The sequence below is a fragment of the Myodes glareolus genome, chromosome 20, assembly GCF_982192425.1.
Source record: "Myodes glareolus chromosome 20, mMyoGla1.1, whole genome shotgun sequence".
Lineage (NCBI taxonomy): Eukaryota > Metazoa > Chordata > Mammalia > Rodentia > Cricetidae > Myodes > Myodes glareolus.
Genome location: NC_142045.1, coordinates 27331330 through 27403418, shown reverse-complemented (window position 1 = coordinate 27403418; position 72089 = coordinate 27331330). Strand labels below are relative to the sequence as shown.

The 72089-nt window shown below is 42.7% G+C and overlaps 1 long non-coding RNA gene across 1 annotated transcript; it reads left to right on the top strand.

The window, feature by feature from the left end:
* The first annotated feature begins 16374 nt into the window (after positions 1-16374).
* Positions 16375-52666, top strand: LOC146891884 (uncharacterized). Its single transcript, XR_015005306.2, has 3 exons — positions 16375-16457; positions 17063-17163; positions 50230-52666. It is a non-coding gene; the product is annotated as an uncharacterized LOC146891884 (long non-coding RNA).
* The last annotated feature ends 19423 nt before the right edge of the window (positions 52667-72089 follow it).

The window sequence follows — 72089 nt, the reverse complement described above, 5'->3', positions numbered from 1 at the left end:
TATTCAAATGACACTTTAAACATCTTGTCGAATCAGCAAGTGAAAGGAGATATTGGTTATAACTTGGACGGTTGGCTTAAACAGATAATACATAAATGAGCAATAGAAACCAATAAAGGTACTTAGCATGTAGTCACCAGACAAGTGAAAATGAACGCCATGATAGTATAGCAATACATACTCGCCAAATGGCCAAGATAAAATAAACCAGCAAAATTAAAAACCCAAACTCAGTAATGAAAGAAACGAACCAGGGATGTCAAACGAACCAGGGATGTCAGACACTGGCAGGATACGACACAGGACTCTGCGACCTCCCATCCCACCGCCCTTACATGAAGCATCCCTTCCTTCTTCCACTAAAGGATTCTCAGGGTTTAGTTCACACCCTGTTTTACCGTCATGAATAGTCTTTGATGCTTTTCTAGGAAAGAGTGGAGAAAGGCTAACTCTCTGAGGATTTTGAATCGAATGGCATTTCCCCACTGCTTTCTAGTACCTAGTATTGCCTTTGAGCAAGCTGCAGCTCTCTTAACTCTTGTTCTACATACTGCAAACCTGAAAGACTTAGGTGTTGCTCTAGAATTTTAAAATGATTTGCCTAGAGGTATCTTGACTCTCTCCCTGACTCTCTGGGTGTTTGTGTTCATTTAGTTTATGCGCGTTTCTGGCTAGCTTTTTGTTTTGTTTTGTTTTAACTTAAATTAACCTGTTTCTGTTTGTCTATGCTTTTCATTGGGGCGTTTTACCTTTCTTCCTATATATCTTACTTTTCTGCTGGCTCTATATTTAGCTGGCTGTCGGCTGCCTGGCTTCTGGTGCCAGGGGTGTCCCCCTCTTTCTCTTCATTCTCTCCTCTCTTCTTTCTCTCATTCTTCTCTTCTGAGCCTCGAGTTCTCCTCCTATTTATTCTCTCTGCCTTTCAGCCCCACCTATCTTTTCTTTGCCTAACTATTGGTGGTTCTGCTCTTTATTAGACCAATCGGAAGCCTTAGGCAGGCTAAGTGAAACAGTAACCCATCTTTACATTGTTAAACACATGCAGCAATCTTTACATAGTTAAATATTCCACAAAAATTATAAATAATTTTGCTCACAGAAAGGACAAGTGGTAGATGTAGAAGAAAATTGTTAAGTTCTAGTTTAATTGTGTCTACAGAGAAGAAGTTGAAGACAGACCTCAGTCATGAAGCTTCATGGATTACAGTAAAGTAAAAACACAGTTGGTTCTGAGTGGTCAACAGATTTGCTTTCCAAACCATCGTTAGAAAATTATTCTGAGAGAATATTTAAAGCACACTGGTGTCTCCAGGACTACTTTAAGAAACCTGAGTTTGTGGTGTAGTATACAAGCTTCCTAATGGGTTCCATTCCTTCTTTGTTTTAACTATTGTGCAGAAGAACCACACAGCGAAAAGCACGTGGTTGCTCCAGACTTCTGTGGGTTGCTGGGATTTATTTTTTTTCCTTTTCACCTCTTGAGTAATTAAAGCTGCAGTATGTCTGCGCCACAGAAATGAAAATACGATTCCTCAACGTTGGTTTTTCTGTCTTGTCAGCAAAAAGTTTTCCAAATATAATATGTCCAGAAAAGTTTTTCAGGACATATTGAATTAATGGAGGCACTTAAGGGAAATGACAGTGTAGATGCCATCAAAGCCTGCTGACTCTCATGGACAGTATTCGTCATCAAACCCTTTGTCACAACAGCCTCCGTAAGCCATCAGCCTTTCTTTTGTCTTGTTTTCTCCTCCCTTTCTTATTTCCTCACCATTATTTATTAGTGACCCCAACTCTTCAAGGCAGTTTGGTCATTGTTCTTTGCTAGATTATTTGGGAGAGGGGTGGACCTGGACTATCACAACAGTGCTGGCCTGCCATCACGCAGGAGCTTAGAGAACCGATCATTGATTGATGAGCCTTTCGTTTTAAAGGTAACTCTTCAGGTGCCTTACTTCTTTTTACAGCCTGATTTTCTGCCCAGTGAGGTAGTGCCCGAAAGTTGTTACATTCCTAATGATGATTCCTATTATATCAGGAAAGAGACGAGGCTTCCATTTTAATTCACATCATTTGACATGTTAAAATAGAGGTTAGCTGGAACACGCATTGTAAGGGCATGGGGAGCAAGGCACACACGAGGACAGAGGACAAAGCCATCCTGGTTAATACGGTGCAGCCCTTCTTACTCTCAGCTGCATATTAAATCTGCCTGGAGGCTTTGAAGCAAACACCTAGAGGCGGGCTCCATTCCAGATACACTGAAACAGGATCTCCAGGGTGTGATCTGAGGATTGGCATATGTTAAAGTTACCAGGTGTTTCTGCTGCATTGCAAGGGTTAAAAACAACTGATGCTGGAAGGGTGGTTCCATAATGAACAGGAATAATGATGCTTCCCTGTTCCCAGCTCTGGGTCAGGTGCATTATGGGAGGAGATATAGAGAAACAGGAGACACAGGTTTTTCTATTCTGTCCGAGAGGTAGGGGAAACACAAGAGAAAGAACTGAGGGCTCACAAAGACGTGTGTGCCAGGGTTGGTACAAGGACACTGGGAAGGAAGTCCTGTTGTTGAAAGGAAAAAAAAAGAGGCATTAAAGATACTGTCTGGAGCCTCTCCGGGAGTAGGAAGTGAACACTTGGGCGAATGGATGGAAAGCAAAGGGGCGGGGCGGGGGCGGGGCTTAGAGAATACTAAGAATGCCTGGGTTAAGGGTTGGTCTACTTCACTCCCTTTCCCACCACCCTTCACCAAGCGCTTTGCATTCATTTCTGCTGAGATGCTTCTGAAATATTACAGATAAGGAAACTGGCCAGCAGAGAATTGGGGAGCTTGTTCAGTGCCAGAGAATTGGACTCGGTTATCCAGGTGACCTGGTCCTGAGTGACCAAAGAGAAGGAGGGAACACTCACCACAACTGTGATAACGGGAAGGAGAGAGTCTTGGGGGCAAGAGGGAGACACAGAAGCAAGTTGTCCTGTACTGTGAGGGCAGCTGAAGTCTTTTCGAGAGACCAGCTGAGGGTGGCAGGTTCCGAAGCCTTCAGACCTGGGCCAGGAGGTCCAAAGTCACTTACAGTGACATTCTTTCAAGTTCCTGGGGCACGGTTGTGGGTAAGGCAGGGCCTTCTAACATGTCAGCATGGTTTTCTGGAGGATACAAATATTTTAATTTTGAATAGCATTCACGATTTTTCCTATTACTGTGTAAGTCTAATATCAAGTGACATATATCTCGAGACTTCCTTGCCCCATATATGACCCTGAATCTGGAGGGAGGCATTTTGGCCCCTGAAGCAAACAGTGGGAAATAATTCATGATATGGTTCACAGATGGTCATCATTAACAGCAGATACCATCTGGCAGCTTCTCACTTTAAATCATTCCTCTTGCTAAGCAGATATTAAACTTTCACAACCATCGCCTAGAGATTTGGGTCCTCCAAATCTGCATGCTTCAGGCCTCATTCATTTCCCATGTGCGACTCCTGTCCATCCTGGCTCCAGAAAGCTCAGGCATGGAGTAGGTGTGTATGCTGTGCGTGTACATCAGAATGAGAACAGTTAAGAACTAAGTGACTTCCTTCTCAGTGTTGTGGAATAACGTCCAAGTATTATTGATTATTCTGGCACCCAAGAGGCTTATATATTTGAATGCTTAGTCACCAGGGAACAGCTCTATCTGGAAGGATTATCGGGATTAGGAGGTGTGGCCTTGTTGGAGTAGGTGTAGTCTTGTTGGAGGATGTCTGTCACTGGGGGTGGGCTTAGAGGTTTCGAAAGCCCATGCCAGACCCAAGTGCCCCCACCACCTCTGGATCAGGCTGTAATTCTCAGTTTCTGCTCTAGCACTGATCGTCACCAGGCCCCTGCCACCTCTGACATTGTAAGCAAGCCTCCAGTTAAATGCTTGTTTTTGTAAGAGTTTTCATGGACATGGTGTCTTTTCATAGCACGGAACAGTGAGTGTGACACCATTCAAAGTCATCTATGCTGCGGTGAGTCCATTACGGGGCTCAAGAAAGGATAGGAATCTGGTGGTAACATAGCAACAAGGTGGCATGGATGTCATTTGAACTCAGACATGTGACCCTAAGGTTGAAAGTTTCTTCCCACCATGAAGCACGATTAATAAAATCTCAGGGTCAGAAACTGGGGTTCAACCTGAAGATCTGAAAAGTAAAATAGCCAGCCACTGGCTCTTACCTCTACCTCAGTCTGAAATAGTGATCCTGCCTTCTGGAATCTCAGAAGGAGACTGCATCTGAGAGCTGTCTCTCCCCGTATTATATTCCTCTCTAGGGCTGGGATCAAAGGCATGCACCTCCTGATTTCTATGGCAACTAGGGTGACTACTGGGATTCAAGGTGTATGTTACCATAACCTGGTCTGTAAGGCTGACTGGTAGGACAGTTTTACTCTCAGATCTTCAGGCAGTCTTTATTTATTAAAATACATTTGAACTTTCACCACAGCACTATATTTCTCTAACTACCCAGGGACCATGTACGTTACAGAGAGACCCCAGCCTTGGCCCTTGTCTTTCATTTAACTGTCGACGGGGCTGTCATGTAGGTAGCATGGGAACTCATTGATGAAATCAGATTAAGGCCAAACAAGATGAAGAGCAAGCTAGAGGGGACCAGTTTTCTCCAGACAATGTTTGGGACTTACGGCTGAAGATTACTCAAGATGAAATTTCTATGGCTACGATTTTTCTTTTATTATTTTCATGTTGGATAGATATTATAAATACATGTCAAATATTGAAATAATGCAAAAGGGGCCTTGCTTCTCAGGATCTTGGGAGAGAAAAGATTGCCTCTGGAAGGTTCAACTGAAGAGACGTCAATGAAAGGGCTGTTTACAGTGGTGTGCACAAGGTAAGTGGAGAAGCAAGGATATGGAGAGTCCCTAGCCAACAGCCCAAGGAAGGAAGTGTTAGTGTGGTCCAGTTTGAGTTGGGAAGGAGCTGATTTGAGACAACTGTGTCTATTGCTAGAGGCACAGTTCCAAAGAAGGAGGGAGCCTGGAAGGAGATCCTGCCTTTCTTCTCACTGTAAGACAGACCTCTTGCTGGGACTCCCATTGGCCCAAACCAAGAAGTCAACCATCAAGGTAGGAATGGCTGACTGTGTCTCTGTGGAGGATACAAAAGCCTATGAGAGCAGGAGGGGTGTACTGGGGTTGGGTGGGACCCTCCGAACAGCCGCCCATAGAAGTGTCGAGCTCTCCACCCAGATCCCTGAGGGAACTAGTAGCCTTTTCTTTAGAATCTTCCAGAAACTGTATCTGCACACACAACCTGCACATGTATCAACCCATTTCTCCATAAATAGTAATGAACATCTTCACTTTTCACTAGCCCCACCCCTTGTTTGTCACCAACCACTGTATCTTAGATTTGGGTCCCCTGTAGCATCCACGGAGCTCCTTGAAGTTGGAAATAAAAGTTTCTAGATGTATAATCCTCAGGTAGACAGCATCAGTATCTCTTGGGAGTATGCTCATAGTATAAAAAATTAGGAAGTGTGGGTGAGGCCCAGACACTAAGGATCCCACTTAAAGGAGTCCCACTTGATCAGGGGTATTAGCTGCTCATATGTCAGTGTACCCCAGATCTATGGCCAGAGACCCAATATTAGAGCATTAATTCTAATTGGTCTTAATAATAAAAACCTGGAGTTTCATATTGGAGTAAAGGCTGAAAGATCAGCTACCTCTTGCCTTACAAACTTCTCAGCTGAAAAGGGGCCACACTCCTCTCTCTACCCAGCCATATCATTTCCTGTTTCCTCCTCCCAGGTACTGGGATTAAAAGTGTGGGCCACCACTGCCTGGCCTCTATGGACAACTGGTGGCTAGCTCCACACTCTAATCTCTGGACAAGCTTTATTTGCTAGATCACAAATAATATGCCACCACACGTGGCATCGACCTATGTGACCATGTGCTTACAGGGCAAGGAACACAAAGGGCAGCAAGCAGCCTTTTGGGCTTTGGTAGCTGCTGTCAGTGCCAATGAGAATCGGCAATCAGCATGGTTTCTGACACATCCTTTTCATGTCTTCTCTTCTATTGGGTTTGTTGGACTGAGATACTGTGTTTTAATGTCTGGTTGAGTCTGTGATGTAATACAAGCTAAGTATAATTATGAAGAATCATGGTTACCACACACAGGCAGCAGCTTGGCATCTACACCTAGCTTGGCTATCTGCCCTGGCTCTGTAAGTCACTGGCTCCTGCAGGAAGGCCCTGCTGGGCACTCCTCAACTGGTTTTTTTTTTGGGGGGGGGGATCTCAAACACCTTTAGCATATGACAGTGATCTCCACAGAAAATGAGTCCCTTATCTTTTGGAAGCTGGCTAAACAGTCCCAGGCTTAGGAGGCACCGATTTAGTGTCTCTAGAGTCTGCTTTGTGTTTTGTTTTCCTTACCCGTGGAAGGGCAGATCTACTGGCTTGTATGGCCTCACACTACAGCAGAAAACAATATATGAGTCGGGGCCCCTGAAGGGTGAGGTCACAGTTCCGGAACTCTGGTACTTTTAACAAGTGCCCTAAGAGACTCTATTATGCAGATAGGCTGGAAACCCCTGGTTTATGGACACCTACTACCTGCCAAGTGTGTGTAGATACTAGACAAGTATTTTTTTTTTTTTTGCCCTTGATACCACTGTGTTGGTTTGAATGAAAATGGCTCCCATAGGCCCATAGAGAGTGACACTAATTGGAAGGATTAGGACCTGTGGCCTTGTGGAGTAGGTGTGGCCTTATTGGAGGAGGTGTATCACTGCAGGTGGGCTTTGAAGTTTCAAATGTTCAAGCCAGGACCTGTGTCTCTCTCTTTCTGCTCATAACAGATCTGGATGTAGAACCCTCAAACTCCTTCTCCAGCACCATGTCTGCCTGCATGGAGCCATGTTTCTGGCCATGATAATGGACTGAACCTCTGAAAGAGTAAGCCAGCCCCAAATAAACATTGAAGAGTTGCTGTGGTCATGACATCTCTTCCCAGCAATAAAACATTAAGACACCACTTCACAGAAGTAGAAATCAAAGCCCCAAGAGCAAATTAACATTCCAAGTCGTAAGCCAGTATGGTGGGCATTAATTAACATGGAATTCTAACCTCATACTACATCATTGGTACCACACCCTTGAGCCTCAGACTCCTCTTCAACACAAAAGGAACAGATGGTGGTTCCATCATTAGATTGCTCTGAGAATTAAATAATACAATATACCAACAGTGTGGTTATGCGTAGTAGGTGTCAGTATTGTTAACATTAATGACCTGTGGATAACATGGATTTTGAAGACTATTGTGTTGAGAAAGCCAGGCTAGAATTAAGATGTCACAGAAGTTTCTCATAATACAGCATGGGGAAATTGATATCTGGGTAAATGTTAAAGACAATTGTTTATGGAAAATTAAAGTAGAATAACCTATATCTATGCTGAAATTATGCTACTTGTGGAGGTTTAGGGAGCTAATAAACAGTGTTCCCTCATGCACTTCTGAATTTAGAAACAGTTAAACAGCCATTGCAATACTACAAAGATCTCCCATCAAAGGGAACATTTTGCTACTGATAAAAGCTGACTTGGCTTAAGCCACCTGGGTTGCATCTCTCCGGTTTCCATGGAAGAGCTGGCTCACTGTAGACATTCAAAGCAGAGACCTGATTTCATGAATTCATGTGTCGCTGCAGACTCAGCACCCCTGAGACTGGGAGGCCTGCAGAAAGCAGAGCTGAGCAGGTGCAGGGCGTTCTACCAGGTGCTTAGGTACCTTTGCCCTCCCAGGAATGGAGGTGGTTAAGCTGGTCCTTCTCTGATGCCTTAGTGCTGTGGAGTGAGATTGTAGAGGGCATGTGTAATGGATTAAGTAAAATGCTGCGAATCCCCCGAGGCTGCAGTGGCACAAATGCTAAAGGTCCCCAAGCCACAGGGGGTCCTGGGCAGGGATGGTGCAATTCCCCAAATGACTGCAGTAGGCACACCACAAGACCACATCGCAGGTCTCTGAACGTGGCTGGTCCCAGAAAGGGAGCTACGAGGCAGGCAAGAGACAGAGACATGGCATGCCATGCAGAGCCAGGTTGGATATTTATTTAGTGGATTATGGAAGGGAAGGGGAGAGGAGGTATGGGGAGAAGAGGGAAGAACAGAGAGAAACAGAGAGAGGGGGAAAGGGAGAAGTGGGGAGTTTTATGATTGATTTTAGATCCGCGGAGTGGCTTGTTGGGGGGGGGGGGGAGGAAGAGGGCAGACTGGTCTTCGCTCCCGCTCTGTGGTGAGCGGTGCAGGCAGGCAAGTGGGCCCCGCTGGGCCATGTGACGGCAGGCAGCGGGCTCTGGGAGCAGCCAGTCCCAGACAGAGACTGGCTGTGGGTCCCTGCAAGATACCGGCAAGCGGATGGAAGGAAGGCACATCGCAGCGGGTCCCTACAAGATGTCCGGAGCGGTTGCTGGTCCCGGGCAGGGAGACGCATGGCAGGCAGACAGGAGACAGAGACATGGATAGACCCAACATGTAGAGTGAGGTTAAAAATTTATACAGGGGGTTATGGAGGGGAAGGGAAAAGGGGGGGGCAGAGAGAGAGAGAGAGAGAGAGAGAGAGAGAGAGAGAGAGAGAGAGAGAGAGAGAGAGAGAGATTGGAGAAAGAGACAGAGAAGAAGGGGAAAGGGGGGGGAGGAGGGACACATGTCCCAAGAGGAGACAGTAGTAGATCTAAGATGGTGGCGTGAGGGAGGGGCCGCCGGGAGTGGGCGTGGCTTGCCTCTTAAAGAGACAAAAACCATGACAGGGAGAATGGAGAGAGGCAGAAGCTGCCTCTTTTGGGGGGAGAGATGGAAAAGGAAGAGACTCAGGCTGCAAGCAGGAGGGAAGAGCTGCCTGCCTCAGCAGATAGGGGGAGTGGACGGGGCTTGTCTCTTAAAGGGACAGGACAGATCATTACAGCATGGCTGTTTCTGTGCGGGCTCAGGGCAGCTGGACACACGCTAGAAGTATCTGGGAGGAGGGAACCTTAATCGAGAAAATGCTGCCATACGATCCAGCTCTGAGGCATTTTCTTAACTTGTGATTGACAGGGGAAGGCCCAGCTATTGAGAGTGGTGCCATCCCTGGGCTGATGGTTCTAGCCTCCATAAAACGGCAGGCCATGTGGAGCAAGCCAGAAAACAGCACCCCTCCATGGCCTCTGCATCAGCTGCTACCTGCAGGTTCCTGCCCTGCTTGAGTTCCTGTCCTGACTTCCTTTAATGTTGAACAGCAGTATGGAAGGTAAGTCAAATAAACACTTTCTCCTCAACTGTGGCAGGGGAGTATGGAGCATGTACATAGCGAGAGTGCTGTGACCATGGTGGCAGTGGAAATGAGTCATATTGGCCATTAGTGATGACACGGCCATTGGAGATGAGTCACTAAGATGGGGTGGGGGTTGGGGGAACACCTGACTCTGGAATATGGGTCATTCTTAGTTGACTAACACTTGACATTATGACTCACCTGTGGGGAGGCTCGTGAAGGGGAGTATATTTGAGACCACAAACTATAATAGAAACTATATTTTTTTTCTTTCAATCTGTAATGATTTCAGCCACATAAGGCTGATACTTTCAGGTTCTAGGGGTCATGCAGGTGCAGACAAGCCCTCAGGCAGAAGTGCCTAATGGTTTCCGCAGATGTTAAAGGGCCCTGAATGACCCACGTGCAGCGTGGATCGCATTATCCACATAGGACTCAGCTAAGCCCTTGTGCACATGTGTGGTTACATCATCCGCGTATGACTCAGCTAAGCCCTTGCATGCCTATGTGAACCCATTATGTGCATATGACGTAGCCACATAAACTCCCCGTGCACATGTGCTAGGCAGCTTTTAAAAGCAGAAACGCCATCTTCCTCTTTCTCTCTCTGCACACTGACTTCCCCAGGCCTGTACACGCCCCCTCTAATAAACTCCTAAGTGGGTTTGTTGCATGTTCCGTGTTTCCTTCTCACACGCGCCAGGTAATTTCACTTTCAATTTTTAAAATTATTAGGAAGTTACAGTTTTCTAATTTTCCACACAGCTTTCTCAGTAGATATTTACAGATTGAGAGTGAAAAGGAAAAAAAAGAAAAGATACCACCCTGAATGTTGGAATGAAAGGCATTAGAATCAAGCCTGTAAAATAAGGGGGAGGAGGCCTTTTGTCCTGTGACAGGATGTGAGTCAGGGTATTTACAGCGGGCCATGGGGTCTCCAGCTAGGAAAGCAGATAAGAAAAACAGGAAGCTCCTGGACAACCCCCTCCTTGGTATTTAGGTGAAAGGTCAAGAATTTGCCACTGAGCGCGCACTCTAAGCCTTATTTGAATTGACCAATGGAATGAATCCCCATAACCACCCTTTTCGCTTCTGTTCCCGCGCTTTTGCTCTCCTATAAAAGCCTCTCACCCCAGCCTGACGGGCGCGCAAGTCTTCCGAGAGACCTTGTCGCCCCAGGTACCTGTGTATTTGAATAAACCTCTTGCTGTTTGCATTCGTAAGTGTGGTTTCGTCTGATTCGTGGGTCCGGGGGCCTCTCTCGAAAGGAAGATATCCCTCAGGGGTCTTTCAAGAGAAGGAGCAGGCCAGAAAGAGTCTCCATGAATAAATAAAGGAGGAGGGTGAAGAACATCCCTAACTGAGCCCGGAGCTCTGATATCTCCTCTTTCTCTGTCTCTTACAACTACAGCAAGAATATAAAGTCTCTCAGTGTGCACACATGGCTTTTGAGTGTCTCTGAGAGAGACAAGATAATGAGTATTTGTCTTAGCTCATTCATGAAGTTAATATACGAGCCATTCTTAATTACATTTAGGAACATTTATTCAACTAGTGTAAATAGTAATTTCTGAGAATTCCTGCCAACCCTGACGCTATACCGGCTCTATGGAACAAGCCCCGAGAATTCATCTGGGTTTTCGAGACCAGTGTAGGTGTTTAGCTGTGCAAGTGAATCTCCATGTTTCCTCTTGACTCTGTCAAGCCTTTACTGTCTTTCGGTTTTCCAGGACAAGAGCTTTTGTATATTTTCAGATCACTTTATCCTACCACTAATGTGATTTCCGTCTGTGAACAGTGTTGCAGAAACCACCCTCTGGCATGCCCCCCCCTCTTCCCCACAAACCCAAGAACAGCTCAGAAAGAAAAGAGAAAGTGGATCTGCCTTCCTCATACCTTCCTAGCTAGGGCCCAAGAAGAAAACAAAACTGCCTCTAAGCTTCTCCTAATCTCTTCAGAAATGGAAATGCTACACCTCCTCACACTGTGAGGGACTCATGAGGCTCTTGGTCCACACGGAAACATTACCAAAAGGCTAATTGTTTGGAGAAAACAAGTTCAGTGTGGTTAGAAAAATGCAGAGGAAATTGCAAAGGCTGGAGCACCCTGGGATTGCTATATGGACGCTTGTCTGTGGGCCTGTGTGCTGTAGTTTGAAGGCTTGTGTATCCTCCAAAAGCCGTGTTGAAAAATTAGTCTCAGCACAGCAGCATCTTTAGAGAGTGAGGAGGCCACCAGCCTCACCTAAGAGACTGAAGTCAGTATTCTGTAAAGTGGTTAGTAAGCATGAGGCCATATTGGTTTTCTGTAATTCTGTCATGTGACAAGAGTCATGCCAGAGAAGGTAAAATGCCAGGAACTCTATTCTTAAATTTCTTATGTTTTTTGAGAATTTTATACATGATATAATGAAATATAATAATGTTATGCCCAGATCACAGTGTTCCCCCCCAAACCAACTAGGAGACCAAGTCCTGTATGTAAAAGCAAAGAGCCTTTATTCTTATATAAGTTTGCAAACTCAGTCTTTCCGTGTATCCAACATATTGGAATGGTCCAAGAGCCCCAAGATCAGTTGGGGTTGGGTTTTTGTTGTAGCAAAGGTGGCGGTGAGGGTGAGGGATCTCTACGTAAGGGGTTATGGAGGGGAAGGGAGAAGAGGAGAGAGAAGGGATTCAGAGAAAGAGGAAAGCGAGACTGGAGAGAGAGGAAAGAAAGGGGAAGGGGAAAAGGCAGAGAGGCATTACTTACCTCTTTTCAGAAGATGGACGGAGGGGGGGACTGGCATGTACTTTGAAATGGTGATAAATATCTGCTTAGATCTGCCACAACATACTCTCTATGTGATTCAACCCTGCTTTAAAATATATTCTATATACTGATAAAAATTTAAGGTTATAAAGATCTACTTCAGATTAACAAAAGCTAAATACTTACATCTTTGCCAAGAGTTTGACACCAAGCTTCTAGAAAATTTAAATAAGTACACATATGTTTAAAACTCACGAAATGGCTATCTTGATTTCTTTCCTGAGCTCATTAAAAGGTTTCATTTTGACACTAAAGGAGCTTCAATTTAGAATCATTATTTTTAAGGCTAAACCTGCTGCCCACCTATTGCAGACTGTTGAGGAATGATACAGGTTAAGAGTCATATTATAAATGATCAAACCCTGTAACTGTGGTCATGCTGGGGACTGATGCAATTAACCCCAGGGATAAAGCCTTAACTAGCCACCTGTGTGCTTAAGACAAGGAACTAAAGACAAAGCTTGTCTACTTATATATACTTAATAGACAGTCCTCAAATGCTCAGAGATCTGGAGAATATGGCATTTAAAACCTTTCATTGTTAAAGGCTTTTCATAACAGAGAGACAGGATAGCTCCTGGAACCACTCCCATTTCTTCCAAAGATGATGGATGGGAAAGAACCTCTACCTGAGCCTGCTTTGTACGTGAAAGCACTAGCCATTGAGCAAAACTGCCTGTCACCCCAACTGCTGCAAAGACCCTCTTCAGACTATGGACAATAGGACACTGGGGAATTGACTGCCTCAGTTGCCTAAGACAAAGGTAAAGTCCTCCCACAAGTCCCTACTCCACAGAAGTCAGGGGATCTTCTGGGACCTTGTAGATTTACCTCTGTCAGCTCAAAGATGGATGTTGTCCTAAGACCTACACTCAAGGACCATACAGAACCCTGTAGTAGCTGTCTAGATAGATAATCAAGTACATCCCTGTCAGTTTTTAATCAATAACTCAGGTAAAATTTATCTTTCTCAAGAACTCTGGTGCAGTTTGATACCTAGGTTTGACAGTTTAAAAGGGACAAACTCACAAAACGGATTTCCGCATAACTTCCTACCAGTCCTTTGTTTAAATAAAAAGTGTTCTAAGATACAAATCTGAAGATGCGAGGAACTAGGAATGTTTCAGGATAGAAGAAACTGACTTAAGTAAGGTGTGTAAATGCAAGCTATGAAGGTCTGAGGAAAAAAAGCTTAAGTGTTGACAAAGACAAGAGATTGGAGACGTTTGAAAGAATAAAACCTGCGGATTTCTTTCTTTCTCTAATTTGTTACTGTTCTTTTAGGACTCCAAGGGTCCAGAGTCTTCCATTGATCAATAAAGTTCTAATAAACTATTAATCCAACTCTGACAGAGTACTAAACACCATGCTATACCACTATCCTCATCGTCACAAGCTAACCATAGACCTCAAAGATACTTTTCATTGTGCAATAAGCTTCCGTCACAGTAATTTCTGGCATGGATATACTGCAGTTTCTACAACGCCAATTTCAGTACAGATCATAAACTGTGGAAATGCCAATGTATCCAAAACTTACATTTTCATAACCTCAAAGAATTCTTGTAAGTTTCAGGAGGTTGATTTGGAAGATTCGCCTCAAACAAGTCAGATGTATCCCTCTCTCAATTACCAGGTCCTAAGAGCCTCAGCCTTCCCACCTTTCCCTGGTCCTGACACCCTCCCCCTCAATCACCAGGACCTAAAGAAAAAAAAAATTCCCCTAAACTTAACCTTGTCCTCTGCTCAGCCAACATCTTGCCAGGTCAAAGAGACATTGGACAGTTCCACAAAGCCTGGACATCAGTGGAACAACCAATTAACCCAGGACGTGGCCAGAATCCCAGATTTCTTAGGTCCCCCAAAGATGCTCAATGCCCCAGATCAGCAGGAAGCTGTCTTGAGAACCCAGCACCCCCATCCCTGTCTCAGCGGCTAGCCCCTTTAATTTCCCCTTCTTTTTTATAATAAACAAAAGGTGGGGATGTTAGGAATCAGGCGTTATGCTGGCCCCTGTCACACCCGGCAGGATGAACCCAGGCAGTGCCCTGGGCAGCCCAGGGTCCTACGGCTACTATGTCACCACGTACCTATGCAGGTGCTAAAGATCCCTTTAAGAGATGAGCCCTTCCCACTCCTTCTCTCTCTTTCCCACTGCTCTTCTGAAGATGCAGGCTGGTCCTTGACTCTTCTTCCTCTTCCTTTTCTCTCTGTATTTCTCTTTCTCTCTTCAGTCTTCTTCTCCCTTTATCCCAGTAAAACTCCCACATAAGCTCTGCCTGCATGGCATTTCTGTCCCTCACCTGCCGTGCGCTCTCACCTGCCTTGGGGCCCCTTGGCCTGCCAAGGTCCCTCTTGTAACGTTTTACAACACCCCTCTCCACAGTGTGGCCATGCTCAGAAAAAGGAGGTGGAAAGATTATTTTTATGGAGGCCTCCTTTTTTGGTAAATCATAGCAGGTTTTTTAACTAGTTTCTTGTGACCGTCTTTGGGCAACCTTGTGGCCGGAAGTCATCTTGGTTAGGGTTGGTGAGGGTATATGTCCTGTGACTTTATCGTCATTATCTTTGGGCAGCCACGTTGCTGGCCGCCATCTTTGCTAGGGTTGGAGAAGACAATTGTCATAACTTCACTATTATCTTAATTAAGAGCAACCGCTTTAGGCCAATCAAGGAGACAACAGGTCTCCAAAGATACTTTTAAATTGGTATAGGATTTTTTTGTATGATAATTCCTGTCATGTCTTAAAAACCAAGGTTTATAAAAGATAATATTTAAACACAATGCTTGTTTAATGAGATATTAAAGCTGCACTTCCATGCCTTCTTCTACAAGAACGCACATTGGCAGCGGCCAAACTTTGTAACGTTTGCAGACATTACACTGCTTACACTGTTAAAGCTTGATTTTGCTTTCTGCAAATTATGGTTGTGCTCTCTGGCTTCCCTCTTGGAATAAAAAGGTTTCTTTATTGCAGGAGCCCACAGCTGAGGGATCTTAGACTTCTTTAAAAGGAAATTTTAAAGGTTTATAGAAAATTTAAATTAAAAAACTGGATATCTTTTAAGCAACAGCTTTTAAAAATATTTAAGCTTATAAGGCTATGGGACATTTTAAAATTTATATTTTATTATAATGTCTTTATTAATATATAATATTGAAAGGATAAGGAAAATGGTACATTTACACAATGGAGTACACACAGCAGAAAAAAATAATGACATCTTGAAATTTGCAGGCAAATGGATAGATCTATAAAACATCATATTGAGTGAGGTAACCCAGACCCAGAAAGACAAATATAATATGTACTTACTCATAAGTGACTCTTAGACGTAAAGCAAAGAAAAACTAGCCTACAATTCACAATCCCAAAGAACTTAGACAACAATGAGGACCCTAAGAGAGACATACATGGATCTAATCTATATGGGAAGTAGAAAAATATAAGATCTTCTGAGTCAATTGGGAGCATGGGGACCATGGGAGATGGTCGGGGAGGGAAGGAAGGGAGGGAAACAGAGAAAAATATATAGCTTAATAAGAAAAATTTTAAAATATTGAATCGTTATAAAGGATATATGTCTATCTCTATATAATGTGTATGTAATATATTTTAATGAGGTATTATGGAACTTGCAATGTCTTGAAATATGCCTGTTGTAATTTAAAATGTCTACAATATTTCTAAAATATCTGTTATGTGGAAGTTTTAAAACCATATTCTTGGAACAATGAAGCAAGGATTAAAGTCAAAACTAACCATTACCAATATATCCATGTGTCCATGTGAATTCGTCGAAATGTAAATAAGCCAAACACAATGTCTTACATGAATTTTATTTTATAAAATGCCATGGAAAAAAAATAAAAAGATCCAAAAGACTTCATCAGGAAAAAAAAAGACTAAAAATTAGGGCCACAGCTATAAATATCAAATACTAGAGATTGAGGTGTTCCTGTCTCATGATGGAGCAGGACAGTCACCTAAACAGTCTGGCAAAGGGTCTCTCCTTACTTAAGGTCTGTTCAGGCTAACAGGGACTGATTTAACAATGGATGTCTAACATCTAACATCTTTTTTTTTTGCTATCATTGTTCATATTAAAGGATAAACACATTTCAGATGTAACTTTTCTCTAAAAGAACATGTTTTGCAATGACACTTTCTTAGTACAACTATTCCTGTCTCTGGTAAATGATTAAATGGTAAGAAAAAGGTTCAAATTCCATGCTGAGGGTTTAAGAATGTGTCCTAGGATAGCTAAAGGTCTGAGGATGTAAAAGCTTAAATAAGTTCTGAGGATCTCAGAAAATGATCTAAAATAGGTAAGTACCAGTTGTGAAGATCAATTAAAAGAATTAAAGTATATAAGTAATGGGAGATACTTTAGATTTCTCTTTCCACGTCTGTGATATTATTACAGTAAGATTTCAAAAGTTCAGTGTTCTAACATTGATCAATAGAGTTCCAAAAGGCTGATAAAGCACTGGCTACTTACTATTCATTCACAAGCTCAAGATTTTAAATTTCTTATGGTTGTCTTCTAAGTATAGACTTAAAAGTACTATTCAGCAGGCTAAACTATCTCTGTCCAATCTATATATCTAACTTGTTGGACAGAGGAAAAATTGTTCATGCTTTTTACAATTAGAAATGTCATCTCTTTTTGTAAACTAAAAATTCAAGTAGGCTTCAGAGAGTGACGGAAATCGTAAGACTTATATCCGGCTGTCACAGGTCAAAGAGACTCCAGATGAGTACAGCCCTAAGTTTCCCCACTTGTCTCTTCCAGAGGTGGAATCCTGATTTGGGGATTCCTCCTGTCCCCCAATTAATTCCTAGGACTATGGGACTAAAAGCCCAAACATAAGGTTTTCTTTTAAGGTCCTGAATTTTAGCTTCTACCCCTAGTCTATATTTGTCTCAGCAGATTTCCGTTTAGCTGACAGACATCATCTAAGGGTTACCTGCGGACTGGAAACTGCTGAGCTCTGGACATGTGGACAGCTGATGAGAACCACGGCAGCCAAGGTAATTGTTCCCTGTTTCTTCAGCTGGGTCAGCTAATCAGATGCTTCTGATAAATGCCCCATTACCCAGTCTTTTGACTAGCCCTCCAGCTTTCCTCGGCCCTGGCAACAGTGACCTAGTTTCAGCTGGAACTAGTAACAAGAGAGAGCATATCATTCCTTGCCCCCATAAGAAGCTGAAATGCTAAGTCAAAATGAACCCCCCTGGCATAGCGGACAACATGGCTACTGATAATGCCTACTGACAGCCAACAAAAGTGGGCACAGGTTTGTCGACCGGTAGATTCGTTAACTGAAATAGTTCTTAATATGATAGGACTGCTTTACAATGTAGATTTCAGCACAATGGTAATGCTAATATATTTAGAAATTTCATTGCTTTTTATAAACTAAAAATTCATGTAGGCTTCAGGGAGTTAAGGAAATCATCAGATTTAGATTCATCAGTCACAGGTCAAATAGACTTGGCCTGCTTTATGCAGAACAAAGAAGGATCATATGGATTTCAAAGAAAATTGTTTTTTTTTCTGTACAAACCATTTAGGATTATAACCTGGCTGTACACAAGAAACTATTACAAAAAGAGGATCTGAGACTAAAATAAATGCCTGGTGCCCTGTCCGTTTCCAGGCTCTTCCCAGATAGTAACTTTAGCCCTTCTGCTTCTGCTAACTACTGTTGGCTTTTCCATCACCGATACAATAACTAAATGATCATTCCTATCTGGGTACCATTAACCTGATGGTTATAGATCCCAATATAAGCAAGCACCCATCACAGAGTCAAGGATTTGACCCAGGATATAACTAAGGGGAGAATGTAAGACAGTGCTAACCTGTAAGTAAGCCCAACCCACCCAAGGACCGGGTTACTTCCTGGAGTGCTGGGAGTTAATTATTGGAAAATAATGAAACCTCATGGGAAAAAATGGTGGAAGTATGGGTTTGTTCTTATAAGCCCTTGCAAAACATGTCTTGGGGCGACTCAGCTAGGAATTTCAGGGAGTGGTCCCCACCAAAGTCCATCTTTATTAGTATTTAATTAAAGTTTGCTTCAAATTTGGCTCGAATGGTGGAACTGGTTTTTCTCTGGCAAATCCCAGGATTAACAGCTCACTTGCTATGAACCTCTATGCTAGCACATATCAGAAAGCATGTGTGTAATACAGTGTTAGCAATAAAGAACAGAAGAGTAAGTCATCCTCAGGGGAAATTCGGTGCATTTTCTTTATACTTTTTGTCTGAATAGGTGTGAAGTAAAAGCTCATTGTGGGTTTTTTATTTGCATTTGTCTTATGGTTTACAATGTTGAACATTTTTAATATGTTGGGCATATGAATGCTGTGTTTGTAAAAAATTTCTACTCAAGTTTTTGTCCATTATCTAATAGAATTATCTGAATTTATATTGTTGGTGAGTCATACTAGTTTTTAAAATATTTCTGGTTAATATGTCATAAGAGGTATAATTTTCATATATTCCCTTCCATTCTGGAGGTTACCTTTGTGTGTGTGTGTGTGTGTGTGTGTGTGTAGGGTAGAGTGTGAGAATATGTGTGTCTCCATGTATGGACTGACGTTCACTCTTCCACCTTGAGGCAATGTCTCTCCTGTTTCTGCCAAGCTGACTGTCCACTTCAAGGGAGGTGTCCCATGAGCTTCTGGGCAATCCTCACCTTCACCTCTCAACCCACAGCATGAGTGCTTAAATTGTAAGTCTGCAGCGCTGCCTCTGTCTTTCTTCATGTAGATTCCAGGGCTTAACCTCGGGTCATCAGGTTGTATGGCAAGCACTTTTACCAGATGGGCCATTTTGCTGGCCTAGTATTTTATGCTTTGTTAATTGGGCTTCAAGGTTATTCATTGTCATTGTACAGAAATACAGTTGATTTTCTGTGGGATTTTATATATTGCAACTTTGATGAATTAGCTAGCTAGTTCTAATGCTCTTTGTGTAGAATCTTTATAATATGTACAGATAAAATCACAGCTTGGGAACAGGGGTAATTTCAGTTCTTCCTTTGCAATTTGGATTGATTGTATTTGTTTTTCTTATCTAACAGCCCTTACTTTAGTTATTTTCAAATTTAGAATTCAGAAATTAATGCTTAGAGATGGTAATTAGCTTGCTTGAGGTAACACAGCTAAGTGGTACAGTCTGAATAAAAACTCAAGGCTTTGAACGCAACAGTCAAGAATGGAGTCAAAATATTGAGTAGGATTTTAGCAGGTTGGAATGGAAAGGTAGGGGATGCTGGGCAGGTAAATTCTGGTAGGTTCAATATGGCCCTCTATATCCTTTGGAGATAACCACACACTAAATCACTAAATGCAAACAGGCTTAAAGGGAAAACCCCAATTACATCTTAAAGACTAATAATTTGGAAGACAATATTTGCTCTAAGATCAGTTTGAATAGCAGTGTTAACTGGGCTGAAGCTGTGCCAATGATGGACATTATGTAAAACTCACCTTTGTGAATGCATCCTTGAAGCCATTTGGGTCCTTACTGTTATCCCCCCCCCCAGTCTTTTTATTCCTCCCTCTCTCTCTTCTTCCTTCTACATAGTTTGAGACTTTTAAAGTTGAATGAGACCTTAGAGAAGAAAACAGAGGAAAGAAAAACAAGATGATAGTTTCTCCTCTCTTCTTCTCCCTCCCCTACTTCTTCTCCCTCCCCCCTTGCTTTCTTACCCTTTGCAGACATAATGCAGCCTGCACAGTTGCTGTCCATAAAGCCCACTTACAGGGGAATGGTGTCTTCTGTGGTCTTACTCTGTCTCCTCAGATGATTAGATTACATTTAAAGCTTGATTGCTCCCCGTCTACATAAGCACCTGCTATGTAATTTTTGACCTTAAAAAATTAGTTAAAAAAGAATGGTATCATGTTATGCCTGGGAATCTATAATTGCATTTACTTTACTCTGTAACGTATGCAAATTTCATGTAATGAAAAGATCGCCGTGCACTCAACTAACACTGCCAGATACAATTTGTTGTGTGATGACTGAAACTCCATGGTAACGTAGACGATTGCCAGCTACCAGAAAACAAATACTAGCATCTTACTAGTAAAGCAGTTAAAAGCCTATATTTCCCAAGATTCCCATTTTCTATACACACCAAAGAAGTAAACAGGGAAAAAGCAGTTTCCTAACATGACTCAAAATCTTTCCCAGTTCAGTCTTGGATGAAGGACTTAGGCACAGAAAAGATAAAAGCTTTGAGGAGAACCAAATCTTGTTCCCAATGTTTTGTTTCTTCAAGATAGGGTTTCTCCGTGACTTTGGAGCCTGTCCAGGAACTAGCTCTAGTAGATCAGGCTGACCTCAAACCCACAGAGATCTGCCTGCCTCTGCCTCCCAAGTGCTGGGATTAAAGGCTTCACCACCACCCACCACACAATTTTCCCTAAGCTTTATCTCTCCATCTCCTCTTCTAAAGTGAGTACTGTCTCCGGGGAGACCTCATCAAGTATTGTACCACTACTGTCACCTACGTGCAGTATTTAAAGAAAACTTTTAAACGCCAGATATAATGCTAGTCTATATAGATATAATTTGTGGTGGGATGTCTGTACACTGTATGAAAACGTATTTCTGTGATTGGTGTAATTAGAAGCTGAATGTTCAATAGCTTGGCAGGAGGTGTAGATGGGACTTCTGGGCAGAGAGAGAACTGTGGGAAGAGGGTGGAGTCAACAGCCAGATGTGGAGGAAGCAGTGTGAGCAGTGTGGAGAGACGAGCTCAGCGCGATGCGACGGGTCTTTCGTCTCACCAGAAGTTGTGGAGCACATGAGGGATCGAGCTGGAGTTTGAACAGGCCACGTTTGGCTGTGAGAGACCCTGAAGCTGAGCTCCCACCAGCTGTCTCAGAGTGGAGGTGTGCTTACCCACGTGGCTGGAATTCCTTCTCAGTTCCTCCAGTGAGGCATGCAGGGCTGTTTGGAAGTCATTGGTTTTGAAGTAAGAACAACCCCAGTGGGCATATGGAGATTAGCTATTCTGCCCACATTTTAAATTAACCTTATTGATGGATTTCCTGCCAAGCTTAGTCCCATTTATCATGCAAGTTCCTTTTGGTGGGTGGAAGAAAAAAAAAAGTGTGAGAAGTGTCCTCTAAATAAAGGAATGGATAAGCCAGGCTTGTAAATTTTTCTAAAGCTTATGTTTATTCGCCAGGCTTTCCTGTGCTGTCTTTGGTGAGGAGGGGGGAGTGTTTATTAAATATGTTGAAAAGCGATCTTTGAAACAAGGATATTTTGGTACTGCACAGCGGGGATCAAGTCTTCCTTCTTTCATTCATCACTGTCAGCTGGGAACATTCCCAGCCAGCAGCCAGGGGGAAATGGTGTCAAGATGGCCAAGTCATGTCGTTGTTTGCTTTTATGCTTCCAGAAAGTTCAGCCGAAACTTCATCCTTCCTGGCAAGGCAGCTGTCGCAGCATGGGGATGACTGTGGCAGCCCATTCCAAGACAGACCTTGAGGTTTCAAGGGTGGAAAGGACCCTGTGCATGTGACAGTCTTTTCGTCTTGAGCTACGGTGTATGAATCAAGGCTAAGGTGGCCAGACAGTGTAGTTAACCCGTCTGAGGCAGTCCCAGCTTTTGGATAATGCTGAGCATAAATAATTGAGTCACAGGTGACTCTTTTTGTTATTGTCACATGGAAACGGCACCGGAACTCAGAGGACGGAGAAGTTTTTCCAAAACTGTGTGTGGCTTGGCGAGTTCTTTAAATAGCTTGAAGCTCCAGAACTATCTTTTCTAACTGAGAAAAATAATGACCCAGATTGATATCAGTTACTTCCATGGGTTTATTCATAGAATTTGCCAGTCCATATGCTTTCTTTAATAACAAACATTTAAACGCCCCTTTCGTTATCCTGATATACTTACATGTAACACATCATGAAATAAATACCCTGGGGCTGGAGAGACTGGTTGCCATTCGACATAGCAGCTCACAACTGTCTGAAATCTAGTTTCAGGAGATCCAGATCTTCTTCACCTCCTCAGGCATCAGGCACAGACATGCATGAAGACAAAACACCCACACACACTAAATAAACAAATACATACATACATACACATCTTGTCATAAGAAGATAACTAAAGGAAATCAGTCCTCAATAGCTGCGAATATCAATGGTCAAACACTAGACAAGACTAATGCTGAAGGTGCTGTTCTAAAGATAAAGGCTTGACTCCCACCCAGCCACAGAAATACATGTGTGATTATAATTAACTTATGATGGGCAACCAGGCAAGACAGAAACCAAAAAGGATAGTGATCAGAAACACTGAAGAGAGTGTGCACACTTACACAGATCAGGCACACTGGAGAGAGTGTGCACACTTACACAGATCAGGAACACTGAAGAGAGTGTGCACACTCACACAGATCAGGCACACTGAAGAGAGTGTGCACTCTTACACTGATCAGGAACACAGAAGAGAGTGTGCACAGATGCAGGCAAAGCTTACTTTTCCAGTGTTCCGGAGGGGGCTGTCCGTTGAGTCTTTCCTACACGCGACAAAGCATACACGAGCATAGACAAACATTATTTTTTCATTGTTCTTAAGTGTCTGCGCTTAACAGCATTGTTGAATACAACTTCTGCACTTAGAATCAGAAACAATGGAAAGTTAGCAGCAAGGAAAGAAGCTGCAGGTTTTTTTTTTTTTAATTGCAGTACAACTCTCCCCTAACTTTGGTTTCATGGAATAATCGTCCACTTGCGACTCTGGAAAAGCAGAAAGACAAGTCAGATTGACTGAACCATTGCCTCTATCACATTAAGCGATGCTGCCTCTGGGAAGTTTTTGAAATCGAAACCAAATCTTGGTAAATTTCTGAATACAAAAAGCATACTTCTCTACCACAAGCCTCGGGCTCCTGGGAAATTCACTGCTTTTAAAACTGTTCAAAAATGAGGTATATGTACACTTGACAGTTCAGTCTCGACTGAAGATAATGTAAGTGTCTTTCTGGGAGTTATGGCATAATAGTTATAAATTATAAGAGTAGAAAGCTCTAAAGCCGTGATTCCCCACAGCAAATTCTCTTTCCTCCGGCACACCGCTTCTACTCAGCAAATGTCAGTAGGGCTCTCCCAACCATTGTGGCAACCAGAAATACGTCATGGTAAACAGCACCATTCATGGCGGTGGAGTCCTGAGAGGGCCTCAGACAGTGCTGTCTGCTCAGCCAGATGGGTGTCTGTGGAGAAGGGCAGGTGGCCTTCATGCCAAGGCCTAGAACAGGCAGTTGCACTACCTGGAGAACCAATCCATGGGCTCGGACTGGTTCTGTTTCCAAGCTAACCCTTCCGCTGGGTGAGAGACCAAGGAGGTCTCTCATTGAGCTTTACCCACCATGCTCTTGGTCTGCTTGGGTGTCAGTTTGCTTCTGTATTGCTGACGTCTTCTGGCCTTCTGTGGCAGAGAGTAGGATACCAGTAGGGGATCTCAGAGAGAACGTGACTCAGTCGGACAACCCAAAGGGACACCAAGTGGCCCAGGAAATGACAGGACAGTGAGTTCTGGCCACCCCAGGTGGGAGTTACACCCCAAATCAACCCACTATTGTTAGATTTCTGATTTGTTTTCAAAGAAAGCTAGACATGTGAATTTACATGTAAACTTTTCAGCTCTTCAATGTTAGCTCATATGTATATGGATGTAAACGACAGATATACATACCTATCTATCGTGTATACATACTGTTCCTTATGCCACACCCATAAATAAAATAGTGCCTTAGCTGCTACCCATGCTCTTCATTTGAATCAGAATGAAACTTAGGAGGATAACCACTCTGTCACAGAGATGAGAGACTAGAAGCTGAGAGAAACTAAAGTTGTCTAGTCGTGGAGTAAGTAACAGGACTCGGATTCTAATCAGGACTCTATTTCCAGACTGGGGTTTTGCCTTGTCTATGAAGACAACTCAGGACATCGTGGTCTTCATTTCTAATCACTCAGAGACAAGAAGAAAGTTTTAAAAATACAAGCAACATTCAGCCGTGGCAGGGAGATGTCGCCCAGTGCTGCATCCAGCAGCCAGCAGAAATTTCCTCTAGGGAACTCCACTCTGGGAAAGATGACCTTGACTAGGCCCCAGAAAAGAATTTTAGGATCAGTCAGTTTGGAGCAAGATACTGAGTGTATTCAATTAGAGGCCAGGGGGAGTAGGCACTTCAGATTTAACCGCAGGAATTTAGGGAGGGGATACTCTTGGATGTCTCCATGACAGCCACTGACATGATTCTGTGACTCTCTGAGTTACATTGCTTACAGGATGTCGTTTACAGCAAGGACTGAAGAATAAACTGAGTTCAAGAAATAAGTCGTTTACAAATTAAAAAGTGCAAGGTGTTTCACTTTCTTTTTTTTAAAAAAAAATCCTAACAGTTTCTTTTTGGGTTAGAGATTTGTCTCATTAGTAGAGCCCTTGCACAACAGTCTGGGTTGCATCCATGCGTGCACACAGATTCTTTCATAAATAAAATTGCAGAGTGGTTTTATGAGGTACATTGCTTAGATTTAGGGCTGAGAAAGTCATGCTAATACATTTAGACACCAAAGCCACAAATATTCTGACTAAAAATAAGCATAGTTCTTTCTATCCCCACCCCAAGGCAGCGTCTTACGTTGCTCTGATTGTCCTAGAACTCACTGCAAGACCAGGCTGGTCTCCAACTCACAGAGATCCTCTTGTCACTGCCTCATGTGTGCTGAGATCAAGAGCTTGTGCCACTACGCCTGGCTCTGGCTTGTTGATGTTGTTTTTTAAGTAGTCATTTTAGTTTCATTCACACCTGAATGTGTGTACGGGTACAGAGCGCTCACTGAGTCCATAGAGGCATTAGAGTCCCTGGTACTGAAGTTGGTGCTGGGCACTGGATCCAGGTCCTCTGCAAGAGTAGTAAAAAGCTTAACCTCTGAGGCATCCCTGGAGTCTCTTAGCACGCTTTCCCATCCTGCTCTGAGTATGGGACAAGCCCTATCAGTGTTACAATTTCAGCTGTATCTGTTGTGTTAAGGTTTCTAACTTCCAGGCTGTGGTGGCGCATGCCTTTAATCCCAGCACTTGGGAGGAAGAGGCAGGCAGATCTCTGTGAGTCTGAGGCCAGCCTGGTCTATGAAGCAAGTTTCAGGACAGCCAGAGCTACACAGAAAAACCCAGTCTTGAAAAACCAAAAAAAGAAAAAAGTTTCTAATTGCCAGCTAGGTCCACAGCAAGGAACTTCTTTCTCTTTTCACTTCTGAATTTTCTCTCTTTCTAGTCTGCCTTATAAAGGAGCAATCCCCGCTGTAAACGATAGAAATGTGTTTGTTTAATTAAGTCAACTTTTCTCAGTGCTCTGCAATCCAAGCCTCTGCCAGGCGCCTCAGAAGTTCTCTGGTCAGGGAGGGAATGCCTGGGTTCTCATAGTGTTTTCCGAGACCTGGGTGAGCCTTTTGCTGGTTTGCCTGCTTGCCCTCAAAGCGAATGTTGAAAATGACTATGGGTCTCTTGCAAAACCATTAAAAGCTTTAATTGAAAGGCTCTCTACAGGCCACAGATGAGTTTTGATTATGCATTCTTCCTTTGACCCTAAACGCTCTGGAGACCCGCCAAATGTCAGGGCTGGGTTATTCTGAAGTACTTAAGCTGTAAGCCTCTGGCAGATCTTTGATGGTCCTTGGCCTGGAGTCCTGTTCAGCCCCAAGGGGCCGGGACACACTGCAAGCAACACCATCTGTTAAAGTCTCTGGATTAAATCAGCCTGTGGAAAGGGGAGAGGTTTAGTGTTTAAAACATCTTCATTGAAGTATTCATATGATGAAAATGACAGGCTTGGCCTCCTGAAGGAGCTGTTATTATAACAGGTCAGTGGGAGTCCACCGGAAGTGCCTCATGGGCTCCCTGAAGCTTCTCTATTAGTTTTTAATTTGTCTGTCTGTCCATCTGTCTGTTTGTCTATCTAGTTAGTTAGCTAGCTAACTACCATCTATTTATCTTCATCTATCATTTTGTTGTTACTTATTCATCCATCATATATCTAATGTAGCTCTCAACCATCTATTTTCTATCAATATATGTATTTGTATGTATGTATCTATCATCTATCTATCACCTATTTACATGTCTTCATCATCATCACTGTCTATTATCTATTTGTCATCTATCTATCTATCTATCTATCTATCTATCTATCTATCTATCTATCTAATTTTGTTCAGTCATTCATTGGTTAACTCAGTCTCATTTAAGGCGTAGCCCAATGGATGTTGTTTAAATATTAAGGCAAGCTTTTTTCTTCTAGAGTGGGACCCCCAGAAAGGTATCCACAGAGCTCCCCAGACTATAAAAGGGGATTGGAGAGGAAAAAATAATGGCATAGGATTCCTGAGTTAGTACTCTCTTCCAGAAACCTTCAAATGAGCAAACAGATAGACTGGTCCTTTGCAAGAGCTTCCACTGCAGCCGTAATCCACGCTCACTGACAATAAAGTGCCTGGCACAATGGCCCCTGCCTGTGATCCCAGCACTTGGGACGATTAGGAGTAGAGGCCAGCCTAGGCTACAAAGCAGTATTCTGTCTTAGAACCAGCCAAACAAATGACAAACAATTGCCCTGCAGCATTCACAAGTGAAGCACAGGGAAGAGAATAAAAGGGAAAGGGTTTCAGAGGTCCTATGATTTGGAAAACAGGTGCCATCCACGCTGCACTGCAGAAGGCATGTCAAGAAAATGTCTCGTGAATCTAGGGAGAAGTTAAGAACTGGAAAAAAAAAGTTATGTTCTGTCATTCTTATAAAACATCAGATAATTATCAGGTCTCCAAATCTCTCCTTGTGGATATTGGTTTGGTAGGACAATTATTATCCTTACTTGGAATAGTTTAAAAGTAACGTAATAATTAAAAGCTGTGTTCACTCTGGGTTCATAACTGAAGCCCTTGGGGATCACTTTGTGTATATTGCAAACCGTTCGCCAGGATGTGGGGCTCTCCAGCCGAGGAAGGGGAACGAGGGATGCAAATGTGGGAAGGGGATGCAGGGCAGCATACACTGCATAAATGGAATCCAGACTGTTTCTGGGAACATAATCTCATGAATAAAGATGATCCAACATCTCTGAACTATGTATTTTAAGATTAATATTTCTCAATAGTTCTTGTCAAAGTGACTGGCAGTAGAATCCATAATAAGTACTTTATTGAATTATATTTAGCTTAAATATAAATGTGGAAAGACACTATGAATTCTCACGTCAAACTATGGTACCTGAAAGTTAATTAGTTGTACCGTGATTCAAAAAATAATTATTTTTAATTTGGCAAAATACAGCTTTGTATTTCTAGCAATTCAATAAAAGACATTTTAATTAATGAAATTCAGTTTTGAGAGGGTTTTAGGTTCCTGTCAAAGCTGAACTGAAAGTACAGAGAGTTTCTCTGTACCCTCTGTTCCTACAGAGGAGCAGCTTTGCTATTGATACTGTGCACCACAGTGGGACATTTGCTAGAACCAGTGAAATCTATACCGACACGTCATTGTCACCCCCAAGTCTACAAGAGTGACATTGGGGTCACTCTTGTATTATCCATTCCATGCAGTCCTACAAAAGGCTAATGACATCTGTAGTGTGACCATCTTAGTATCTCACACAATAGTATCTCTGCCTGGCCACTCTTCTCTTCCTCCTGACAACCACGGATCTGTTTACTATACACAAACTTTGACCATTATGATGATGATGTATGTGGTGGTTTGAATAGGAATGGCCCCCATAGACTTTTGAATGCTTGAATGCATTTGAATGGTTGGCCCATAGGGAGTGACACTATTAGGAGGTGTGGCCTTGTTGGAATTAGGTATGATCTTGCTGCAGGAAGTGTACCAATGTGGGGGTGGGCTTTGTAGTCTCAGATGCTCAAGGTAGTGTGACATTCACTTCCACTACCTGTCAATCAAGATGTAGAACTCTCAGCTCATTCTCCAGCACCATACCAGCCTGCATGCTGCCATGCTTCCCACCATGACCATAATGGATTAAACCTCTGAAGCTCTAAGTCACCCTGATTGTTTTTCTTTATAAGAAGTCATGGTGTCTCTAGAAACCCTAACTAAGACAATAGAAACCCTAACTAAGACAATCTATAGTTGGAATTTTGGCTTATATTTGCAAAATAAATTTTCCTTTCCTCTATGTCTTTCCATAGTTTGACAACTTATTTCTTTTTAGTATTAGAAAATGTTCCATTGTCAGCATACTCAGCAATTTTTATCCATTTATCAACTGAGAAGCATCTTGGTTGCTTACAGTGTTTGTCCTTGATGAATAAGGCTTCTAGAAACATCTGTGTGCTATGTGCTAGTTTCTGTATAGAGTTGCCAATTCCTTTGCATAAATAAAAAGAAGTGTAATCACTAAATTACGTAGCAAATGTATGTTTAGGTTGTAATCAACTGCCAAAGTGAAGCAGGTTAGAAAAATAGGGAAAATTAAAGAGGCATAGGAAGAGAAAGGAGCCCCTCACTCAGAAATCTGATAGGGAGTCAGAAACTCCAACCAACTGATAATGTTGAAATCTCCTACAGAGATGCAAAGCACATCCTCCTAGGGGCATCTCCAAAACAGAACAGCAATCTGCACAACCCTTGGACCAGAATGCTTGTAGCTTTGAGTTTAACGACTTCACTCCTCTCTTTCATTCCTCAGTCTAAATAGTGACTGAAAAACCACCTTACAGTTTCATTTACACAAAGGAAGTTTTTTAAAGAGAAAAAAAAATCAGTAAGCCATATTTTTTAAACTTAATTTTTAACATTGGATAATTTCTAATTAAGCAATTAGCCTTGCTTAATTTCAAAACTGGCTGCATCCATTGAGTCAAGCACCTTGTAAGATTGATGGATGCACTGGCCACTGTGCTAATGAGGCACCTGAACAACATAACTTAAGAAGCCACAGAATCATATGCAACCTTTGTGAAGATACCTAACCAATGATATCCCCTTCTCTAAACATATGCTGTTAAATCTAAAGCACATGGTCCCTTATCTCTACTTAGTGAATTTGTTAACTCTCCTGAAGGAGATGTGTGTGTGTGTGTGTGTGTGTGTGTGTGTGTGTGTGTGTGTGTGTTTGAAACAGGTTCTCTCTACATAGCTTTGGCTGCCTTGGAACTCATTATTATAAACCAGACTGGCTTTGAACTCACAGAGACCTACCTCTTCTCCCTCCCTAGTACTGAGGTTAAAGGCATGCACCACTATGTCCACATCTTTTACCACAACTTTAAAACCGCAATAAGGAGGCATAGTGTGACATACCCTGACAAAGACCATTAGGATCCCTGAGGATAACTGGATGTGGGATTCCCCTCTGTATGCTGTGATTACCATTGGTTAATAAAGAAACTGTCTTGGCCTGTGATAGGGCAAAAGAGTAGAGCTAGGCAGGGGAAAACTAAACTGAATGCTGGGAGAAGGAAGGCGGAGAGTGGGAACAGAGGAGCTGAGACCTTGCCAGTAAGCCACAGCCACATGGTGAAACACAGATTAATAGAGATGGGTTAATTCAGTATGTAAAAGCTTGCTAGGAATATGCTAGAGTCATTGGCCAAGCAGTGTGTTAAAAATATATATTTGTTTTAAAGAATATATTTAAATAATATATGTTCTGTGTGATTATTTTACATCTGAGCAGCCGGGAACAAACAAGCAGCCTCATTACAACAATAACTGACCGCCTTCACTGTGGGGGCACCCATCACCTGGGAAATGGCTACGTAAGATAGGCCAGTGTTTTCTAGTCCTATATTTTAAGGGCAAGTAAAGGAGTGTCCCATATTTTATGTGAACTTTTCTTTTTTCTTTTAGGTAACCAGTGAAACAGGGACAGAGCTGTGGGTAACCAAAAATTTATCACTAGGAGCTTGCCTTTGGGCTACATCTTACATAAATGGGACACTTTAAAAAAAATGACATCAAGGAAAGAAAATTATAATTTATACTACCGTGTTTGGCCACAGAATAGTTTAGAAAACAGACATTTCTGTGACTCTCAAGCCTTTGGCGGCTCGGATATAATGTCGTAGACATCTGAACATGAATCTTAAGATCACTTACCTTTCCTTTTGCGAACAAAATCAAATTGTGAGACTGAACTACAGATAGGATGCTTTCACAGAAGGCTCAGCTTTTCGATTTTCTAAAGTAATGACATCCGCTCTCAAGTGTCCCATCTTTTGGCACTGCTGCATTGCCATCCTCAAAGTGTGCCTGAGAATCACACAACACCCTTACCTCCCCCCACCCCCGCATAAGTTGTAAGAAAAATCCCATCATGTTTTAAGTATGTCTGCAGTTTCTGTGTCGAGCCACTGTGTTCATTAGTTTGGTGTTTTGTTTGGTTTTTTTTTATCAACGTGACACAAGCTAGAGTCATCTGAGAGGAGAAAACCCCAACTCAGAAAATGCCTCTATCTTCTTCTCTTACAGGCAAGTTTCTTGTTTGATGGCTTATGTGGGTGGTGCCACCCCTGGGCAGACGGCTCTGGGTCTTCTAAACTGGCTGGTGAAGGCAGGGAGAGCAGAAGAGTCAGTGGACATCCTCCAGGGTCTCTGCTTTGAGATCTTCCTGCCTTGAGCTCCTGGCCTTGTATCCCCCAATGCTAGACTGTAACCTCTTAGCCGAAAAGACCCTCTCCTCCCCAAGTTGCCTTTAGCCTTGGCATTTATTACAGCTATAGAAAATCAAGCTAGGACAGCCGTATTCATAGTTCTTCTTGGCTCCATGGGCCACAGGTTAGACACATCTGAGAGAGGATAACACTAACTTCCCATCAAGAGAGGCTGTTCTTAGGTGTCATCCAGGGATCCAAAGGAATTGCCAAACCCGGGGCAAAAACAATGCAATAACTCAGAATCCAGGGGATCTTCAGATCCAATTTCTCGACAGTTTCAACTCCATCTTTTCAACCTTCCATTCCTTCAACGCATCCACCTCCATTTCCTGCTTAAACAGCACCTTAGTTTATTTGGAGTAACTATGAGTGAAACTTCTTGTCTTCCCATGCCCTTAATCAACAAACGTGCTACGTAACTCCGGGGAGCAGCGGGTGGAGAAGGAATTTTAATATGATGTGTTCTCTTGCCAGTGTCAACCTTCTCTCAATGCAAACAGAAATTGGGACACTTTGAAGCTCATACTGATAGGCGTTTTGATGATTTTTTGATCCTTGAGTATGTCCTTCGAGCTAACATAATTATATCTTCTTATAACTTTATCTGTTTGCTGCATTCCAAAAAAAAAGGAAGAATTTGGGCCCCTTTTGGGAAGAAATTCATGCTAGAGAACATGAACAGTCTATTGGGGCTACCGCTTCCCCAAATCCTGGCAGTGGATTTCTGAAAACAAGCTGGAAGCAATGCTCTAACTCTGCACAACCATATTCTTACTTAAGTGACAAAATGCAGAGGTCAGTGAATGTGACAGTAAACTGTAAGGTTGTAGAAGCAATCAGAAATAAAGATGAGATTCTGACCCTATTTTTAGAGTGTCTTACCGAGATGTTAGGGGAATGTAGAAATACTGATCTCAGCTCTAACGAAAGTGAGATCTTGCTAACTACTTAGTTTGTCATTCAATCTGCTCCAAACATTAGGAAGAAACTAGAAAAATAGGTATTGAGATTCCAGACATCTGTAAAACAACTATTAAATTTTACCTTTGGAGTTTTTAACCACAGAGATAAAATAGAGGTAGCTCAAAATGGTCCAGTGGAAATGATTGCAGGCACGGAAAAGCCCGACTCATAGCCTAAATTGTAAGGAATAATATATTTCCTCAAGAAAACAAGTTACTGTCTACCCAGAGAAACCCCAAGTAAAGAAATGAGGACTATAAAGGAGCCAGGGCCTGCTGCCTGTCTGAAAAAAAACAGGGCATTGGTAAAAGAACGGCTTATAACAGGGTCTTGGTAAAGAGATGAGACACTGAAAGCAAGAATAGCACATCCTCTGAAGGAAGGATGGACTCTTGGCTCTGATGATGGCCGTTGCAGTCTTCCTACTGAAACCTTGCTCAGGTAACTGTAGCTATAGTCAAAGATCCCCGAAGTATTCTTGACAGGACAGGTAAAAAAAATATTAATTTTCTTTTAGGTGCTGTGGCTTTATTCTCTGAGCTAATGTATAATCCAGAACCCCTTTCCAAACGAAACTGTAATAAACCAGTGATTATGTAACCCAAATCAAAAGACTAACAAAGTCTTTTACATGTCGTCTTGGAACAGGGTTTTCTTGTAAGCCTTTGTAGGTCTCCCTGATTGTCTTGTTGGAAAGAGATTTTTAGAATTATAGTAATCCTACAATTGGTCCCAGAACAGAATTTTTTTATAAGATCATCAATAACTAAGTCAACTTTAAAAATAAAAACTCAGAACATCCCTCCCAAATTGTGATTGCAGGAAGATGCTCAAGTTTAGAATGCAAGGACTCCAGAAAGGACAATTGGTGCCCCAACCATCATATATACTTACTTAAAGAACCTCACAGTTATCCCCCCAAAATGACAATTTCCTGTTAGCAAGAGGCATATTAGGGACTTCAGCCTTGTGTTTTAAAATTGCTAAGATATGACTTTTTGAACTTTGACAGTTCCATGTAACACTCAGTTCTTCTGTTTTAAAGCCCAATGGCAATTATTGGTTGGTCCAAGATCTAGGGACTATTAATGAAGCCGTGACGTCTGCCTAATAACTCCAAACCCCTGGAAGTACTTTATCCCAGATGCCGGGTGAAACCAATGAATTTACTGCTCTTGATTTCGAGGCTGCTTTTTTTTATTGTTTTTGTTTTAATTACTTTCCTATTGCTGTGAAGAGATATATGACCAAGGCAGCTTGTGAAAGAAAGAGTTTATTAGGGGCCAGGTTACCCCCCAGTAACCCCCAGAGTTTATTAGGGGCCATCTTATAGTTCCTCAGGGTTAGTCCAGGACTTTCATGCAGGGAGCGTGGCAGCAGGCAGGCAGGCATGGACCTGGAGTTTACACAGAACTGAGTTTATCTGTTGAGACAACAACCATAAGGCAGAGAGAGAGGGGAACATGGTATGGGTTTTTGAAACCTCAAGGCCCACCCCTGGTGGCACATTTCCTCCAATAAGTCCATGCCTCCTCCAACAAGGCCACACTTGCCGATCCCTCCCAAATAGTTCCACCAACTAGGGACCAAGCATTCAAACTGATGAGCCAATGAGGGAATTCACCTTTAAACCACCACATCCCACTTCTCAGCCCCCACAGGCTTGTGGCCCTATCATAACACAAAATCCAATCCAACGTCCAAAGTCCTCATGGCCTTTCAGTCTCCAGACTAAAAGTCCAAAGTCTCTTCAGAGATTCAGGATGATCTCTTTAATTGTAGCCAGCTGTAAAATCAAAGGCCAAAAGCAAATTACATAGTCCCAACATACAATGGCACAGAATATACGTTACTCTTACAAGAGGGAGGAATTGCAGCATAGTGAGGAAATGCTGGACAAAAGCAAGACAGAAATTCAGAAATCTAGTAAGGCAAACTCCAAATCTTGCAGCTTCATGTCCAGTGTCGAAGAGCTTACAGCTTTGCAGACTGCGACACACGCCTCTCTCTTGGGCTGGTTCCCGCCTGTTAGCAGCTTTTCTTAGCAATTATCCATGGTCCTGGCACCTCCACCATCTCGGTGTCTCCCACACAAGCCAGGCTTCACCTTCACAGCTTCCCACCGTGTCTCCTCTAGGCCTCTGTGCAGGAGCTCCCCTGCCACATGCCTGGTCTCAGCAGCGTTTGTTAACCGCAGAAGAAGAGTTCACGACCCTTTAACATTTTTTATCTTTTGTGACTCTAAAACTAGAATCATGTGGCCAATGCTGCCAAATTAGGATGCTTGCTTGGGATGGTGCCCAGCCCCCTTCCTGTACATTTGTATAGTTAGCATACATGTATAGCTACTTTTCAGGTAAAGGAAATCCCTTGGACCTTTCCTTTCCTTGAATTGCAGGATTAGTTGGTTAGGGTCTTGCTCTGAGGACGCCCCCTTCACTCCATTTCCCTTCAGACCTCTCCTGATCTCTTTCAGCATAAGCCTTATCTCCAACATTGCTTCCTTGTGCTCTTTTTCTTCCCCTCAAACTCTAGATTTTGTAAATTCTGCTGCACTTGCTCGTTTTTCATCATAAATCTACGTTAAGCATGATCATGAGTAGCCACATGGAACCGTCAATACTAGGAGGTCTTGAAATCTCATCTGTCCGTGAACTTAGTGCAAAACTCTTCAATTTAGACTCAGGAAGATTTCCTAGGACAAGGGCAAAAGGCTGCAGTATTCTTTGCCAAAGTATCCCAAGAATGATCTCTAACCCAGTTGCTAATATTGTTGCCCTCTGAAACCTCTTTGTTGGGCCTTCACAGTCTATATTTTTCCCAGCATTGCTGGCCGTTAAGCTACTACTAGGATAGCCCCGTTGGGTTCCATTTGCAGCCTTCAACTGCTTGCCTAGTCTGAAGTCCAAACATCATCGACGTTTCTCCAAAAACCCAGCCCCATCATGTAGTATGACGGTCGGCTTGTTGGGGTATCTGTCCCGCCCAGTACCCCACAGCTGGCAAGCCCAAAGAAAATCACTGAGTCTACATTAGGTTATAAACTGATTGGCCCATTAGGTCAGGCTTCTTGTTAACTCTTATAACATATATTACCCCATTATCCTTATCTATGTTAGCCACATGGGCTCAGTACCTTTCTCAGTGTGACAGCTTACATGTTGCCTCTTCGGTGGTCTGCGCAGGAGTGGCAGAGGAACCTCTCTGCTTCCCAGAATTCTCCTGTTCTCATTGCATCACCTCTACTTCCTGTCTGGTTTTCCCGCCTATACTGCCTGCCTGGCCAATCAGCGTTTTATTAAAATATGATTGACAGAATACAGACAATTCTCCCGCATCACCATCAGGCCTGTCACTCCCTGGAACCAACTTCTGTCGCAGTTACTTTTCTAATGCTTTGATGAGACACCTAACCAAGGCAACATATTAAAAAAGAGTTTACTTGGGGACTTGCTCACAGTTTCTGGGGGTGGGTCAGTGACCATCATGGCAGGCAGGGAGCATGGCAGAAGGCAGGCAGGCAGGCTTGAGAGTTTGCAGGGAGAGAGAGAGAGAGAGAGAGAGAGAGAGAGAGAGAGAGAGAGAGAGGAGACAAGGAACAAGGAGAAGGGAATAGGCTTTTGAAAACTCAAAGCCTACCCCCAGTGACACACCTCCTCGAACAAGTCCAAGCCCCCTTCAACAAGGCCACACCTCCTAATCTTCTCAAACAGTTCCACCAACTGGAGACCAAGCATCCAAATATATGAACTTATGTTCTCCTTCAAACCACCACATTTCTGTTATATCCCAAATCAAAATATCTGCTTGATTCCAAGAGCAGAGACTATTACACACAATAAACATGAATATTGCATATATGTAATAAACTTGTATGTCTTTTTGCCACAGGAATTCAGAGGTAGCCCTCACCTGTTTGAAACTTCCAAAATAATGAATATAATTTTAAAAAATAGTGGCTTGCTTCAGAAGATAAGTGATCTTACGTGCAGCCTTACAAAGTTATACTCTGATGACAGTATTAAGTTCAGAAATTTCTAGGAACCACAAGATTATGACTAGCCTCTCAAAGGGTTCAAACTTCCCAACAAATGGTAAAATATTTAGGGCATGTCCTAACTCCAGAATAGTTGACTTTGGCCCCTAAAAAAAAGAAAAGTGCTAAGAGTCAGACCACCATAACCTATGCTAATAACCTTTTAAGGTGTGGCTGGATTCTGATTCCCCATTTTGGTATTGCTGTTAAGCCACTTCATGAAGACACATAATGACTGCGCTCAGGACCCCTCCAGCGGGTGATGAACAACAGCGGTGAGATTTTTGCTCTTATTGGACTGGCCTTGAGAATTCTTGATTTAGAAAAAACCTTTAGCCCTGGGTGTAAGAGTGTACATACAAGGCACGCACTTAAGTTTTGGAGCTATTTCCTCCATATTGACGCTCATAAGGTTTAGGAAGCTGAGAAATGGACTAGGTGCAGGGAGCTCATGAAACTTAAGATCAGGAAGCTCAGAAAGTTAAAGATTCACAACCACAGACCAAGGTTGTAATGGGTGTGAGCAGAAGCAGGCATGCACACAAATTATGCAAGGAGCTTCAGGGAGTCCACGGTCACGAATGGGCTTCCTGGAGACAGAGCTGCCTTTGAGTCGCCCCTGCTCCTGTAAGCAACCCTAAAATAAACTCACTGGCTCACTAAGGTAGACTTGGTTTCTTTGGTTGGCATGGGTGTCCTGTCTGAGGAAAATGGGTGGCATTTGTCTCTTCAAGAAAAGTCACACAATAGGAATCTTCACCCAAAAGCTGTGGTACAGTCTGGGATCTGTAGCGCTGTTTCCCCGAGCAACTAGACTCTCGCATGTGGATGGCCAACCTGAGCAGAAGCAGCTACAGCAGGGCCAATAAGCCCTCGCTTACCAGCCTGCTACTAAATTCTCTCTGGAATCCTCATCTACAATTCTGGGTTTGTGCCAATGCATGCTACTTTTTGTTACTGTGACCCAGTAGTATAGTTTGAAGTCAGGTAAAATGATGCACCCACAGCATTGTGCATTGTGCTTAAGATTGGTTTGGCTAGCTGGAGCCTTGGTGCTTTCATGTAAGTGTTAAGATTGACTCTCCATTTAAATAAAGGATGGCATGAGGGCTTATTTTAACGGAGATTTCATTTACTCTATAGATTGCTTTTGGTAAGATAGTCATTTTCACAGTGTTTTAGAAATCCAGATGGTATGCTTTCACTTAATTTTAAACTTTAAATTTGCTTCCTCCCGTGTGTTGGCTCCAGCAGACCGCTGTGCAGAAGTAGCACAGGGGAATTTCCCAGGTCAAACAGACAGAGGCGGTGCCCCATGGAGCTACAGATATTATTGCTATAGCTCCTGAAGGTCCCTCGGGGCTGAGGCAACCAGGTCAGTCCTCCCATCTTTGCGGAGGCTACAGGAGTGACCAATGAAGCAGCTACTTCTCCAACCGTCCGTCCTCTCCCCCACCCTCCACCCCCATTCTCTCCCCAGTCCCTTCCCCCCCTCGTCATCCTCCCCATCCCCCCCTCACCAGCAGTCATCATTGACTTCAAACCAGCCACAGACTCCTGAGAAGATTTTTCTTCCCGGTTGTGGAAACGACTGCCACCACCACTCGCTCTTCCAACTGTGGCTTTTCTCAGGAAGGCTTTGATTTGGTTGCAGCTGTTCCAAATGCTCTGAATAGCTCAAGAGACTTGAGCCGTGGCAGCTTCAGATGCCAGTTACATGACCCAACTTACAGCTGCTGCAGATGCTCAGCCAGAATCTGTCCAGACTTCTCCACAGCAGTCGTGCATCTGGCCAGGGAGAAACACCTCCCCGGGACATGATAGATGATGTCCATGCATGGCTGCTTGTCTGCTCAGTAGTCATCTCACTCTGGGTGAGGCTGGGAGACCTCCCTTCCTCTTCCACTGCAGCCTAAACTGCCATAAAGCCTCTGTGGTTTTTATCACAGGTAGAGCAAGCTGAGCTGGGAACGCGAGCAGCAGACACAGTCCCCTGGGTTGGAAGCTTCAGACGTACCTGACAGTACCAGAGAGTGGATAGGAGCCGAGGCTGTGGGAACCTGAGACTGGGGAGAGACCAAGTATTGAGAAAGTAGAAGGTAGAGAACTGAGGTTGTGGAACACACATTGCTGAGAAGAACCAAGCCATGGAAAACAAAGGGCTACAAAGAGGAGGAGTTGAAAAACCTGATTGCCACCACTGAGTTCTGACTGCTGAGGATCTGAAAAAGTAAAGGTTGAGGCTTTCAACATCTTCAACGCATAGCTATAACTCTGAGAACTGAGGGATCTGACACCCCCAAGGTCAGAGCTATAACACTAACAACTCAAGAGTTCTGACTCCCTAAGCTGGAGCCAAAACAGTAGCTTCAAGGTACCATAGCCCAGGACTGTCACACTGATTGGGAGGGTCCCAACACTCTCAAGCTAAGGATTGTTGAAACCAAGATAACTGGTTTTTGCTCCTTCATGATTTCTGTTTCATCGGAGCAAAAGAACCCTGGGCTGATTGGTGACATTGATGTTTAAAGTTTTCACTTCTAGACCAGCCCTGACCGTCTTTGGCCTCTGATGTAGGTGGTCTGACCTCTGGCCTTTGAAATGACTGTAGTTCCATGCTGACAGAGGTAATCTTTGTCATGTGTGAGTCTGGTTCTACCTGTTGCCCTTGCTCTCTGCTTTTGGGTTTCTCTCTTTTTCCACTGTATTGTGAATAGAACATTTTTATATAACTCTTAAGATGTTTCTCTCTCGGTACATGAATTACTCTAGAACATTTTTAGTGGTTACTCTTGAATTTGAAGTATATATTTATAATGAATTCACTTTCAGTTAATCAACTATACCCATTCGTAGTAGTAAGAGTACTGTTTAATAATAAAAATATTAGTAACTCCTCTGCGCTCCCCTTTTAACATCATGGCTGTTCATTTTACCTGTATGATGACCATGTAGCGATATGCTGCTGTTTTTGAATGACAGCTAACTCTTAGACCAATTAAATGTTTAAGAATAAAACCTCCTTCTCTAAAACTCTTCTTTCTTTACAAAGATCAGAGTTTTAAACCGATACTATTTTCCTTTGTCTTGCAGAACTTTCACTATTATGCCTTGAAAGACAAATCTAATAGTAACTTTGTATAACTCTGTATGTCTGCTTCCTTTATTTCTCCTTCATGGTTGAAGGATGGCTTTACATTCTACCAAACTGAGCTGTCAGTCTTTCTCAGTCAGTGCTTTAAATATTTTCTTCATTTTTTTAAAGTAATTTTATTAAATTATAAAAGTTTCCATTTCCGCCCTCCTCCCACCACCCTCCCATTCCCCCCACTCCCTCTCCTCCTCCCTCTCCATCCCTAAGAGCAGTCAGGGTTTCCTGCCCAGTGGGAAGTTCAAGTTCCTCCCGCCTCCCTCCAGGTCCAGGAAGGTGAGTGTCCAGACGGACTGGATCCGCAAAATCCAGTATATGCAGAGGAAACAAGTCCCAGTGCCACTGTAAATGGCTTTTCAGAAAGACTCCGGGCCAGCCACATTCAGAGAATCCGGCCACATTCAGAGAATCTGGTTGGATTGCGTCCTCGTTCAGTCCCAGTCCAACTGGCCTTGGTAAACTCTGATTAGATCAGTCCCCTTGTATCAGTGGGTGATCACATCCCTCGCAGTCCTTATTTCCTTTTTCATTTTCTTCCTCCTTCTGCTCCTCATTTGGACCTTGGGGGGCTCAGTCCGGTGCTCCAATGTGGGTCTCCATCTGTATCGCCATCCATCGTCGGATGAAGGTTCTCTCTGATCTTGCCTTCTTTGCTCACGTTCTCTTTCCTTCTGCTTCTCATTTGGACCTAGGGAGTTAAGTCTAGTGTTCCAATGTGGGTCTCTGTCTCTATCTCCATCCATCGCCAGATGAAGGTTCTATGGTGATAAGCAAAATATTCATCAGTATGGTTATGGGCCTAGGCCGTTTCAGGCACCCTCTCTTCTGTCCAGAGAACAATCTGGGGATCTCTCCTTGGACCTGGGATCCCATTTATAATCAAGTCTCCTGTAAACCCTAAAATGACTCCCTTAGTTGAAATATATTCTTCCCTGATCTCATATCCATCCTTCCTCCCTCCCCCATCCCAGTCCACCTAGCTTTCCCCATTCCTCCCCTACTCCCTTCTCTCTAACCCTCTCCCCTTCCAACAACCCTTCCACCCCCCCCATGCACCCGAGGTTACCTGGGACTCTTGTCTATTTCCAATCTCCAGGCAGATAGCTACATGATTTTCATCAGGTTCACCTTCTTATTTAGCTTCTCTAGGATCACGAATAATAGGCTCAAAGACCTTTAATTATGGTTAGAATCCACATATGAGTGAATACATACCATATTCCTCTTTTTGGGTCTGGCTTACCTCACTTAGTAAAGCGTTTTCTATTGCCATCCATTTGCATGCAAAATTCAAGATGTCATTGTTTTTTACCGCTGAGTAGAACTCTAATGTGTATATGTTCCACATCTTCTTTAACCATTCTTCTATTGAGGGGCACCTAGGTTGTTTCCAGGTTCTGGCTATTACAAATAGTGCTGCTATGAACATAGTTGAACAAATGCTTTTGTGGTATGATAGGGTATCTCTTGGGTATATTCCCAAGAGTGGAATTGCTGGGTCCTGAGGGAGGTTGACTCCCAGTTTCCTGAGAAACCGCCACACTGATTTCCACAGTGGCTGCACAAGTTTGCATTCCCACCAACAATGGATGAGTGTTCCCCTCATTCCACATCCTCTCCAGCATAGACTATCATTGGTGGTTTTGAGTTTGGCTATTCTGACAGGTATAAGATGATATCTCAAAGTTGTTTTGATTTGCATTTCCCTGATCGCTAAGGAGGTTGAGCATGACCGTAAGTGCCTTTTGGCCATTCAAAGTTCATCTGTTGTGAATTCTCTGTTCAGTTCAGTACCCCATTTTTTAATTGGGTTAATTAGAGTTTTAGTGTCTAGTTTCTTGAGTTCTTTGTATATTTTGGAGATCAGACCTTTGTCTGATGAGGGATTTGTGAAGATCTTCTCCCAGTCGGAAGGTAGCCTTTTGGTCTTACTGACAGTGTCCTTTGCTTTACAGAAGCTTCTCAGTTTCAGTAGGTCCCATTTATTCATTGCTTCTCTTATTGTCTGCGCTCCTGGGGTTCTGCTTAGGAACTGGTCTCCTGTGCCTATATCTTGTAGACTACTTCCCACTTTCTCTTCTATCAGGTTCAAAGTGGTCAGATTAATGTTGATGTCTTTAATCCATTTGGACCTGAGTTTTGTGCATGGTGATAGATATGGATCTATTTTCATTCTTCTACAGGTTGACATCCAGTTATGCCAGCACCATTTGTTAAAGATGCTTTCCTTCTTCCATTGTATACCTTTAGCTCCCTTGTCAAATATCAGGTGTTCATATGTTTGTGGATTAATACCCGGGTCTTCTATTCGATTCCATAGGTCGACTTCTCTGTTGTTACGCCAATACCAAGCTGTTTTCAATACTGTTGCTCTGTAATAGAGTTTGAAGTCAGGGATGGTAATGCCTCCAGAAGTTCCTTTATTGTATAAGATTGTTTTGGCTATCCTGGACTTTTTGTTTTTCCATATATACTTGATTATTGTTCTCTCAAGGTCTGTGAAGAAGTTTGATGGAATTTTGATGGGAATTGCGTTGAATCTATAGATTGCTTTTGGTAGAATTGCCATTTTTACTATGTTGATTCTCCCAATCCAAGAGCAGGGGAGGTCTTTCCATTTTCTGGTATCCTCCTCAATTTCTTTCTTCAAGGACTTAAAGTTCTTGTCAAATAGGTCTTTCACTTCCTTGGTTAGAGTTACCCCAAGATATTTTATGCTATTTGTGGCTATCATGAAAGGTGATGTTTCTCTGATTTCCCTCTCTGCTTCTTTATCCTTTGTGTATAGGAGGGCAACCGATTTTTTGGAGTTGATCTTATATCCTGCCACATTACTAAAGGTGTTTATCAATTGTAGAAATTCTTTGGTAGAGTTTTTGGGGTCGCTTATGTACACTATCATATCGTCTGCAAATAACAAAAGTTTAACTTCATCCTTTCCAATTCGAATCCCCTTGATCCCCTTATGTTGTCTTATTGCTATTGCTAGAACTTCAAGCACTATATTGAAGAGGTATGGAGAGAGTGGACAGCCTTGTCGTGTTCCTGATTTTAGTGGAATGGCTTTGAGTTTCTCTCCGTTCAATTTGATGTTAGCTGTCGGCTTACTATATATTGCTTTTATTATATTTAGGTATGATCCTCGTATACCCAATCTCTCCAACACCTTTATCATAAAGGGGTGTTGAATTTTGTCAAATGCTTTTTCACCATCCAATGAAATGATCATATGGTATTTTTCTTTCAGTTTATTTACATGATGGATTACATTGATAGATTTGCGTATGTTGAACCAGCCCTGCATCTCTGGGATGAAGCCCACTTGATCATAATGGATAATTTTTCTAATGTATTCTTGGATTCGGTTTGCCAGTATTTTATTGAGTATTTTAGTGTCAATGTTCATGAGTGAGATTGGTCTGTAATTCTCTTTCTTGGTTGTGTCTTTGTGTGGTTTTGGTATCAGGGTAACTGGCTTCATAAAAAGAGTTTGGCAATGATTCTTCTGTTTCTATATTGTGAAATACATTAAGAAGTATAGGTATTAGCTCTTCCTGGAAGTTCTGGTAGAATTCTGCATTGAAACCATCTGGTCCTGGGCTTTTTTTGGTCGGGAGGTTTTTGATAACAGCTTCTAATTCTTCGCGACTAACAGGTCTATTTAGATTGTTCACTTGGTCTTGATTTAACTTTGGTAAATGGTATTTATCTAAATACCAATCCATTTCTTGTACATTTTCCAACTTCGTGGCATATAAACTCTCGTAGTAAGATCCAATGATTCTCTGAATTTCCACTGTGTCTGTTGTTATGTCCCCCTTTTCATTTCTGATCTTATTAATTTGAGTGTTCTCTCTCTGCCATTTGATTAGTTTGGCTAGGGATTTGTCAATCTTGTTGATTTTCTCCAAGAACCAACTTTTTGTTTCGTTGATTTTTTGGATTGTTTTCTGTGTTTCTATTTTGTTGATTTCAGCCCTCAGTTTGATTATTTCCAATCTTCTACTCCTCTTGGAAGAGTCTGCTTCTTTTTTTTTCCAGAGCTTTTAGGTGTGCTGTTAAGTCTCCAATATATTCTTTCTCCGTTTTCTTTAATTGGGCACTTAGTGCTATGAACTTTCCTCTTAGAACTGCTTTCATTGTGTCCCATAGGTTTGAGTATGTTGTGTCTTTATTTTCATTAAATTCAAGGAAGACTTTAATTTCTTTCTTTATTTCTTCCTTGACCCAGGGATGATTCAGTAGTTGACTGTTCAACTTCCACGCATTTGTAGGCTTTCTGGTATTCAAATTGTTACTGAATTCTAACTTTATTCCGTGGTGATCCGACAAGGCACAGGTGATTACTAATATTTTTTTTGTATCTGTGTAAGTTTGCTTTGTTACTGAGTATGTGGTCAATTTTCGAGAAGATTCCATGAGCTGCAGAGAAGAAGGTATATTCTTTCCTTTTTGGGTAGAATGTTCTATAGATATCTGGTAAGTCCATTTGATTCATTACCTCTAGCAATTCTCTTATTTCTCTGTTGAGTTTCTGTTTGATTGACCTGTCCATTGGTGAGAGAGGTGTGGTGAAGTCCCTACTATTAGTGTGTGTGGTTTGATGACTGCCTTGAGTTCTAAAAGTTTTTCTTTTACATAAGTGGGTGCTTTTATATTAGGGGCGTGGATATTCAGGATTGAGACTTCCTCCTGACTAATTGTTCCTGTTATGAGTATGAAATGTCCATCTCCATCTCTTCTGATTGATTTTAGTTTGAAGTCAATTTTGTTAGATATTAGAATGGCCACACCAGCTTGTTTCTTAGGTCCGTTTGTTTGGAAAACCTTTTCCCAACCCTTTACTCTGAGTAGATGTCTATCTTTGTGGTTGAGGTGTGTTTCTTGTAAACAGCAGAATGATGGATCCTGTTTTCTTATCCAGTCTCTAAGTCTGTGCCTTTTTATAGGTGAGTTGAGTCCATTAATATTAAGTGATATTAATGACCAGTGGTTGTTGATTCCGTTTATTATTTTTTTTGTGTGTGTGTGTAGTAGAGTTTGTGTGTTTCTCTTCTTTGAGTTGTGGTTGTGAAGGGTCGCTAGATGTCTGGGTTATTGTAGGCAGTGATGACAATGTTGGATTCCTTGGGTTGCGATTTTCCTTCTATTACTTTCTGTAAGGCTGGATTTGTGGCTACGAATTGTTTAAATTTGTTTTTATCCTGGAATATTTTGTTTTCTCCGTTGATAGTGAATGATAGCTTGGCTGGGTATAGTAGTCTGGGTTTGCATCCATGGTCTCTTAGTTTCTGCAGTACCTCTATCCAGGACCTTCTGGCTTTCATGGTTTCCATAGAGAAGTCTGGTGTAAACCTGATAGGTTTACCTTTATAAGTCACTTGACCTTTTTCCTTTGCAGCTCTTAATATTCTTTCTTTAATCTGAATGTTTTGTGTTTTGATTATTATATGGCGAGGGGACTTTTTTTTTTGATCTAGTCTATTCGGCGTTCTGTATGCTTCTTGAACCTTCATAGGAATATCGTTCTTTAGATTGGGAAAGTTTTCTTCTATAATTTTGTTAAATATATTTTCTGGGCCTTTGATCTGCAGTTCTTCTCCTTCTTCAATCCCTATTATTCTTAGATTTGGTTTTTTTATTGTGTCCCAGATTTCCTGAATGTTTTGTGAAGAGAATTTGTTGAATTTGCTGTTTTCTTTGACCAGAGCATTTATTTTCTCTATGGTATCTTCAGAATCTGAGATTCGTTCTTCTATCTCTTGTATTCTATTGGTTATGCTTGATTCTGTAGTCTCCATTCATTTACCTAGGTTTTCCATATCCAGCTGGTTCTCGTTTCGTGTTTTCTTCATTGCCTCCATTTCAGTTTTCAATTCTTGGACTGTTTCCTTTACTTGTTTGATTGTTTTTTCTTGGTTTCTCGGGGTATAATTCACGGATTTACTTATTTCTTCAAACTTTTTGTTATATTTCTCATCCATTTCTATACTCATTTCTTCAAACTTTTTGTTATACTTCTCATCCAATTCTTTAAGGGAGTCATTCATATCCTGTTTAAGGGACTCTATTGCTTTCATAATGGCACTTTTTTCCACTTCTTCTGGGTTAGAGTGTTCAAGTCCTTCTGTTGTAGGGTCGTTGGGATCTGGTGTTTTCATGTTGTTTTTCAGATTGTTGGAGGAGGTCTTGCCTTGGCATCTGCCCATCTCTTCGTTCAAATGCTCTCTATTGGAACTTCTGGTAGCGGGTCAGGTTCCCTTGTTGGGCAGGGAATTCACTGATAGAATGCCTACCTTTCCTCAGGCAGGCTATTGAAGCACAGGCACTCCCTCTTTCCGGGATGCGCCTACAGAGCAGGCCCAGCGTGCAAGGCAGCTGAGCTGGGGAAATTTTATGGCCCCAGTGGGAAGGGAGAAATATAGGAATTTGTACCTGGATGGAAGCTGGGATGGCTGGCGGGGAAGCTTAGCAGGGTGGAGCCAGCAGTGCAGGGTGACCTGGGAGTCTTTGGGGTCGGGGAAAGTCCGAGCTCCTCCTCGCCGGCCCCTACCGCGGTCCCGAAGCAAACTCACCCCTCCGATGGCCCTCTGGATGGAAGCTGGGATGGCTGGTGGGCTTTAAATATTTTCTTCCTCCTCCTTTTCTCGCCTTCATGGTTTCAAAGGGGGAAACGGACTTAATTTTCTCTCTTTTAAAACTGTGTGACTAACACCTGTAAGTCTGGCACTCGCGAAGAGGGTGCCAGGTCCCCTGGGATTGGAGTAGGGACAGTTGTGAGCCTCCACGTGGCTGCTGGGAATCAAGCCTAGTCCTCTGGAGGAGGAGCCAGTGCTCTTCTCTACTGAGCCCTCTCTCCAGCCCAAGGGATCTCATTTTTGTTTCCAGTGCCCTACAGGTAAGGGGTGAAAGACTGGGAAGACTACGCACGCGCATTGCATTAGCATTTGGCTGAAGAAGCATTAGCCGAGTCACTTACTTTCTTTTGACATCTTTCAAGGTTCTATCTTCACTTCTCTTCCCCCTGAAGTTTGTGCACAACATGCCCAGGTGTGGTTTTTGGCAGCATCCACCCTGCGTGTTGTTTTCTGAGTTTTCTACATCTGTGTTTTAGTGTCTTACATAGTTCTTGTGTTCCCGTTGTTCATACACCACAGTCTTTTTGGTAACTTACAGTTTTGCTTTTTTCCCCATCTCTTCTTTAGTTTTAGAAGCGTCTACTAGAAACCGTGTCAGTACACTATGCCTAGTATTAAGGAGCTTCTAGCTATGCGCATGAGTTGCATTGCCATTGACTGGGTGGTTGCTACGAGCTCCTTTCAGAACTGAGTTTACGGCTGCTGGAGCCTTAGGCAAATGGTTCCCACACAGCCCCTGCTTTTGCACGGCCACAGAGGTAGCTCATCTTTTCAATTTCATCAGCTTTTGGAAGGATGTGGAACCACCTCTTACCATCGCAAACAGTTGGGTTAGTCGATGCACTCAATGTGCTGCTGGTCAGAGGTAGCAATTTCCCCTTGTCCTGGGAGTGATTTTCCCTTCATAACATTCTCCTGAGTCTTCCAGGTCTAGGCTTGGGCTGACCGGACTCCCTCACCATCCACAACTGCCCAGTTGGTTGGAAACTCAGAATGGGAGCTGAAGCCCCCAAACGATAAAGGTGTGGAAGGGGAACAGAAATGGAATGAGAGGAAAGCTGGGTTAGGAAGGACCAAACGAGCACTTCCGGAATAGGTAGACAGCACTGGAAAATAACAGAGAAATTAGAGAAGCCATGAACACTCGCAAGAGGGTTTGGCGAGAACATTGCTCATTTCTGCTCAGCAGGCGTGGTTGGCGCTGTTGTGTTTTGCTCTATACTTAGCCCCGAAGAAAGCCTCAGAACACAATGGTTAAATAAAGCTTTTGAAAATGAAAAATAGTGGTGTTGAAAGCTCAGAGCACCCCTGGAGCAGAGGACCTTCCATCATCCTCAAGCTGGGGCGGCTGTAGAACGATTGTGAAATTTTGCTCTTCTCCCACCACCAGAAATTTAGCCTGGCTCCTTATGAATTACGTTGCTTATGTAAGAAATATGTTTTTGAGACAGTTTTTTTGGGGGTGACCCACCCTGGGTTTCGGTGACCTTGTTGCCTTAGTCTAGGATTATCACTGCGAGCTACCATTTCCCACCGGCTTTATTTTATTTTTATTAATATTATTCCATTTCGTTAAACTGGGAGGTTACCCTGAGGGTTGCATAGAAAACTAGCAGATGGGTGGTTGCAGGTTCAGAACTTTGTGAAAAGCCTGAGACACATCTGGACCTTAAAGAGAATGGTGATTGCATGGTTTATTGAGCGCTCTGAGCATCCAAGACATTGCTCCGTAAGCACACTGCACGGCATTACTTAATTTACCCTCATAACAGCCTCAGGAGATACTGTAATAAAACAGATTCAGAAACTAAAGAGAGAAAAAAGTGAACCTATAAACTATAACCATGCCTTAGCAGGGGAAACTGCCTTCCCTTGGTGCCCCCTCTATGTGTAGCAAACAGAGCCCTGCTGCCCTGGGCCTCTCTGTGACTGTGTGACTTTTCACACAGTGTTCTAAATTCTAAGGAGAGGTGTTTCTATTCCTTCCTCCTTTTTTTTTTTGCCTGGAACCATTTTTTTTTCACATACAAAATTAGAGTGTTAACAGAGAGACACAGAAGGTGGGGCCTGAAATGATTTTCAAGGAAAAGATAGATAGATTCTCTGGCTTTCAGACTCGAAGGCTGTGTCCAGACCAAGAGCTCATGCAGACATGAGAATCTCCCGCTCGTGGGTTGACATCAGGATGTATGCTACCCTAAATTGCTGCGCGTTTGTGAAATAGCCGTTTGTCGGACTGTGCCTCATGCGGCAGACTTGGTTTCACAAGTAGCCTTTGACTCTATACTTTGACTTGAAAAAATAATCACATTTATTTATTATTTATTTGTGTGTGTGTGCACGCACGCCTGCGTGTTTGTGGGGGGGTGTCTGTTGTCTCTGTGAGTCTGTGTGTGTCTATGTACGGATGCATGTGTGTAGGAGTCAGAGGACAAGGTGCTTCTCTTCCCACCATGTGGATCCTGAGAACGGTTCTCAGGTTACCGGGTTTGGTGGCAAGTACCTTGACGCACTGAGCCACCTCCCTGTCCCCTTTGACTCTATCCATTTTGAGGACGGATAATGGGTCTGCACCCAAGTGGCCCTATGAATGCCACTGTATAAATTGATAAACGATTTATTCCTGGGACTAGGAAGGATGCCACCCTATAAACATCAGGGTGAACTGGCAGTGTAGAAACATATGGTTGCATTAAGAAAACTAGGCCTGAGAATTTATTGAACACATCAGACCAGAAGAAGGTTGTAATTCTCTCATTTAGACCCAATAAAGACCCCAGTGTGAAAGACCCCCAGTGTGGGGAGACTCTCGCTCAACTCTTGGGATAACATGCCCCCCCCCAGGAACTCACAAGAGACCGTCTTGCTGTAATCACATGAGGTTTATTGACAGGAACCAGTGCTGGGGCTGAGACTCACATCCCACGCAGGGGAGGAGTTTGACCCCAAGTAGCTGGGAGAAGGAGTATTTAAGGGAAAAAACCACAACCCAGTAATCCAAATGGGGGGTAGGGAGGGCGTCATTGGAAAATTCCAAAAACACCAGTGATAATCACAAGGGGGTAACTCCCTGTTTCTTAAGATTATTCTCAAGATTATAATATAACTTGATCTTCAGCTAGTTCCTGAAACAGAGTCACTGAACGGGCTAACCTAGATTTTTGGCTCTATTTTTTCCTGCTAGAGGGGTCTGGATTTATCCGGGTCTTTCAAGTGGACCCCCAGCACTACAATGAAAATGACCCTCAATGACCTGTTATCTACATCCAGCAACTCACAAAGAAGTCCCAGCTGTGCTTGGGGACTTCGGTTCAGCTTCGTTCCTGCCTTTAACATGGCCTATTCGATTACCGTCTGCCTTCATCTTCTAGGCCTCCATCCATCTCCCCATTCTTTTGTCTGGACCTGGTCCTGCCTCTTTGCCTCAGCAGCTGAACTCAGCCCTGAAGCTTCACTCAAATCCCATTAGCCTAACTTACAGCAGCAGTAGCAGGACCTCGCCCCACAGAGACTTCCCTGCATTCCCGTCAGTCACCACGCTTTGTCCCCCTCACCCCTCTTTGAAACTCTTTGCCTCTTGAAACCTTTGTAACCATTATGTAACAGAAACACACACACACACACACACACACACACACACACCGATGTTCAATGTGAAGTTTGAGAATTAGTATTAGTAACTAAGATTGAAACAAAAGAACTAGTGTTTGCCTTAGCCAGCGCAGTCAGGGAAAGCGGGACTCTCCCGCAGATGGCTGCAAAGGAAACCACTGTACCTTGTAAACCTATTGCTATTCAATAAATTCTGACATTGTGGCACAAACAGATACACCTGTGCTTCCGACAGAGCCTGCTTATGGCATCATCACTCCACAAACACCTGTAGGAGGCACCGCTTGGAGAAAACACTGGTGGAACCAGGCTTGTTGAACACATGGACCTATTTTCTTCAAAGGAAGAAAATGGCTGACACCCAGTCACCTGGAAGACTGGAGTGGATGTTATCCGACAACCATGTGATCTTCTTGCTATTCTATGGAGCCAGCCTTCACGAATTCCCCCAAATCCTGAGCATTGCTTAAACCCTGATCCTGAGCTTTGTGTCTCAGTGACTAGAACCATCCTTACGAAAGAGGTCCCATGTACTCTGTACCCTGCACCAACAGAATCCATCCTTATGTGTATTACAAATCCTTCCTCTCAAGGCCCTAGCCTCAGCTCTGTTTATCATTCAACAGAACTCATTTTTACCGAAGAGGGCAGAGGTGCTTTGCTGCTTTGCTAAGGAGTGTCTATGTAGCTTTGCCTAAAGCTTAGTTGTGATCATTCTAATGTGGAAGCCTTTCCCAAAGTTGTACTGTGCTTAAATGCATAAGAAAAAGAAACCCTGAGGTTGGATCCTGGAAGTTTTGACCCAGCCTCTGCGAAGGTGGTGCTGACCCGGATTTCATTCTTCACCTCATGCAGATGATTCCCCTGCTGACCATGATGCTTGCAGGCTCCCGCACAAAACCCCATAGATAGCTTCCTTTTAAAAACCAGGGAACACTTTTCTTTGAATAAAAAAGTGTTTATTTCATTTTCCCAATCGCAGACTCGAATAAGCCTATCTTGCCCACCAACCTCTGCTTCGAATGTGCTTCAGCAGCGGCAGTGGAGAGCAGAACTCCAAGACTGAGCAATGACTGAATTGTTCCTAACTGTGTGTGTTCATTATGTGAAAATGCAGCTGAAGGGTTTTCCTGTTCCTTAAAAGCAACTACCTAGGCGACTGTTTCCACAGAGCTGCCACACAGAAGCTGACGCTACTGCTTCATACCAGGGTCCACGCTGTGGCCAAAGAACGCTGTAGTGTTACCCACAAGATACTAGTCTTAAAGGCGTGGAAGATGCAGAACTGAGGGTCTTGCTCCATGGCTTCTGAGAGCAGCTGGAGCCAAGGAATGTGTGGCAAGAGCAGAGTCCCTGCAAGGAGGCCTTGAGAGGTCACTGTGTGAAGCTGTGAAGGTGTCACCTAGGCTTCAGTGGAGACTCCGGGATGTTGGAGATACCATAACAATAGGATGCTTCTCTAGAAGAGCTGTGTCTGTGGAGTGGAGATGACCAAGAGAGCCACTATGTGTGCTGCAGATGGCAGAGCTGGAGGACTGGAGCCTCCCAGCCCTTTGGAGTTCAGCCAATCTCATCATGATTCCCAGATGCTGTTTATGGAGCTACAGGATTTGACACCTTCTCTGGTGGGTTTTGGTCTTGGTCCAGTCATTCTTTTCTATGTCCAGGTCTTCCCTTTTCAAGTAAGAACGTTTACTCTGTACATTGTATGTTAGAAGTAACTGTGGTTTTTTTGTATTTTATAGGAATTCACAACTAAAAGACTTAGACCTTTTAAAAAGTATTTGAACTCTCAACGCCTATGGTGACTTTTAAAGTTGGGGCGAGTGGACTTACATGCATGGTCATGAGCCTGTGGAAGGGATGGAAGGTGCTTAGATATCAAGTTAGCAAGGTGATGTGGGATTTCCCTCTGCATACTGTGATTACCGTTAATGAAGAAAGAACTGCTTTGAGCCTATAGCAGAGCAGGGTGGGGCGGAGCAGAGCTAGGCAGGGAAGACTGGACTGAATGCTGGGAGAAAGAAGGGCGGGGTTAGAGAGAAGCCATGGAGCCACTGGAGATAGATGCTGGGAACTTTTCCTGGTAAGCCACAGCCACATGGCGACATACAGGTTAATAGACATGGGTTAAATTAATATAAGAGTTAGCCAATAAGAAGCCAGAGTGAATGGGCCAAGCAGTGATTTAACTAATACAGTTTCTGTGTGATTATTTTGGGTCTAAGCTAACCAGGCGGCCAGGAACTAACTAGCGGTCTTGCTCCAACAGCAAGAGAGAGAGAGTTGTGATAGTTTGTATTGTCAGCCTGGCAGAATATATAACTACTGGGGAGATGGGCCTCTGGGCATGCCTGTAGGGGATTATTTTGATTATGTACAGTAATAACTCACCTTAGTAGAAGGACGGACCATCTACTAGGCAGGGTATCCTGGTCTATATGTGACAGAGAGGGCAAGCAGAGCACTGGGCTTTATTCATTCTCTGTTCTTCATTGTGGATGATGAGTGACTTCCCTGCCATTATGTACTGTAAACCAAGATAAATCTTTTCTTCAAATTAATTTTTGATACAATATTTTATCACTGCTACAAGAAAATAGACTAAGACCTTAATCTACTTTATAGAGTGTGGAGGCTGAGAAATGTGGGCCCAATTTGGTCTGTCATGGTCAGAGAGTTTGGAGGTTGTGCAAATGATTGACAAGCATAGTTGTACGTCCCAACTCAGAATGTGATTGTTTGGGTTTTTTGACATTAAAATAGTTCACTTAAGTAGGCCCACGCCTTCCTAACACGTGGTTAGGATATGTAAATGTACTTTTGTGGTGTGGGAGAATTGTCTGTATTCTGTCAATCATGTTTTAAATAAATGCTGATTGACCAGGCAGGAAGTATAGGCGGGAAAACAAGACAGGAAGTAGAGGTGATGCAATGAGAACAGGAAAATTCTGGGAAGGAGGAAGCTGATTCCTCCCACTCCTGTGCAGACCATCGAGGAAGCAGGATGTGACTTGCCAGCTGAAAAAAGTACCGAGCCATATGGCTAAAATAGATCAGAATAATGGGTTAACATAAGTCATAAGAGCTAATAAGAAGCCTGAGCTAATGGGTCAATCAGCTTATAACTTATGGAAACCTCTGTGTGATTTTCTTTGGGGCTAAACAGCTGTGGGAATCGGGCAGGACAGAAAACCCCAACAAGCAGGCCCCCTTATGTTAAACTTTTGCTCCTTCTTTTGTAACTATGAGGTCACCTGGGGAAGGGCGGTCTTCAGGATATGTGATCTAGAGCATCTTCGCTACCTATATACTCAGAGTGATAAAGCCGTTGACTGTGTGAGTTATCCTTTGTATCATGTTAATAAAGTCTTTTGTTACCTTCTCCCTCTCCCCCTCATTGACATTGATTATAAAAACTGTAAAAAATAAATAAACACTGGTGATTTCAGTTGTCACTGGAATACCCTCCCAGTATTCTATGGTTTCTGCCTTATTATTTTTATGCATCTTCATATTCTTTACTTACATTTCTAAAATTCCCATGCCCCTACCCTGGCAAGAGGTATTTTTGTTGAGGCTGGTCCCCAACAATAGAAGAAAGAATTAACTAAGTAGGTCACTTACCTAAGGTCACACAGCTGGTAGATGTCAGAACTAAGGGCACAAAGGCTACAAAACCTTTACCTACAATTTGTCCAGCATACAAGATGTGCTGGGGTAAAGGTGGTGCAGAAACCATGGGAGTAACTAAGCAACTGTGGAGTGACTAAGCAATGACTGGTCCAGCTTGAGGCCCATACATACCATGAGAGGGAGCCCATGGTATGGGAGACCTGAGAGACAGGGCCCAGCCTAGGAAAGAACCAAACATTACTGAAAGCAAACCAGAAAAGAAAAGACAATGTAATGACTCCTAATGATAGTCTGTTATGATTGATGCCTAGGCTAACTGTCAGCAGAGAGATTTCACACAGCAACAGAAGGAAACAGATGCAGAGACCCACAGCCAACTTTAGGTGGAGTTTTGGAAATCCTGTGGAAGAGGGAAAGGAAAGATTGTAGGAGCCAAAGGGGTCAGGGGCACGTAAGAAAATGCACAGTCAACTAACCTGGGCTCCTAGGAGTTTATAGAGAATGAACCAACAACCAGGGAGACTGCATGAGACTGACCTAGGCTTTCTGCATATCTGTTATAATTGTGCAATTCGGTCTTCTTGTGGTACTTCCAACAGTGGGAGCAGGGCCTGTCTCTGACTCTGTTACCTGCCTTTGGGACCCTTTCCTCCGACTAGATTACCTTGTCCAGCCTGCATTGAAGAGGAGGTGCCTTGTCTCACTACAACTTGATATACCATGGCTGGCTGATGTCTATGGGAGGCCTGACCTCTTCTGAAGGAAAACAGAGGAGGAGGAGGAGTAGATGCGGTGGAGAGGAAGGAGCTGGAGGAGAGGGTCTGAGAGGAGAGGGAGGAGGGGAAACATTGGCCTGGATGTAAAAAGAAGACAAAAATAAATGAACGAAAAAAGAAAACCTCTTGCTAGAAGAAATGGAGGCAGCTGGAGATAATCACATTTAGAGGATTAAGACAGTTTCAGACAAATACCAAATGTTTTATTTTTTCCTCATTTGTGGTATCTAGTCTTTATAAACACATAGAATCATTTATGTACTGACGATATGAAAGAGAAGCAAGGGGCTTGAGAATGGCGTTAGTGCTTAAGCACATATATGGCTTTCGCAAAGGACCTTAGTTTAGCTTCCAGCACTGACACCCTGTGGCTCACAACCATTCTTAATGGCAGCTTCAGAGGATCCAGTCCAACGCCCTCTTCTGATATCTGAGAGCATCTGCACTCGTGTGCATATCCCCCCCCCACACACACATGGGGCATTGGGGTGTGCGACAGAAAATTGAATGAGTCTCTGTTGTTGGACGTGACTGTGCATATCAGAGGACGTGTAGTGTCACCTCTGAACTCTCAGTACTAGATGCCGAATGTCCCTCTCATTCTCTCTAGATGTCTCCAGTCCTTGCCAAGTGTCTCCTGGGCAACCACATGACCTCCAAACCAGAAGCCGTGCATTAAGGCTAGTGGGTACCGTGTGATTACTAAGTCTTGATTTCCCCATTTTCAAAAAAGGAACAGCAATGCTCAAAATTATAGAAAGTGTTAGAGAGGACATAAAAGGCACTCATTCAACTAAGCAGCAACCTCCTGGCTCATGGCCTGTAGGTTCATGCACTAAAGAATGTATAAAGGAAAACAACGGAAGAGAAGGAAAAGTGATTAAGGATAAAATTCGATGGCTTTGAAGGCAAAGGGTCTTCATTTCGGAAGCAAAATGAGAGTTGTGTATTCGAGAAATAAAATGATGTACTACGTATGAACAGATGCGCTTATGAGCACACACACTCTTGCTTGGTGCTTCCTCATGTCATGATCTTAGAAAAGGCAGAGAAGGTGATGCTTAGGGATCAGTTGCAGTTTTTATGTGATTACTTATCCAAAGGTGGAGGAGGGGGTTTTGTTTTAAGACCTAGCAAAAGTAGGATCAGCCATCTGGGTAGGAAGACCAATCAGAAGCCTCATCACTGACACTCAGTGAGAGAAAATCATCTAAGTAATATACAGTAAGTTCTTTTGCTTGATACACAATGGATGTATTAAGCCAGGCAAGATCCCTACAGGGAAGCAGGTGGGAGCAATGGGCATCTCCAGACTGCAGCCTTCTTGAATGGCACCATGCACCAGGTGAATCAAGTTGCCCAGAGAAGAGCAACAGAAATTGCATGGTAATTGCTGTTCCGCGCAGACACCAGACCTGCAGGATCAGAAGTGGGTGAGACGGAGTGACGGCGTCCAAAGGAAATACCAGGAAAGTACTTATTCCCTGTCTTCTCCACATGCCAGAACTACCCAGAACACAGGGAGACGGCAGAGACCTGTTACTTCCATTCCCCCTCCTCCAGACAGAACCAAGTGTATCCTTACACAGCTACAAGGGTCTAAAATTTCTCCCTTTGAACTCAGTACATCTATACCATCAATCACTTCCATAAGTATTCTTTGAATTTCTTATTTTCTGTTCTTTAATCTTTATTCTTGCATATGTCTAGATGGTTCCCCTCTTGTCTGTATGTCTCCCAGTTAGGCTTAAGGAATGCTATGTGCATCTCCAAACAGTCCGCAATAAGTTATTCTCATAGACTTCCTTTCTTCCTGTGTTTTCCTTATTTTATCCTTGGCCCCTCTTCTTTTAATTTCCAAATTGTAACCTTCCACTGTCTTAAAATTCTCCAAAGCCTGTGGGTACTAACAACATCCCTGCATTCTTTTCCCAGATACTTTTATGTCCTCTTTTTTCTTTTGCAAACACCGTCCTATTCTTATCCTTACTCTCATCCACCTTACTTCTCTCCCACATATGATCTTAGTGATGAGATTCTGAGTACACACCATGCTATGCTTGCCTTTTGTCCTCCAGCATTGACCCAAGCCTTCAGGAATAAGGGTCCTTAACGGCAATGTGCCAAGGGGGAGAACCAGGGATGGAAAATAAAGACAACAAAGAAAAGCTGGGACTGGCAGGTTTTTCATAAGCTGATGACTTCTCTCCTGCAGGATTAATAAGCAGCACAGTTCCTCACATACTGTTTGCAGGAGGAAAACGTCCAAGGCCAGCAGAGAGCTAAACCAGCCAATGTTGGCAAAGAGAACACAGGATGCCTCGGACACAGCTGCCATAGGACTGATAACCGGAGGGATCTCCAGACACCACAACCTTGACTCCTTCAAGGCCCTGGATCCAGTCCCAGACCAGTTCTGGTCTTGCAAAAGGACACAGAACCACCTTTTCCTTTGTTCTCTCATCAGGCATTCTGAGAAAGCCTTGCCTCGGTCTGGCTCTCAACAAACGTTTATTGAAGTCAAATGGTAACTATTAATTGGCTAGCAGGATACTTGCATGGTGGGACTATCCAGCCAGTAGTAATTGCTCCCACAGCTAATGTTCTCAGGAAATAATAAGCAGTTGCATGGAACACCGTGAGCACCTGGACGGAGAAACTATTTTCTGAACTAAGCCAGCTCAACTCTAGAACAGCAAAGTCCCATGCGAACATTGCAAATAGTTCAACTAAAAGGATGTAGCTAGAAGAAAAGAAAATAAGCAAAAAAATTATGTGTGTGTGTGTGTGTGTGTGTGTGTGTGTGTAAGTCCTGGTGTAGTAATGCATAAGAAACACAGACAGAACACAGAGAAAAACAGTGCCTCCAAAATCTGTTGATCTTACAATCATGGCATCCAGTGAGAAAAAGATGAAATCTTGGAGAACGTAAAAGAATAACTGTAAGTATGTTCAAGGAAATCAAAGAAGAAATTACGGTGCTGATCCAGACCACAAACCAAAGGCTGACTGAAATAAGGAAGGCAATGTAGGGTGTGAAAGGGGAATTTAATGAAGAGATAAAAAGAACGAAGAAAAACCTATCTCATGCTGGAAAAAAAAAAACCATGAATTTTCTGGGGATTGCCCAGAGAAGGCTACTCAGACACAGGTTTAAGCCAATATAAAATTTTTATTAGCCAGACAGTGACTGCATTGGTTGCTTGCAGTCCTGGTGTATCCCTGAGCCTTTCTCAGGGTAAGCTTTTAACCACAAAAAATATCCTGGGCTGATTATACTTTTTGTTTGTTTTGTTTTGTTTTCCGAGACAGGATTTCTCTGTGTAGCTTTGGTGACTACACTGGAACTAGCTCTTGTGGACCAGACTGGTCTTGAACTCACAGAGATCTGCCTGCCTCTGTCTCCTGAGTGCTGAGATTAAAGCCATGTACCACCATCTCCTGGTCATGGTTACCCACAGAATTAACAATGTGGGATTTCTCTGTTATGTTAAATAACATGATTGATGAGGGAAAATGGATATTAAACCAGATTGTTTGTGATACTTCTATTTCCGGGTTGTGATTTTCTATGAATATGTATTGTTTCTATATTCCTGCCGTGTACTGCATTTTAAACACCACGTGCTACAACGGTGAGATGGCTTAGTAGGAAGGGATGTGTTGTGAAAGCCAATAAGCAGTGTTTCTCTGCAACTCCTGCATCTGCTCCTGCATCAGCTCCTGCCTCTAGGTTCCCGCTGTTTCAGTTCCTGTCCTGATGTCCTCCTGTGATGAATAGCAATGCAGAAAGAAAGATAAGTCAGATAAACCCTTTCCTCTCTAAGTTACTTTTGACCATGGTGTTTCATCACAACAGCGCTAACCTTAACTAAGACAAACAACAAATATAAAATAATAAGAAGGTAAGAATGTGAATGCCAAAATAAATGAGGTGCTAGGAAAAGCCAAAATCTATAGATTATAGGCACATAAGAAGTAAGAGGCAGCCTGGTCTACAGAGTGAGCTTCAGGACAGCCAGGGCTACGCAAAGAAATTCTGTCTCAAAAACAAAAACAAACAAAAAAAAAACCCACAAGCAGAAAAAAAGTAGGACATTGTTCTAACAGCATGGAGAATTTTCAAAAGAATCATAATAGAAAATTTCCCAGAGTTAAGTAAAAAGATGACAATATAGAAACAGGAGACACATGGGACACCAAATAGACAAGACCCAAAAGTTCCCTCCGTTTTCATATTTTTACTAAAGCTTTAACTATCGAGGAAAAAGCAGGCATATTGTAAACAGTGGAAAAGAATCACCAAGTCACACATAAAGCCAAGACCACCAGAATTTAAAAGCCATGAGGGCCTGAAAGTCAACAACTATCAACATGGATTACTATGCTCAGAAAAATTATCCATCATTTTTGAAGAAGAGACATTTTCTATGATAAAATTGACTAAAGGACTTTATGACCACTAAGTAAGCTCTACAAAGGACCCCTGAAGGAATTCTTTAGATTGAAGAAAAAAAAAACCCTAAATCCACCCATGAAGTCACAGGAAATAAAAAAAAATCATTTAAGAATAACAATCAAGCAAAAGAAGAAGAGGGGGGAAAAAACCCAATACTCCAAAATCCACAAAAGGACAGGAATCGATACATAGTTTTCAATAATAGCTCTGAAAACTAACAGTCTCCATTTTTCCAATAAGATGACAAAGACTGGTAGATTATATCAAAAAGAAGAAACCATTATTGTCTTCAAGAAATGTGGCCCACCGCGAATGACTAGTACTCTGTTAGGTAAAATAGTGAGGGAATGATTGTAAATAAATGGACCTAGAAAACAAGTAGGCGTCATTGTTCTAATATTTGACAAATAGAGATTTCAGGTCAAAGCTAGCCAGGTACACAGGTGCATCCAATTCCATAAAATAAGTACTACTAGATGTACAATCAGTGTGTCGGTAATGCGATAGTGTGTGAATTCCATACCTCATTTCCGCCAACATACAGCTTTCTGACAAAAGTAAATTTAAAAAACTACTAAATTAAATGGCAAGATAGATCAAAAGAATTTAAGAGATATTTATAAAACATCTCATCTAAACACTACAGAAAAATCCACATTTTTCTTGGTAGCCTATGGAAAGTCTCTAAAATAGATCGTATATTAGAACACAAAGCAATTCTTTAAAAGAATACAGGGAAACAATTTCTTCTGTTATCTGGTCACAAGTCAACAGGAGAAACTAGTGTATACACAAACTAATGGATATTAAATATATATTCTTGGATGACAAATGGGTCCCTAAAGACACCAAGAAGAAAATTTTTAAAATTTCTAGAATCAAATGAAAATGAAAACATAACATACCAAAACCTATGAGATATAATAAAGGCAGCCATGGAGTAGAGAAGTTGATAGCTCTAAGTGCCTACATTAGGAAAGTTTAAATAACGAACTCAGTCATACACTTGGGGCCTTGGACAAAAGAACAAGGCAAACTACAAATCAACAGCTGGAAGGAAATCAGTAAGACTGGATCATAAATTAGTGAATTGGAAACAAGCAAACAAAAAAGTGTATACAAAGAATCAGTAAAAATGAAGAAATGGTTCTTGTATTTGTTTGTTGTTGGCTGGTTTACGGTGCTGTTGGTAGATGTGAGAGTTGGTCCCATCCACCCATCATGTGGGTGTAGGCACCACATTAGGCTCGTCAAACATGGCGGTGAGCACCGCTGGGAGAGAGTTCTTTGGGAAGGTAAATAAGACCTGCAAGCCTTTAGCCAAACTAAATGAAAGAGTGAGAAGCCGCAAATCAAAATTTAAAGCGGAAAGGAAGTTATCACAACAAATACTAATGAAATTCAGAAAGTTATTAGTTTGTACCTAAAGCATATATTCCACTAAATTGGAAAAAAACTAAAACAATCATTTCTAGATGAATATGACAAATCAAATTTAAACTGAAATGAGGCCACCAACAACAAAAATAACCAGTACAACACTCAGTAAGAGAGGAGCTATAATTAAAAGTTCCCCAACTGAAATAACTTTAGGTTCAGAGCTATTCGCTGGTGCATTTTAGCAGGTTTTTTGGGAAGTTCTAACACCAATTCTTCTCAAACTACTCTTCCTAGTAGGAAAAGAATGCCCATTACCAAAATGTTTTTACAATGCTAGTATTATATAAAAAGATGAAGACATAACAGCAAGAAAGAAAATACAGATTAGTCTCTCTGATGAGCACAGATGCACAGATGCAAAATTTCTCTTCAAAACACTTGCAAACCATTCAAGACTACATCAGAAAGATAATTCACACAATTGAATTAACTTTGTTTCAGAGGTTCAGGTATGGTTCAAGATTCATACATTAACAAATGTTATAAAGAAATGACCTCAAAGACAGAAATCATATGGTTATCTCAATAAATATATCAAGGTTTTTGACAAAAATCCGACATCCTTCATGATGAAAGACCAAAAGCAACTCAAAATAAGCTGGGCACTGGCAGTGCACCTTTTTAATCCCAGCACTTAGACGGCAGAGGCAGTTGGATCTCTGTGACTTCGAGGCCAGCCTGCTCTACAGAGTGAGTTCCCAGGACAGTCAAGGCTATAACAAAGAAACCCCTGTCTGGAGAGAAAAAGAAAGAAAGAAACTCAAAATAGAATATACATTATAAAACATAATAATAATCTCAAATTATATAGAAAATAATATATAATAAAGGTTATATATAACAAACCTCTAGTCAACACTATATTAAATGGGAAAAATTTCAAAGCATTTCTCCAAAAATCAGAAACAATACAAGGGTATCCACTGGCACAAGAAGACAGATATTGGTCAACAGAATAGAAGAGTTTTCGAATGCAAGGCCACACCACTGTTGTCACCTGAGTTTTTACAGAGATGTCAAAAATAAACACCGGAGAAGGGACAGCGTGTTCCACAAATGGTCTTTGCACATGTGGAGGTATGAGCAACAGCCTGTGTCTCGTTCTGCATAAAGCTCCACTCCAGATAGATAGCTCAAAGACCTCAGCGTAAGACCTGGAATCTCAACTTCTGCCAGTAACAGAGAGTATACTTCAAGATATACACACAGACAACAGCTTTTTGGGTAAGACTCTGATTGCTCAGGATAAAAGACCAATAAATTTTTAAAATGAAACTAAACAGCATTAACAAGTTTCTGAGGGAAAAGACAGCCTAGAAACAGAAGAAATTCTTTCCAACTATACCTCTGACAGAGGTTTAGTATCTAGAATACACAAAGAACTCAACAAACAAAACATGAAGAAAACCCAAAACCTAATAAAAATGAGTTATAGAGCTGAACAGAGAGCTCTTGAAAGAAAAATTGCAAATGACCAACTGCTATGTTTGAAGCGGTCAACATGGCTAGCCATCGTGAAAATGCAAATTAAAACTTACTATCGCATCTCATGCCAGTCAAAATGGCTATCACCAAGAAAACAAAGGACAGCAGGTGCTAGCAAGGATGTTAGGAAAGGGGAAATCTGGGCCACTATTGGTGGGAGTGTAAACTGGTGCAGCCACTGTGGAAATTGGTAAGGAAGTTTCTCAAAACACTAAAAATGAGTGTGCTACTCTTGGACATGTACCCAAAGACCTCTATTCTGTAAAGAGACTCTTGCACGTCCCTGCCTATTGTTGCTCTATTCTGTAGCAGAGACTCTTGCACGTCCATGTCCGTTGTTGCCCTATTCACGGTAGCCAGGAAATGGAGTCAGCCTAGGGTATCCATAAGCTGAAGAAAAGATGAATAAAACGTGGGATATATACACCATGGAAATTTATTTACTTAAAGAAAACTGAAATCTGTGGCTGGAACAAGAAGTTATTGTAGAGAGTTAAATAACAGGGTCCCAGGCAGGCAAATGCCTTGGGGTCTCTCTTATGTGTTTTTCACAGTGTTGGGCTACAATCTCCAGCTGGGCCCCACTCCTCCCTCTCTAGCCCTGCCCTCTTAGAAAGACTGCCCAAAGTTGAGTTTGGCAGTGACTCTTCCTCTGAGGTTGCCGGCTCCCCAAGTCCCCGCCCAAAGCTTTTAATTGGTCACAAACCCAGCTTAGGAAGAACAGTGTCATTGCCCTGTGCCTACAGAGCATTTAAGCCCCCTCCTTTAGTACAGTTAAGTGATTTCTTTCCTGCCCCCTTCCCCTGACTCATTTCTGGGAACTGGAAGACACACCTGGAAGTGCTTTGTTCAAATATACCTGATCTTTTACTGTTTAATTTGGCTTGATCTGGCTTACTGCGTTGGTGGAGAAACCTATTACCGTGGCACAGAAAAGTTATCACGTAGCTTTGTTTGTTTAGATCTATGTTTTTAAAATAGAAAGGGTCTATAACAGTGGTTTTCAACTTCCTAATGCTCTGACCCTTTAGTACAGTTCCTCATGTTTTGGTAACCCCTTACCATAAAATTATTTTTACTGATACTTTGTAGCTGCAATTTTGCTACAGTTATGAATTGTAATGTAAATATTTTTAGAGACAGAGGTTTTCCAAAGGGATTACGACCCACAGATTGAGAACCCCTGGCCTGTAAGATAGGAGAGAAGAGGCCTTAAGGTGGTAACGAAGATGCAGCGCTGGCAGGCGTGTGTGCAGTTCCCTCAGCTCCAATTGAAAGACTTCATGAAAGGCGCAGGGTGGTTCCATCTGCCTTTCTGCAAGCAGCACAGAGGACCGGATGATCAATATTCCTTTAAAGTGCCCGGGAATTGCTACAGATTTGACCAAAGGCAACTAAATAAATGAATTGTCCTTTAGGGCTATAACATCGAACCCTTTAAATGAAAGCAGTTTGCACAAATGCAGACCAAATGTGTCCCTGGAGGTGACTCTAAGCATTAAATATCAATCAGGAGAGAGTTTTTAAATGGAGAGGGTGGATGCATGTTGTTGTGGCTATAATCCTGCATGCTGGAGGAAAAGGGGTAGCTTATCCCAAATGACTTTGTCCTCTTCCCCCTCTGGATACAAACATACCCATAAAATCATTAATATTAGAAACTAAAGGAGAACAGTCAAGACTCACTGTTAAGTGCCTATAAATCCCACTGGCTCTCAAGGGCATTGTCTTTGAGGAATATGAAAAAAAAACTAATACATTTACATGGACACTGGTCAACAAGTAAGATTGTAACAACAGTAATCATCCGCTGACACACACACACGGAAACACACAGACACATACATAGACACACATAAACACACAGATGTGCACAGACACACACATAAGACATCCATACACAGATTCATGCACACAGAGACATGTAGAGACTCATACACACAGACACACACAGAGACATATGCACATAGAGACATACATAAATACATACAGACACACATACGCAGACACACACATATGAAGAACATGCACACAAACTCAGATACACAAACACACACAGACACATACACACATACCCAGACATGCATAGACACACACATACAGATATACACATAGACAAACACATGTACACAGACACGCACACAGACACATACACACATATATACAGAGACATGCACACACACATGCAGATACATACACAGAAACACACATGTACACACATACACACTTAGACATGTACATACACATGCGCACACACACACGCACACAGAAACACACATAGGCACATGTTATCTTGACTAGGTAGGAAATGCCAATGCACAGATGCTTCCCAAATGGAAGTATTCTGTTTATGGACTATTGTACTTCAAATGATGTCAGACTGGGAGCCTTGCTATATTTTTTGAAATAAGGACACATAGTACATCCTTCTAGTACCTCTGTGACAGGGTTATTGCTGCTATCTCTACAGCCATGTTATATTGTAGTTTCAATATCTGAGTATATTGTGTATCATAGTGCAAGGCCAAATATAACATGTCTGGTTTCATCAAAGAATTCAATCATCAATTATCTGGGTTATAGTTTAGTGAGGCTGGGCAAAGGATGGGCTGGGGATGGTGGAAGGAGTGACCGCAGTCAGGAGATTAAGGAGAGGAGAAGAAACATTATTGAGGGTCTTGTCAGTGGACCGATGGTCATCCAGGTATGTGAAAGTCCCCGGAAAAACTTTACTCAGACACCGTCTGAAAAATGCATATCCCAGTTGAGGCCTCCTGGTGTCCAGTGTATTTCTCTTTCAGAACAACCACACACGCCTGGGGAAACATTGTTTCTTCTTGGCTTGGATCAACCTTATTTCTCCAAGAGTTACCTACTTAGAAGTAAAGTCTTTTCCTTTTATCTAGACACAGTCTTCCAGTAAGAGTTCATGTCCGTATCTGTTATCTGAGGGCCCAGATGTAAGTCCTTGAGATAAACATTTGCTAAATAAGTGAATGTTGGACAGAAAAAGAAAGTGAGCAGAACAGGGACATGCGGAAATGGTTCTGATTCGCTCTGACCCCCCTATCTATCCCAGGAGTCCTCGGTAGATGAGCCCCTCCTGCTGCAGCACTGGCTGTAATGGGAAGCCACTTGGTGAACAAGCTCCTTTCAGAGTAGCCGAAGGGGTCTTCCATTTCACCCTGGGTTTCTCTCATGCTGCAAGCTTTCATTGGTGTCTCACATTCACCATTACAAAGAACTCGGAGTTCTCTTTGTCAACATTTACCTATGCTCAACATCATAGGACACAAAAGGAAGACTCAAGCCGCAAGGTAAACTTCATGTGGAGGAAATGGAAGCGTCAGGGAGTGGCTCCTGAATGCTACGTTACTGTCTCTTTGATCTTTCTACTGACTGTTGAAGAATGAAGAATCTAATCTGATAAATGCCATAAGAAGCATAGAGCCGCCCATGTAAATAAATAAATGCTGAGCCTATACATAAACACATAAAGGAGCCCTCGAGCAAGTAAGATGGTACTGCATGAAGGAGCTTAAGCGCTCTGTTACCACAGTGACTTCAAACACATCTAATTTGGAGCAGGTGGCCATCAGAAGTTTTCCATGACCTTTGAAACTTTGCCATCAACAATAATATAATTGCAAAATGAACACTGATTTTTTTAAAAATAGTTTTGAAAGATTTAAAAATTCAACTTTCTACTTTATTTCAAATTGCACATTGGCAACCTTGTAATGTCACAACTATATTTTCTTGAATTTATAATTATATACTATAAAAATATTAATTTTTGATACTTTTGGGCAATGTATTTTGATCATATTTCATTCCCTACTCCCTCCTCTAACACCTCCCAGATCTATCACCCCAACTTTGCATCCTCTTGTTTTTATAAAGGGTCTTTTGTCCTGTCATATAGCCCTGGATACATGGCCATCCCTTGGGTATGGTTGACCTACCCGTATCCTTACACTTTCAATGTTAGCCTGCTATGTGAGAAACAAGGTTTTCAAGATGCATCATTTTCACTTCGGTAATGCTCTTGTCCCCGTTGGTATTTGGACAGTAGTGCAAATCCTTGCATTCTTCTTGACTGGACTGAGAGCAGGTACAAACACAAGTTACAAACATGGTGTAATTTCTGAAATGGAGGCATCCTTGTTTTGATCCCGAGCTTAGTCCATGATGCTCTTAAATTTTTAACTTCAGAAGAATTTTCTATACTTCCTAAAAACACCCCTGACATTGGCTTACTTTGGAATAGCCTTGGATACTGCTTTAAGCGCTGACATACAGACTTCATGGAAGGCTGTTTGTAGCCATAGGGATGGAGGCCAGCACTATGCTTCATTGTTAGAATCTTTATGATTCTAGTACAGTTTGAACTAGAATCTATCCAACTATAACCTTGGGAACTGAGCAGGAGATGCTGTCTCTCAGACTATTAATCTCTTCTATTTAAAAAGCAGACATATGTTAAGAAGAAATAGCTTAGGGATACTTATAAAGTTCAATATTTTCCATGGCTTTCATAATTTTTGCCATAGTTATGCATCATATATCCCATTATTCAACTAAAATTTTTCTCCAAAATTAACTTTCACTCCAAACCTCAAACGTGAGAAATAAAGAATGGCATCATTTTTCACAAGTGCCAGTAGGGCATCAGTACTGTTTACCCCTGAAAGAAGGCAGCTCGCTTGGGCTACCTTCTTGTGAGCTACTGATCAATGAGGTCCCCAAGACCCCCAAATAATACAGGCAATTGCCCCTGCTGTTGGCTGTCACCCAGAAGTAGATAGTAAGATTTTATCACTGCAGATACCGTATCCTCTCTTGTCTCTGGATATAAAAAGCTTACACTGGAGCTGAATGAATTATTCTTCCTCCTGGCTGGCCTTCTACTGCTAGAGGGTGCTGTGCAGTTACTGAGGGACACTGTCACAAGCAGTCCTGGTCGTCTGTGGTCCCTGCATGCTGAATTTCTGATAGGTCAGCAAGATTTGCACACTGGTGCAACAGAAACAAATCATTTACTAGGGTAACTCACCGCTTTGTGCTTGGGCTTGAAGATCACTCACTCTGTATGAAGGAATTCATATCTGGTACTGTAAACCTGGTCAAAAGCTCATGGCTTGAGAAGTTGTAGGTCCTAGTGCAGAAATTACTGCTGTTTTGTTTGTTTGCCTGTTGGCTTGTTTTTCTCCAAATGGACCGTCCTGGAAAACTACTCTGTAATGATTATGTGTCTGTCCATAGACTAGTGTTCCTCTTGGATTCGATCAGAAAAGCTTCTTCTTTTTTTTTTTTCAGTGAGCAGTGGTTACTGCAGAGACTCGTAATTAATCAAAGTCAGAAGAACAAACAGTTGAACTCGTGAACTCAGAGCAGCTGCACAAAAACTGGGTCCATCAGCATCCTGTCACAGTGTGTGTATGGTCCCACAAGTCTCTGTCCCTCCCTAAGGATCTATATGAAATTAACAGTTCCTGGGTAAAGAAGAGACATTTTCTTCATTGATAGAGTCACAAGGTCACTAGTAAGATGCCTATGATCCTGTAAACAACACTAATGAAACTCACTGGGTTACAAAAAAAAAAAAGACACGAAATTGGGAAGAGCATTGGGGAAGAGGAAGGGAGGGGGACAAAAGAGGGTAAGGGGGTTGGTAAATAGGAAAGCAACTTCAAAAACAAAACCAATTCCTTTCACGTTAAAGCTCCATCAGATCCTGTTTCTTTTGTGTCTTAGTCAGTGTTCTCTTACTGTGAAGAGACACCATTATCGTGACAACTCTTTTAAAGAAAAACATTTAATTGGGGCTGGCTTACAGGTTCGGAGATTTAGTTCATTATCATCATGGTGGGAAGCATGACAGCATACAGGTAGACAGGGAGCTAGAGAAGGAGCTCAGAGTTCTACACCCAGATCAGCAGACAGCAAGAAGAGAGAATGACAATGGGCCTGCCTTGGGCATTTAAAACCTCAAAAACCCACCCCCAGTGACATATTTCCTCCAACAAAGCCATACCTACTCCTCCTAAAAGTGCTACTCCTCTGATCCCATGGGGGCCATTTTTATTCAAACTACCACATCATTCTGCAGTATAGAGCTAAAACTTGTCTCTTTTTTGTTAAAAAAGCAGGTAGCTTTCATTCTTTTGTCAGGGACCCAGGATAGAGGCATAGGACTATTTTTGGTCCTTGAGACCATTCATAAAAACAAAACAAAAAAAAAAACAAACATGTAAGACACTGTGGTGAAACATGAGAGGAAAATTTCCTGGAGGTTTAAGGGGGGCAATTGTCTTAACAATTAACAGTCTTATTCAGCTGTGGCCCTGTATGCTACACTACTGAAAGGTTAGCAAGACCAGCACACTAATGCAATAGTGACAAGTGGGTGTTTGGTGTTGCCAAGTAAGCATTTCAACCTGTGGAATGGTTCTGAAGTCTATTCAGACCTAGTTTGGTTACTTCCATGGTTTTCATGTCACTGTTGTGCCTTTGTTGTGGCCTATCTTGTCAGGCTGGTCATGACTGTAGTTCTCAGAGCTCACAGCTCGGGTAAAGTGATGATCTCTGCCCCAGTAGGACATGTAGCGCCTCCTAGCACTGTGAAAGTTAGTGAGGAGAGATGATGCTTCCAGATCCATACGAGTTTTACCTCCCTAGTCTTTTTGTAAACTAATTCAAAACTGAAATTAATATTTTCTTTGTAACCCAGTACACTCAGACATACTTCATTGCTAAAATGGAAGCTTACATACACGAAATTGATGCTTTTACAACTCTGGTCAAAGCCCTTTGTAAGCTCTCCTTATTCTTTCTTTCTTAATGTTACATATTTGTTCATTTCATCACTGATGACCATCACCTCTTATAGACTGAAGAACAGTGAAAAGGAAGAGATGAAAAAAGACATGTTCAGAAAATGTGCTCAGAGATACTGTGTCGAAATATCAACATGGCTAGGACTATAGGGGGTGCATTTTTATTTTCTAATTTTTTCTTATAGATACATATTATTCTTTATACTGGATTTAATTTTACCATGTTAATTTTTAATTTGTTCCCCAAGCTACTCTTCTCTTGGTCAACTAATCCTAATTCCTTATTATGTACTGTCTTTGTGTCATTATTTCCTGATGCTGTGCTAGAGACTTTGACTACAAGGGGAAAACATTTGCTTTAGCTCTGCACTCCAGGTTAGAGTCTGTCCTAGTAAGTAAATAACCTCACCAGGTGCTTGAAGAAATGGATCACATTACATCTTCTGTTAGAAGAAGAGGGCCATAAATGAGCACATGCCTGTGTTTGGCATACTCTCTCCGTTCTCACACAGTTCAGGATCCTCTGTCTAGGGAATGGTGCCTCCCACAATGGACTGGTATTCCCACCTCAAGACAATACCCTACAGGCATCCCAAGATGTCTCTATCCAAGACGATTCTAGAATCTTCCACGTCAACAATTAATGCTAACCATCACACCAGTAAGTTCAGTTTATACCTCCATTACTATTACTGGGTAGGGGTGGCAACAAGAGCTACGTGCAACCTTTGTGTGCAAGTCATACCGAACAGCTTTGAAACTTTGGTATCTCAAAACTCATGATCCTTCCTTGGCCATAAGATGAAGCTCCCAACTACTGCCCCAGTACCGTGAGTGCTGCCATACTCCCCAGCATGATGATAGTGGGTTAAACCTCTGAAACTATAAGCAAGCCCCCAATTATATGCTCTCTTTTTTAAGAGTTGCCTTGGTTTACTCAGGAGGTCTCATCCATTTTCCCTTCCCAGAGAAATCCATGCATCTCTCTTAGGGCCTCCAACAGAGCTATTACCTAGCTGCTCAGGGACTGTGTATTAGGGGAGGGGTGAGGGGTGAGAATGTGAGGGAATAGGATGGGTGAGTTGAGGGAGGGATGGAAAAGGAGAGCAGTGAAAGAGATATTATGGGGTTAGGGAGAAACCTGGTGCTAGGGAAATCCCCAGGAATGGACAAGGATGATCTCAGCTAAGACGCCCAACAATCGTGGAGAGGGTGCCTGAACTGCCCTTCCCCTGTAATCAGATTGGTGACTACCCTAATTATTGTCTGAGAACCTTTGCCCTTTAACTGATGGAAGGAAGTTGATGCAGAGATCAACAACCAAGCACCAGGTCCAGCTCCTGTAGTCCAGTGGAAGAGAGGGAGGAGGGATTACGTGAGCAAAGGGAATCAAGGTCATGGCAGGGAAGCCCACAGAGACAACTGAGTTGCGCTCTTGGGGCCTCACCTGCTCTGGACCGGACAGCTGGGGAGCCTGCATGGGACTCTACTAGGCTCTCTGCATGTGGGTGACAGTTGTGTGGCTTGGTTTGTTTGTGAGGCCCTGAGAGGGGCACCAGGATCTATCCCTGGCACGTGAGCTGACTTTTTGGAAGTCCATGCCCTATGGAGTGACTCCTTGTTCAACCTTGATGCGGTGGGGAGGGGCTGGTCCTGCCTCAACTTGATGTGCCAGGCTTTGCTGACTCCCCCTGGGAGGTCTTACCCTTTCCGGGGAGTGGATGGGAGGGATGGGAGGAAGGGTTGGGGAAAGAGAAAGCCGGAGCAGGAAGAGAGAGGGAACTGCGATTGGTATATAAAATGAATAAAAAATTTAAAACAAAATAAAAAGAAATGAAACAAACAACAGCATAAAAGCTAAACCAAATGACTGCGTTAGAGAGAGAGAGAGAGAGAGAGAGAGAGAGAGAGAGAGAAGCCTTGGCCGGGTGTCTCTTCACAGCAATAGACCAGTGAGAAAGGCAGTGGTGTAACATGACTGATCCTCCAGCAGAGCTTATGCCTCTGATTTCTGAAATGGGCCATGCAGCCCTGCCTGTGACCACTGGGAGAGGGAGGCAACTGGCTCTGTATTTGTCTGACATCAGTGCCTGCAGCCGCTTTTCAGATTAGTTCAAGGTTTTATCTGTTATCGATAAGCGTGCTAACGCTGGCTTCCTCTGTACATTGACTTCTAATTCTGGTATTTCCCAAAGTGAGAGGGGAAACAAGGGGGGAAACCCCAAGCTGGTGAGGTCACTAGAAGGGCTGCCCAGAATCGGCTTCATAGCTGCTGTCCTCTCGGGGTGCCTGATTCATCTCAGTTTGTTTGGCGGAAGTACCTGTTCTCCCATCACGGGTGGTTGGCGAAATTTGCTAGGATTAAATCTGGTCATTCAGGAGTATTTTAACTCAGAAATCTCTTGATTTTTTAGGCTTTTAGCCACAGTAATCAGAATCACCTCCCCGTCCCTGGCCCCCGTCATATTTGTCTCATAGAGCCTTGGGATCAGCCGTGAGGATCCCCGTATTCCTTTCTCACTGACCCTCTCAGCCCGTCTGCGGGAGCTCAAGGCTGCCGTTCTGCTCAAATGGGCTCTGCTGAGGCTCACCGAGGCTCATGGAGCCTCCGGCATCTGGAAGACGTGATTCAGAATTCAGGAAATCCTGGGGAAAGCATTTCGTTCCTGTCTCCTCTTTTGCTCACACCTCATAATAAATGTTCCTTCTTTTTGCAGTTTATAAACAGACTGCTAAAATGTCACCTTTTTAGAAGTGTGGTCGGCTTGTGGGAGAGGACTCGGCTTGGGAGTCAGGTGGACCAGGTGTGATCAGTAGCTGAGTTTGGCTTCCGCTGGCAATTTGCCAACACACAGGTATTTGTCTGCAGAGCTGGCCCACACTGGAAAACTCTGAGGTCGTCACTTTCACGTTAACAACCAAATGACCTTGCTGGACCTCCGAAAGCCCGACATGGATTTTCTGTGTGTGTTGCTCAGTTCCGGACACCTCTCAGTCTTCCTTGGGAACAGTGTGAGAGACACCACAGTGCGCAGGATGTGCTGCTGGTCTCAGGGCAGACACCAGCCTGAGGTGAGAGTCACGCCACCTGCCCACTCCCCGCCCTGTCTTTCTTAGGGGCGACAAACTCTAGTCACTGAGTGAAGCAGACGTTTACCCAAACAACCAACCTGCAAACAATAAATTAGGTTATCCTGGCAGGGCATCTGTGATTCTGAGAAGCCTACGTTATTGCGAAACAAGGAGACATATTATTTGAATTCATGCTCAGTGAATGTAGAAATGAGCTGTCTCTCTGCCCCCACATGGTAGATGGGAGTCCCTACTGTTGGCTCTTTATCTCACTGTGGGTGGTATTCCATGTGAACTCCACGGAGGCCCAAGAGGCTCATAATATTTATCTTAGTTGCTACGTAGGCCCTGCTGGAAATCAGGACAAAGAAATCATATTTGATAAAGTGAGAAAAAGTACTAGATGTCTCAGGAAAGGAAAATTCCCCCAAAACTTTATAGCAAATGGGAAGGGTTCTTCGAGCCAAAAGTCTGTTTCCCTTCAGGAGCTCCCAAGGCTGAGGTCCAGTGGACCACAAAACCTTCTCAGCTGAATGGTGCAATCCTTGATGGCAAATGAATCATCAGAGAAAGCAGCTCTGTGTTCCGATGCTTCAGATAAACCAACCGTTTGACCCCAGCTTTTCAAACCGTGGCTACGACTTTTTCTTCTCTTTGGGGATGTGTGTGTATAGCGTAGTGATGTCCAATGCAGCAGCCTCTGACCACAGCAAGCCCTGGGAATGTGCCTAGACCCTGAGAGCAGGTGTGGGAAGACACAACGCACGTGCTGTCCAAGGCTTAGCCTGATAAAGGACAATGGTTTATTTTTGTTTGTTTTTGATGATTGGAATGATGGCTTCAATAAGGTGACTTACATTACGAAACCTCGTTTCATCTGTTGCTTTTACTCTCGTTAGTGGGGACCCTTGGAGGTTTTGTATTTATTTTGACAACAGACAGCGCAAGATCAGTGTGCTTTTGTCCCAAGTCTGGAAAGTCTCCAGGTCCCCTTCACACCCTTCTCCAAAAGGCTTCTTCTTTTCCTGTTGTTTCAAAGCCTTTACAATGAGATGATAGTTTTTTCCATAATTAGGGACAAATTTGAATAGGCCAATGATTTAAGTTTTCTATACATGTATATACTTACGGGGTT